The sequence below is a fragment of the Hyperoodon ampullatus genome (assembly GCF_949752795.1).
Source record: "Hyperoodon ampullatus genome assembly, chromosome: 9".
Taxonomy (NCBI): Eukaryota; Metazoa; Chordata; class Mammalia; order Artiodactyla; family Ziphiidae; genus Hyperoodon; species Hyperoodon ampullatus.
In genome coordinates, this window is record NC_136922.1 from 51,223,106 (window position 1) to 51,295,194 (window position 72,089).

The 72,089-nt window shown below is 39.2% G+C and overlaps 1 protein-coding gene across 1 annotated transcript; it reads left to right on the forward strand.

The window, feature by feature from the left end:
* Nucleotides 1-39,718: 39,718 nt before the first annotated feature.
* On the forward strand, nucleotides 39,719-59,749 carry BET1 (Bet1 golgi vesicular membrane trafficking protein; the record flags this gene model as incomplete). Its single annotated transcript, XM_079711362.1, has 4 exons — nucleotides 39,719-39,737; nucleotides 44,345-44,469; nucleotides 47,254-47,310; nucleotides 59,594-59,749. 4 exons carry the CDS (start codon nucleotides 39,719-39,721, stop codon nucleotides 59,747-59,749), a joined length of 357 nt encoding a protein of 118 aa, XP_079567488.1.
* Nucleotides 59,750-72,089: the final 12,340 nt, after the last annotated feature.

Sequence of the window (72,089 nt, forward strand, 5' to 3'; positions counted from 1 at the left end):
TCCAGCTCCGTTTTTTGTTCTCAAGATTGCTTTGGCTATTCGGAGTCTTTTGTTTTTCCAAACAAATTGTGAAATTTTTTGTTCTAGTTCTGTGAAAAATGCCAGTGGTAGTTTGATGGGGACTGCATTGAATCTGTAGATTGCTTTGGGTAGTAGAGCCATTTTCACAGTGTTGATTCTTCCAATCCAAGAACATGGTATATCTCTCTCCATCTATTTGTATCATATTTAATTTCTTTCATCAGTGTCTTATAATTTTCTGCATACAGGGGTTTTGTCTCCTTAGGTAGGTATATTCCTAGATATTTTATTCTTTTTGTTGCAATGGTAAATGGGAGTGTTTTCTTGATTTCACTTTCAGATTTTTCATCATTAGTGTATAACAATGCCAGAGATTTCTGTGCATTAATTTTGTATCCTGCTACTTTACCAAATTCATTGATTAGCTCTAGTAGTTTTCTGGTAGCATCTTTAGGATTCTCTATGTGTAGTATCATGTCATCTGCAAACAGTGGCAGCTTTACTTCTTCTTTTCCAATTTGGATTCCTTTTATTTCCTTTTCTTCTCTGATTGCTGTGGCTAAAACTTCCAAAACTATGTTGAATAGAGTGCTGAGAGTGGGCAACCTTGTCTTGTTCCTGATCTTAGTGGAAATGCTTTCAGTTTTTCACCATTGAGGATGATGTTGGCTGTGGGTTTGTCATATATGGCCTTTATTATGTTGAGGAAAGTTCCCTCTATGCCTACTTTCTGCAGGGTTTTTATCATAAATGGGTGTTGAATTTTGTCGAAAGCTTTCTCTGCATCTATTGAGATGATCATATGGTTTTTCTTCTTCAATTTGTTAATATGGTGTATCACATTGATTGATCTGCATATATTGAAGAATCCTTGCATTCCTGGGATAAACCCCACTTGATCATGGTATATGATCCTTTTAATGTGCTGTTGGATTCTGTTTGCTAGTATTTTGTTGAGGATTTTTGCACCTATGTTCATCAGTGATATTGGCCTGTAATTAATTTTCTTTCTTTGTGACATTCTTGTCTGGTTTTGGTATCAAGGTGATGGTGGCCTCATAGAATAAGTTTGGGAGTATTCCTCCCTCTGCTATATTTTGGAAGAGTTTGAGGATAGGTGTTAGCTCTTCTCTAAATGTTTGATAGAATTCGCCTGTGAAGCCATCTGGTCCTGGGCTTTTGTTTGTGGGAAGATTTTTAATCACAGTTTCAATTTCAGTGCTTGTGATTGGTCTGTTCATATTTTCTATTTCTTCCTGATTCAGTCTTGGCAGGGTGTGCATTTCTAAGAATTTGTTCATTTCTTCCAGGTTGTCCATTTTATTGGCATAGAGTTGCTTGTAGTAATCTCTCATGATCTTTTGTATTTCTGCAGTGTCAGTTGTTACTTCTCCTTTTTCATTTCTAATTCTATTGATTTGAGTCTTCTCCCTTTTTTTCTTGATGAGTCTGGCTAATGGTTTATCAATTTTGTTTAACTTCTCAAAGAACCAGCTTTTAGTTTTATTGATCTTTGCTGTCGTTTCCTTCATTTCTTTTTCATTTATTTCTGATCTGATTTTTATGATTTCTTTCCTTCTGCTAACTTTGGCGGTTTTTTCTTGTTCTTTCTCTAATTGCTTTAGGTGCAGGGTCAGGTTGTTTATTCGAGATGTTTCCTATTTCTTAAGGTGGGATTGTATTGCTATAAACTTCCCTCTTAGAACTGCTTTTGCTGCATCCCATAGGTTTTGGGTCGTGTCTCTATTGTCATTTGTTTCTAGGTATTTCTTGATTTCCTCTTTGATTTCTTCAGTGATCACTTCGTTATTAAGTAGTGTATTGTTCAGCCTCTATGTGTTTGTATTTTTTACAGATCTTTTCCTGTAATTGATATCTAGTCTCATAGCGTTGTGGTCAGAAAAGATACTTGATACAATTTCAATTTTCTTAAATTTACCAAGGCTTGATTTGTGGCCCAAGATATGATCTATCCTGGAGAATGTTCCATGAGCACTTGAGAAAAATGTGTATTCTGTTGTTTTTGGATGGAATGTCCTATAAATATCAATTAAGTCCATCTTGTTTAATGTATCATTTAAAGCTTGTGTTTCCTTATTTATTTTCATTTTGGATGATCTGTCCATTGGTGAAAGTGGGGTGTTGAAGTCCCCTACTATGAGTGTGTTACTGTCGATTTCCCCTTTTATGGCTGTGAGCATTTGCCTTATGTATTGAGGTGCTCCTATGTTGGGTGCATAAATATTTACAATTGTTATATCTTCTTCTTGGATCGATCCCTTGATCATTATGTAGTGTCCTTCTTTGTCTCTTCTAATAGTCTTTATTTTAAAGTCTATTTTGTCTGATATGAGAATTGCTACTCCAGCTTTCTTTTGATTTCCATTTGCATGGAATATCTTTTTCCATCCCCTTACTTTCAGTCTGTATGTGTCTCTAGGTCTGAAGTGGTTCTCTTGTAGACAGCATATATATGGGTCTTGTTTTTGTATCCATTCAGCCAGTCTGTGTCTTTTGGTGGGAGCATTTAGTCCATTTACATTTAAGGTAATTATCGATATGTATGTTCCTATTCCCATTTTCTTAATTGTTTTGGGTTCCTTATTGTCGATCTTTTCCTTCTGTTGTGTTTCTTGCTTAGAGAAGTTCCTTTAGCACTTGTTGTAAAGCTGGTTTGGTGGTGCTGAACTCTCTCAGCTTTTGCTTGTCTGTAAAGGTTTTAATTTTCCATCAAATCTGAATGAGATCCTTGCTGGGTAGAGTAATCTTGGTTGCAGGTTTTTCTCCTTCATCACTTTAAATATGTCCTGCCAGTCCCTTCTGGCTTGCAGAGTTTCTTCTGAAAGATCAGCTCTTAACCTTATGGGGATTCCCTTGTGTGTTATTTGTTGTTTTTCCCTTGCTGCTTTTAATATGTTTTCTTTGTATTTAATTTTTGACAGTTTGATTAATATGTGTCTTGGTTTATTTCTCCTTAGATTTATTCTATATGGGACTCTCTGTGCCTGCTGGACTTGATTAACTATTTCCTTTCCCATATTAGGGAAGTTTTCAACTATAATCTCTTCAAATATTTTCTCAGTCCCTTTCTTTTTCTCTTCTTCTTCTGGAACCCCTATAATTCGAATGTTGGTGCGTTTAATGTTGTCCCAGAGGTCTCTGAGACTGTCCTCAGTTCTTTTCATTCTTTTTTCTTTATTCTGCTCTGCAGCAGTTATTTCCACTATTTTATCTTCCATATCACTTATCCGTTCTTCTGTCTCAGTTATTCTGCTATTTATCCCATCTAGAGTATTTTTTTTTTTTTTTGCGGTATGCGGGCCTCTCACTGTTGTGGCCTCTCCCATTGCGGAGTACAGGCTCCGGACACACAGGCTCATCGGCCATGGCTCACGGTCCCTGCCACTCTGCGGCATGTGGGATCTTCCCGGACCGGGGCATGAACCCGTGTCCCCTGCATCAGCAGGCGGACTCTCAACTACTGCACCACCAGGGAAGCCCCATCTAGAGTATTTTTAATTTCTTTTATTGTGCTGTTCGTCGTTGCTTATTTCATCTTTAGTTCTTCTAGGTCCTTGTTAACTGTTTCTTGCATTTTGTCTATTCTATTTCCAAGATTTTGGATCATCTTTACTATCATTATTCTGAATTCTTTTTCAGGTAGACTGCCTATTTCCTCTTCATTTGTTAGGTCTGGTGGGTTTTTATCTTGCTCCTTCACCTGCTGTGTGTTTTTCTGTCTTCTCATTTTGCTTATCTTACTGTGTTTGGGGTCTCCTTTTCGCAGGCTGCAGGTTTGTAGTTCCTGTTGTTTTTGGTGTCTGTCCCCAGTGGCTAAGGTTGGTTCTGTGGGTTGTGTAGGCTTCCTGGTGGAGGGGACTAGTGTCTGTGTTCTGGTGGATGAGGCTCGATCTTGTCTTTCTGGTGGGCAGGTCCACGTCTGGTGGTGTGTTTTGGGGTGTCTGTGGACTTATTATGATTTTAGGCAGCCTCTCTGCTAATGGGTGGCGTTGTGTTCCTGTCTTGCTAGTTGTTTAGCATAGGGTGTCCAGCACTGTAGCTTGCTGGTCATTGAGTGAAGCTGGGTGTTGGTGCTGAGATGGAGATCTCTGGGAGATTTTCGCCGTTTGATATTATGTGGAGCTGGGAGGTCTCTTGTGGACCAGTTTCCTGAAGTTGGCTCTCCCACCTCAGAGGCACAGCACTGATTCCTGGGTGCAGCACCAAGAGCCTTTCATCCACACGGCTCCTCAATTTGGGATGATTCGTTGTCTATTCATGTATTCCACAGATGCAGGGTACATCAAGTTGACTGTGGAGCTTTAATCCGCTGCTTCTGAGGCTGCTGGGAGAGATTTCCCTTTCTCTTCTTTGTTCTCACAGCTCCCGGGTCTCAGCTTTGGATTTGGCCCCGCTTCTGCGTGTATGTCACCGGCGGGCTTCTGATCTTCGCTCAGACAGGACGGAGTTAAAGGAGCAGCCGCTTAGGGGACTCTGGCTCCCTCAGGCCGGGGGGAGGGAGGGGTACGGAGTGAGGGGCGAGCCTGCGGCGGCAGAGGCCGGCATGACGTTGCACCAGCCCGTGGCGCGCCGTGCGTTCTCCCAGGGAAGCCGTCCCTGGATCCCCGGACCCCGGCAGTGGCGGGCTGCACTGGCTCCCCAGAAGGGGGGCGTGGACAGTGACCTGTGCTTGCACACAGGCCTCTTTTCGGCGGCAGCAGCAGCCCCAGCGTCCCACGCCCGTCTCTGGGGTCCGTGCTTTTAGCCGCGGCTCGCGCCCGTCTCTAGAGCTCCTTTAAGCAGCGCTCTTAATCCCCTCTCATCGCGCACCAGGAAAGGGAAGAAAAAGTCTCTTGCCTCTTCGGCAGGTCCAGAATTTTTCCCGGACTCCCTCCTGGCCAGCTGTGGCGCATTAGCCCCTTCAGGCTGTATTCATGCTGCCAGCCTCAGTCCTCTCCCTGCGCTCCGACCGAAGCCTGAGCGTCAGCTCCCAGCCCCGCCCGCCCCAGCGGGCGAGCAGACAAGCCTCTCGGGCTGGTGAGTGCTGGTCGGCGCCGATCCTCTGTGGGGGAATCTCTCTGCTTTGCCCTACCCAGGTACGTGGGGAGTTTCTTGCCTTTTGGGAGGTCTGAGGTCTTCTGCCAGCGTTCAATAGGTGTTCTGTAGGAGTTGTTCCACGTGTAGATGTATTTCTGTTGTATCTGTGGTGAGGAAGGTGATCTCCGCGTCTTACTCTGATGCCATCTTCCCCGGAAGTCCCTGGGTTATTTTTGTTACTCTCTTCCTATATTTTATTTCATTTTCCTACATTTTTGTAACAAGCATTGTGCAGAATTATGGATGGTGGGGATAGGGGACAGTGTTCTAAAGCAAGAATATAAATTCATGCTACATAAGAATGGCATTTCCTCTAAAAATTAAGTTGAAAGAAAATCCAAACCCAGAATCTGTTAGGCTGCCTTCTGTAGGTGTGGTTTTCATGGTAGACTCCCTGGACCAGCAGGATGGGTATCATATGGGAACTTACTAGAAATGAAAATTCTCTGGCTGGATTAGAAACTCTAGGAGAGAAGCCTAGCAACCTTCGTTTTAATAAGCTCTCCAGGTGATTCTGATGCATGTTCAAGTTTGTAAACCACTGTGCTAGAGGTATTGATACAAACTGGCTCTACATCCTGGATTTCAAGCAGAAGCACGTAGGTCCCTGCTTTTAGATGGGACTCAATGGAGCTTTTCGTGAAGGGAAAAAGAACTCTAGATAGTGCAGTTTTACTTTATGTTTAATCTCCCTGTGATTTCAACAAGGGATCTCAAAAACTGTTTGTCTAGCATATACAGCAAACATGAATCTTGCGCTATAATTGGGTGTATAGGAAACATTGTATATTTTTTGTTCATTCCACATCTTACCAAGTTGGCAGTGAATCCAATTGGAGGCAATCTTAGGGCCTCCTCTCCCCACGGTTTTACAAGGGTCTTTGATTGAATCATGGGTGAGAGTTAATTCTAGAAAACCTGAAAGTATCGGGAAGTCTTCTTAGGTTTTCAGCCCACTCTGGTTACCACTGAGAAATCCAGGAGGCCCATTTAGTTCTGGGGATTCTGCCATTCTGTGGCAGACTTGCGGTCCCACACCATTCCTGGGGCTGGGAACCTTTGTTCTAGGGCCTAGCTCCTCTGGAATACCATGCAGACATGCCATTGGAGGTCTTGTCAATACCCCTAGGAGATTTCAGGAGGCTGAGAACAAGTTCCCACAACTTTGGCAACCACAGCTTTCATTCCATTCCCATTCTGAAGGAACTTATTTTTCTGTGTAGCTACCCTCAAAACACTCTCTACCAAGGCACCTAGCAAATTGTATCAGTGACCCCATGTTTTCAAAGAAAACTGGAATAGGGGTTGTCTTTAGATACAGTCCCTGCTTTCCCATGTGCAAAAGCCTCAGCATTTACTGGTTCAATAAAAGAATTTTCTGTACGCTACTCAGTCATACACCAGCCTGACTAGAGTTCATACCTCTGTAATCTCTCTCTATGCTGGCTGCCTGGTCATAGGATTAGGCTATTCCTCCTATCTAGGGTATCTAAACATTACTAATAATAAAAATAAACTTTATATTTCAGTTGTATTTATATACTTCACTAGGAGCTTTCTATACTCTCTCTTGTTTACTTTCTCAAAATAGCCCTATGAGGTAATTCTAGTTTAAGTACTTCAGCTAGCTTGCCCCAGATCACAGGACTCTTGAGTGGAGGGAAAGGCATTAGGATTCAGCTCCACCTCTGCCTCGTCTCCCCAGTACCTGACAGAGATTTGGCTCTTTTCCTGCACCACACTGCCTCTTGCTCTACCCTTCTGAGAGCAACCAATCAAGGAACTCACATTTGGATCAGCTGTCCAAAGTGCATCAATGCAGCCAAAGCACCTGCTAGGCGCCCCTTGGAAGTAATCAAAATGACTGATTAGTAATGTTTTGGATTAAACCTCTTCTTGGTGGTGTGTGCTTTCTGGTCTTGCCCAGTATCATGAGTCAGGGTCACATACTGGGGAAATAAAGAGTATTCTCTCCTGGAACAAACTTAAGAAGCTCAGTGTATTCTTCTGAAGTGTGAAGAGTGAGCACCATGTTGCATTCAGACAATACATCCTAACTAACAGGCTGGCCCAAGGGTCCAGACCAAAGAGGATGTGAATTTTGAAATAACTATTGGAGAGGGTTTAAAAAGGAAAAACAAGGCTAATATAATAAATACATATTAATGGAAATCTTTACTTAGCATTTATAAGTATCAAGCTCTATGCTAAGCATTCCAAACAGTATAATAGTTAATGCTCTCAAAAACTCTACGAAGTTGTTTTCTGTTCCCCAGATACATCATCTGTAAAATAGGGTTTATATTATCATCTCCATTACAGCATCATTGTTAGGACTAAATGAATGAATACGTGTCAAATGCTCAGGAGTGGACCTGGTACATAACAGACAGTCAATAAGTGTTAGTGATTATTCCCTCCCTTTTACATATGAGAAAACTATGGCTTAGCCATGCTGAACAAAGTTGCCCGAAATAGCCTGGTAGATGTGAGAGTGAGTTTGCACCCTCTGTCTCTGAGAACCATGCTGTAAACACCAGCACACTCCAGTTTCCCTGTGCTTTCTTTCAAAAGCCAGCTAAAAAGGCTTCTGGATCCCTCCCACCCCACCCCTCAAAAAGTACACTTGGTCTTCTTAGAATTGATTACCTTTGCCTACTTAAAAATTTAGGAAGAACATTTATCGAGAGAGTGTGTGAAGTTTATTATCTAGAGTGTTAACAGGAATCAAGATAAACTTTCAGTGAAAGCCATTGACACTTTCATTAAGCACTGACCTACCCACTGAAAAGCCTTTGATGGATGTCTCTGCTGTAGCTCCCACAGAAGTCTCCCAACTGCCTGCTACAGTAATGTAATCAGGTAACCTTTGTCTGTGACAAGCCCCGCTGGTGAATGTTAAAACACAAACAAAAGGAAATGACTTTTTGATTGACATGGCTGTTTTGTGGATTGGCCTCACTGATAAAATCAGTCAAAACAAATCCATTTATGCACCAACACATACTTAGAAAGATTGTGTTTGGAAACTTCATGGCAGATGTGCTCTCTTCTGCTTTTGCTTTTAAAGTCCTTGGTGTCATCTATCTTACGATAAGGGAGAATGTTCAGAAAGAGAGTTGACTATAGTTCTCAATTTTTTTTTTTTTGCTGTACGCGGGTCTCTCACTGCCGTAACTCCCCTGTTGCAGAGCACAGGCTCTGGACGCGCAGGCTCAGCGGCCATGGCTCGCGGGCCCAGCCGCTCCACGGCATGTGGGATCTTCCCGGACCGGGGCACGAACCCGCATCCCCTAGCATCGGCAGGCAGACTGTCAACCACTGCGCCACCAGGGAAGCCCCTGGAAAAGGTTGATTTTATTAGATATGAATGGTATATACTACAATGCTTCCACCCACTCATCAGCTCTAGACTTCTTGAAGTCAAAGATAGAAAGTGGAAGAGGAAAAGATTTAGGTTACAAAATGCTTGGTAAGATATTATACCACAATAGGGGAAGCAAATGTTTCCTTTTGCTTGTGAATTGTCAGGTCTCAATTTCTAAGTCCAACAGAACACTACTTTTAAATGAAGGGCATATTTTTTTTTCTGCAATGAACATGGGGATGCAGATATTTTTTTGAGTTAGTGTTTTCATTCCCTTTGGATAAATACCCAAAAGTGGAATTACTGGATCATATAGTAGTTCTATTTTTAATTTTTTGAGGAACCTCCATACTATTTCCACAGTGGCTTTATCAATTTACATTCCCACCAACAGTATGATAGGGTTCTCTTTTCCGTTTATTCTCATCAACACTTGTTATTTCTTGTCTTTTTGATGATAGCCATTCTAACAGGTATGAGGTGATATCTCATTGAGGTTTTATTTGCATTTCCCTGATGATTAGTGAGGTTGAGCACATTTCCATGTACCTGTTGGCCATGTGTATATCTTCTTTGAAAAAAATATTCAGATTCTCTGCTCACTTTTAATAGGATTGTTTTGTTTTGTTTTTTGGTATTGAGTTAAATGAGTTGAAAGGCATATATTTTTATAGAATATGTTTTCAAAGTACTTGGCCTTTCATCTAACATTCACTGTTTGGGCTCCATTTCCCTGCACCACAACCTGGAAATTGTCTCTAGGAAAAAAGCCTTAATATATGTGGGACTCACCTTGTGAGGTGAATCAAGGATTGGGGCACTGCTTTGGCTCCAGTCCTATCACTGCAAACAGTGATTTTATAAGATTTCTACAGGTTTTATAGTTATATAAAGTGGGAAGGTAAGTCCGATACCAACTACTCATCATGCCTGAGACCATAAATTTGCTTATATGGTCTTAGAGCAACACACACAAAAACTTGAGTTATTTTAAAATTACCATTTATTGCTAGGCTTTTGACAGAGGAAAACCTCACGGGTAACTATAAGCATTTCATAGATTTCTTCCTGAGGATTTATCAATTTAATTAAAATCTTACTTGAGAACAGTCAACTGACTTCAGTCATCACAGTGAATGATTATAAAATAAAGACTAATGCACCTAAATAAGCCTAGGTGATCATTATTCTCGAAAGCTTCCATCTAATTGAGTTTTTAGAAATTCAGAGTCATTGTCTTATATAAACAATGTTGACCTTGGCAAGTTTATTTTACCAAAAGTTAACTTAGATTTAATAGACCACTTTTAGGATATATAATCATAATTTCTTTGAGTCAGTAATGCCCCATGTGCCAACTGGAAATTAAGGACTTCCATAAAACATTTCTGATCACTACACCCCAACTAGATTAAGTTTCTGGGAAGAATTCTCCTACTGCCTAAATCATATAGCTTCGTATCCACCCAGAAATAGAGGAATTGGCCCCTTCACCTTGGCAATTTATAGAGGAATCCTACTCCCTTCTATGTCTTGCCTACTTCCCCAAACAATCTTAGGCATCTTGAAATAAAGGAACATATGCAAGAGAATCATTTACATATGAATTAGAGAGCAACCACTTTTTAGAAACATCACTGGTAGAATATATTTGCAAGGAAATGCAAACATTTCAACAAATGACCCTGGCTTGTACTGTTGAAGCATTTAGGTGAGAAAATTGCTCAGAACTATGATAACAGGTAGCACCTCCATCATGGTGATACTGACTTGGACTGAGATATTTCAAGAGCCATAAGCTTCAGCTCCTATATATTCTTTAACCTTAAATCCTCCACAGTTGTATGTACTTGTGATCTGAAAGAATCTATTACTTTTCTGTTCCTTTCAGGAAGTTTTTCTGTGTGTCTGTATCTACGTAGATGTAGACATCACATCTGGTTAGGCAGAAGGTCATATGGAGTGGGGCAGAAGATCATAGCTATTACAATATACTTCCCTTGTGGAGCTGTAGTCTTGGAACACCTCACCTGGGGTTGGAAGCAAATACTCTGATCATATGTCACACTAGCATGTCCAGTGCATAACAATGCCTGTAATCAGAGTTTTATGACCTCATTGATTAGCAATATAGAAAACCAATTTTCTGTTTCAGCCTGAATCCCAAATTGTCATGTTGAGTGTCACATCAAAATAGATTTTAGGCTACTTAAAATTTATATTCAGAACAACAGTTCTTCATCTTTTTCGCAGTATTTCTCCTGGCACTTCCCCCAAAGCACATATCTATCTAAAAGGCAGCCCCAGCCAGTGTTGAGTGGGGTTGAGTGTTGAGTTGGTGGAAGAGAGGAAATTTCGGAGACATTCCCCATGAGAAGAAGTGATTCCTTTTTCTTTGTTGACCAGCAAGAGCTCTAGTTCTCACTGTTTGCTACGGAGAGAACACTCATCATAGGACACATGACTGTGTTAGAGCATAAACACAATGTGCATTGAATGTGTTGGAGGGGAAAAACTAAACGGAGTAGGTAAGCCACTCTTCAGTGTGTGACCTTGCGCCACTCGCTCAAATACAGGGACTCGGTTTCTTCATGTGCAAATGAGGTCTCCTCTTGGAGGTCCCTTCCAGCTGTAACTTTTCACATTGAAAAGTTGAATCTGTATATTCAATATGTATCGGGTTGGCCAAGAAATTCGTTCGGGTTTTTCCATAAGATGATATAGAAAACCCGAATGAACTTCTTGGCCAAGCCAATCTATTCTGAGGGGAATTCATTTTTCAGGTATTATGTTAAGGACTAAGAATAATGGCCAAGTTTTTTTTTAAGCATAAATATCTAAAATTACCTCATTTCATACTTGGTCAAATCAGTCCACCTCCATATTCAACACACGTGTGCACACACACTCATGCAAATAGACACATACAATAAACATCTATATCAGTAATAATCATAACTAGATTAATCTATTAATATTTAGGGGCCCCAATGCATAAGCAGTTTAATTAAAAATCTAAGAAAGAAATCAATACACAATAGTACAATTAGTATTCAACTTATATGCCTATGCTTTTAAGGGAAAGCTAAAATTATCAGGCTTTTTTATGATTTATAGAGATGACCAATTAAAAATAAAAGCTGGATGTATGTGGTTGTGCTCATTTTATTAAAATTTGATGAGCTATAGACTTAGGACTTAACATACTTTTCTGTTTATATATTTCAATAAAAAGTCTAAACTTTTTTTTAATGCCAGAACTCAGGCTGCATCTTAATTACATCAGTCAATAGTAAGATTTCTGTTCAGAGGCCATTGAAAAATTAACTGTATCACAAAATCATATTACATAAAGAACTTGTGACACTCATATTTGAATAGATGTGAGAAGGCTATAGATAAGGCAATGGAGCAGTGAAATTCTCACTTGCAACTGGTAGTTATGTTTCATATGCAAAATCATGCTGAGAAATTTAGGGCCTCTCTATTGGAAACATGAACATAAAAAAGTTGCGAAGATTTCTACAAAAAATTCTCATGATACTCCATATTGAAAAGTCACTACCATAATTTAGCTTAACTAAAATGATGGTGTTTTGGTGCTAACTCAATCGAGAAAAAAATAAACATTTAATGCACTTTGGGCAGGGTCCTTGGCAAAATAAAGAGCCTCTCTGTTGGATAGCTTCTCTTTCTTAAAGGAGGCTTGGAGAGGGGGAAGAGACCCATAAGTCATGCTTCAGGCACCGATTCTGGCCACAGAAGGGCCTTCTACCAGGAGTAAAAACTCCTGTTATTATCAACAGGGAGCACAGAAAGTGGAAAATTATGTCCACATACTTGAGCCAATCTGGGAGGGCTATCCAACTCGGAAGTTACCGTAAATATGCACTATTTAAAATTACAGATCTAGGATGCATTCAATGTGGGTCAAACATACCCATTTCTCAGGCTCCTTTGGCCAGTGGGATCCAGACCAGTTTGGGGGACTTGAGGTCATCTCTGCAGCCATTAGGAGAGGTGTTATTGCCTCAGTCTGTGAAGGAGTCTTCAGCTCTTCGACCTCTCTGTATCTAAGTGTAGAGGAGTAGCTGCTTTGGATTGTTGTGCGAATGGCAACAGACTGCCTGAGGTTAATTAGGCAATAAACCGTGACTGATCATGCATCAGTAGTGATTAATCACATCTCAAACATGTGTGGGATGTGTGGGAAATAAGAGGTGAGACTGATGGGCTTCATGTCCTGAAAATGAGTTAATACCCTCCGAGACCTGAGGTCTGAAATGCCACCTCATGGCTGATGAGATGTCCAGAGAGAGGCCCTTTGGTGGCTATTTCATTTCATAAATGCGTGTGTGGGAAGTATAACATGCATGCAATAGAATGAGTTTGCAAATGATGTCACAATGCAACAACTTCTATTATGCTTTTCCTGAACAGTAAGGAAGGGCAGGCATCTGTTATTATGCACAATATATGGATGAGGGTAAGAGAGATTAAGTGACTCAACCAAACATCACAGCCACAGAAGAAGGAAACTAATTGAAGAGACAATGAATTTGCACGGAGCAGAGGTTCACATAGGTAGCAAGATGGTCCTTCAAGTTAGAAGTTAGAGGACTTTCAATGCAGAGCCAAAGAATTGAAAGTTTATTTCTAAAGTAATGGAAATCTCTGACTGCAATTTGGTAAGGAGAATGACATAGTGTTTCATGTGGATTTGTCTTGTAGCAAAGAACAAGATTGGGAGAGATAAATTACTACCTATATAATAAAAACTGGCAAGTAAATACTCTCCAAGCAGTTACAATATTCCAAACCCGCCACTAGGGACTTTACATGTATTGCCTCCATGTAAGCTAAAAGGGAAGTGATATTAACTCCATCATATGAAGAAAAAAAATCATTGGCAATAGGCCTTGCAAGGTCACTTATAACTAAGTAGCAAAGCCTAGGTTTAAATCCACATCTACAGCTGTCCAGTGGTCATGCTCTAGTCTCCACAGTGTATTCCTACAAAAAGGAATTGAAGTTGGCCTTGAGTAGCAATGACTTTAAGTCAAGACATCATCATCATCTGCCTGGACTACCAAAGGAACTTTCTACTACTATTTCTGTTTTTACCTGCAGTAGTAAGTATCTATTGCTACATAACAAATTACCCCAACTTTTAGCTGCTTAAAATGACAAATATTATCTCACACAGTTTCTGAGGGTCAGGAGTCTGGGAGTCACTAACCTGGCTTGGTCTGGCTTTGAGTTATCAGGATGTTGGCAGGGGCTATAATCATCTGAAGGCTTGAGTGAGGCTGAAGGATTTGCTGCAGACTTTGGCTTCTCACATGGCTGTTGGCAGCAGTTCCCAGTTTCTTGGCTAAAGGTCTTAGTTCCTTATTACATGGCAGCTGGCTTCCACCAGAGCAAACGATTAAAGAGGGTAGTGGGGGCCATACTGTCTTTCTTGACCTTAGCTTAGAAGTTAAGCACTGTCACTTCCATCATGTCCTATTCATTAGGAGTGAGTCACCAAATCCATCCACACTCAAGGGAGGGAGAATTAGGCTCCATTTCCTGAAGCAAGGAGCATCAAAGAATTTGTAGACATACTTTAAAACCACTACACTCCCCTCTTTGATAGAGTCTATATACTGCAGTCACAATCTCTTACTAACAAATCTGTTTACATCTCTCTTCTCATTAGCCTTTCAATGGTATCTCACTGATTTGAAGATAAAAACACAATGTCTTTGGTCCTACTTGATGTGGCCAGGGCTCCCCCCAACAAACCCCTCCAATGTTGCCTCCTGTTTTTTCCCAGTTCTCTGTCTTCTGGCCACATTCTCTTGCTTTCAGTTCCTCTAATATGCCAAATTCCTTTTGATTCAGGGCTTTTGCACATGCTGTTCCTGGAACCCAGAATGATCATCATCTTGCTTCACTTATTCACCATTCAGTTCTTGGTCCAAAGGATACTTCCTGAGAAGAGCTTCTCTGACTCATTAGCCTTTATTAGCTACCCAGCTACAGTTCTTGTTATAGCCTGTACATTGCATCTGTGGGGCTGATCACAGTTTATGACTGCTTATTCATCTGACTATGTTGTTATGGCTGTAAAAAGTCTGTCTGTTTTGTTCACCATTGAATCCTAGTGCTTGGTACAGGGTTTGGCTGGTATTAGTGCACAGTAAATATCTGTACTGAATAAGTTATTAGGAAAGGAAGATGAATTGATAGAACAGAGACCTCTGCTTTGAGACCCAAGTTAGAAGAGGTAAGCAAATACATCTTTATCTCTAAGCTTAAATAAAGACCAAAAGAAAAACATACCATAAATGTGCATAAAGTGGGATATACCAACGATGGAGACGCCAGCAGGGGAAGCACAATTACAGGAAGACAAGGAAGGCACACATGTAATCAGGACTCTGCTGCTGCGTCACAGATCTGGTCAGGTCATTAAAGAGATACAGCCCTAATCTTAATCTTTGGCTCTGCACTAAACTGGTACAGCCTCAGTTCAGAAATGTTTGAATATATCTGCACTTCAAGGTGCAGATATACCTACTTTGCAGGTAGGAGAATCATTTATTCTTAGAACTTTTATTCTGATGTTTTGCCCCATCTGCTTGCCACTCCATCACTCACAAACTGATCTGAAAATATGCACACATGGTGGTGGTCTCTGAGCTGTAAACTGTGGGCAAGAAGGGCGCCCAAAAAGCATCACTTCCCCAGTCTCATCCTCTTTGTTAACATGACAAGGGTGAGATTCCTGGATTAGAACCATTCTAGGTTTTGGGGAGTCTTTTGCAATAGGAAGAGACATCTAGGTGAGAGTTGGAAAATGTCCACTGCTACTCATTGTGTTGTCAAACGCTTTGCACTCATGGGGACTAAGAGGCCTGCCTTTCAGAGAGTCCATTCACAGAGCATTGCAAGTGAGAAACAAATGCAGCTTGTTGGGAAATGAGTTCAGTCCCAGCAGCACAGCTCTGAGCCTGGAGGGAGGACAAACAAAGCCACTGCTAAGACTAAAAGCAAGTTCAGTGTTTCTCTCCTTATGGTTTAGCTTGCTCCAGCCTCTTAAAAGCTATTCTATTGTGTCCAGGCCTGAAAGCGTCTAGTGATCTAACTGAGCCTCTCTAATTGGGTGCTTGCAGTTCATCTTATTTTTCATTAAAAAAATAAACTCATCAGCACCGTAGCCTCAGGGGTCCACACGGAACATGTTTATAGAGAAGTTTTTGTGTTTATTAGCATTTCACAAAGCCCATTAGACAAAAGCCTCAGAAACTCGCCCAGCCTCAGCAAGCTTCCAAATGTGAACACTTGATGTCACAAGCCCTAAGTCATTGCTAGTGACAGGCACACAGGGCCCTGAGAAGGCTATCCTTTCACTCAGCCCAGGTTACTTGAGTCAGGGGACCTTGAAGGGGACATCCCTCCAAAAAGTCACAGTCATTCGTTTTGGGTTGAGGTTGCAGGAAAGACATTTCCTTCGAAGTAAAAAACCATGAAGCACCTATTAACCTACTATGTGTCCGGCATGCTGGGTGACGTAAATATGCTGGCATGTGGATGTTCTCTTAATACCAACAATAATTTATGAGGTAGATGAGAGTTTCTTGTCTTACAGAAAAAGTCACTGAGGTAAAGATTAATGACTTGCCCCAAGTCCTACAAATAAGAGGAGTCAAAATTCAAAAAGATGCAAAATCAGGTCTATCTAATCTCAGAGTCTCTCTTCCTCCTACCAGAATGTAGAGTCTCTTAATATAAATTACGATTTGCACAACAGACCCTTTGAGAGTCTCACCCCAAACTATGGTGAAGTAGTACAAGGAGGGCAAAGGGCCAGCAGACCAGGATTTGGGTTCAGTACCTGCTAGGCCACCTGCTGGGCCACCTTGCTGGGCCGTTTCTTCATCAGGATCAGGTGCCCTCCTGGAGGAAGACTGAGCGCGAGTCATGCATCAAGCAAGCAATATGTCAAGACCTAAGAAGAAATAATGTTCCACAAGGATAAGCACAGCAGAAAGAAAGCCAAATTAATTTCCATTGCTGCCAGAGGGGGGGAAAAAGACATTTCAGCAATTGATTCCAAATGCCGACTGTTATGAGACAGAACACAAGAGCAAGTGACTTCAAGTTAAACCTGACCAATTGATTAATAGAAACCATCAAGTAATTGCCTACTAATAGCAGCTGCCTGGAAGGCACTGGAATGTTTGTAAGGAAGTCTCAATTCCACCCAGCCCAAGCATTTCCTAACACTGGAAATGAAAGAACAGATTTTGTGACTATATTAAATATATGTAACGACCATTTTTAATTATTGCACTTAAGGGTGGTTGATTTACATATGCTTCTTAGTCTTTTCCTCCTCTCCTCCCACTAAGGTATGTAATAGCTGTTGAAGCAAGGAAAGAATGAAATGCAAATAAGCAAAGATTGTACAACAGGGTCACAGTATGCTGCTTCTTAAGGCCAGCTGAAGCCATTTCACTAAGGAGAGAAACATTTTTACCAGTAAGGTATAAAAAGAGACATAAATGGGAGCCTGATTAACCCAATGTTCACCAAAAATTTGGCAAGGTAGAAACCCATTCCTCAAATATTTCTTGCTAAGTTGAGGTTTGATTTTTTGCATTGTTTCTGCATAAATAAAATAAAAACATTTTTGAGTGAGCCATTACCATCAGTCATCTGTCTTAATTAAAATAATTGGTACAGAGTTACATATGTCAGGAGTCAAAATAAACTCTTCCTTCATATGCAATATGCTAGCTGTATGTTAGGGGACCATCTGCAAATATCCAACCTGAATCTCCTTCTGAGACATAAGATCCTGGAGGCAGTTAATGCAGAGCAAAACAGCAAGGTGTGATTAGCATAGGTGTTCTTTTAAGGAGTCTAAATCCATTTACGTTTGTTCCAAATGTGGGTTTGCCCTAGGAAAGACCCAGAATATATTTTTATTTTAAACCAAGTTGGCAAAGTATAGCCCAAGGCCGAATGTACCCCCCTTTCACCTATTTTTATGAATATAGTTTTATTGGAACACAATGACACATTTGTTTATGTATTATCTGTCTGCTTTCAAGCTACAGGGGCAGAGTTGGGTAGTACTGAGAGAGATCTGCAATGCTGAGTGTATTTACTATCTAGTGCTTCATGGAAAAAGTTTGTCCGCTCCTGATCTAAACTATGCCCAATTCTCCTTTGAATTCTACCACATAAAACCAATCAAACCAACAATGCTTATTAAGATCCTGTATGGGCAAACTGGTATGTTCACCTCCTACTGAGTCATCCCAGGTAGACTCTTCCCTGGGAACAGCCTCTAACAGAGTAGAAATGATGGGGCTGGCTTCTTGCATAGCCCAGAGTTTCAGGGTCATGGCCAACACCACAATCTTTCAAGCAGCAATATGGACCCATGGTCCCTCTCCCACGGCTGTCTTCTCAGTGTTTTGGGCAATATATGACATATGAGGCCCAGATCACACTATAACACAGCCGACATTCTGCCTGGCCAAGATAGACTTATAAGAAACTGATGCCCACAAGATTTAAATTTTGGAATTAGCCTTGACAACAACCTATTCTGACTTTCAAGTGTCTTAGGCTTAAAGAGAAACAAAACAAAGCAAAAATCATTAATTTTTTTTCGGCTTGGCAGGCATTCTTTGTTTACAGTTATATGAAGGCATTCCTACTTAAATTCTTTTTAACTCTCTTTAAAAGTTAGTTATTCTAGGGCTTCCCTGGTGGCGCAGTGGTTGAGAGTCCGCCTGCTGATGCAGGGGGCACGGGTTCGTGCCCCGGTCCGGGAAGATCCCACGTGCTGCGGAGCGGCTGGGCCCGTGAGCCATGGCCGCTGAGCCTGCGCGTCCGGAGCCTGTGCTCCGCAACGGGAGAGGCCTCAGCGGTGAGAGGCCTGTGTGTCGCAAAAAAAAAAAAAAAAAAAAAAGTTAGTTATTCTAAATAACTGCAGGTTATTAATATTTTATATACAAAATATATAAACTGTTATTTGTATGTAATATCAAGAGAATATACAAACATATTTAGTCTATCAGTAAATTTTCCAGAGCTGAGAGGGAAAGATGACAAAAAAATCCCAGGTACTTTGAGATCATAGACTGATTGCTGGGCACATTTGGTCCTAGTGCACTGTACGCATCAGCATTTAGAGCCCCAGAATGATTGCTTCTTGAATGATACCTTCATTACCAGGAAATTGCTTACAACTAAGTAGGATATGCCCAAAGCTTCATGTAATATCTTGGCTTCTCTATAATATTTTGATTGCACATTCATAAGAAGATAAGGGCTCTTGTTCTTTCAGAAAAAAGAAACAGACATTTTAAACTTGGCAAGTTTTCTGGCAGTAAGTATTCTACAAGGGTTCATGACATTTCCATGAAGCTGTCTATAATACATCACCTATCAACCTCTTTGACACTATCTACACCAAAACATCCCAAAGGCAGTCAGAGGTGAAGGCTCTAGAGTCTAATTAACCTGAAAGTGTCAAGTTTTCAAATTCTCTCCAGCCTGAAGATCCTAGGAAATTTCATACGTTCATTAATTCTACAAATATTTATCAAGTTTAAGGCAATATTAAGGATACAAAAATGGATAAGAACAGGTCCTTACCTCCAAGCACCTCAAAATCTATTTGTTTCATAAGAGAGGGCTAGTGTGAGCTGTAAGTGGGCTGAAAAATTCCTAACAAAAATTCAGAGCTTTTCTGTAGTGAATCAGATCTAGCCAATTAGATAATCATTTCTTAGATGAAAAGGATTTTGCTAGATGGAAAGAGATTGTATGCTGTCTTGAAATGGCTATAGTTTGTTTTTAAACCCACCTTCTTGCGATACTTGTTTAAAAATTTCTCTCAATAAATTTCTTATTCAAGCAGTTCAGCCTATTTAATGCAAGAATTTAACATTATTTTTTAAAAGAATAGGAAGCTATTAATAGCCTTTGATAATCGTGAAAGATCAAAAATTTTAATAGTAATGTTGTGTCCACTGTGTTATTTATAAAAAGGGGAAAGCAAAAATTCATAGCCCCTAAATGCAGTTGGATCCTGGAATAGAAAAAGGCCATTGGTGAAATAACTAGGGAAATCTGAATGAAGTCTATAATTTAATAGTATTGTACCAATGTTAGTTTCTTAGTTTTGATAAATGTATCATAATTACGTAAAATGTTGACATTAGGGAAAACTGGAGGACAGAGTACATGGGAACTCTATTCTATTTTTGCAACTCCTCGGTAAATCTGAAATTATTTTAAAACGACTAAAGAATAGTACCAAGTTATTGTTCAAAGCTATTTCGTTTTTCTCATACCCTAGTGTAGATGTGAGAGAACTCAAACAGGAGCATCCGAAATTGGCCAGATAGATAGGCATTATCAGGACTTTTTTTTAAAGTAAGAGCATGGAAGTATAGGCTTCCAGTGGCTCTTTCAAATGTAAAATGTACCACTCTGCTGTGAGATTTAGAGACAAAACCCTATAATTCTCTTTGAGAGTAGAACTAGAGAGATCTTCCAGTTTATTCCAGTGCTTCTCAGTTTATCCATCAATACATTCCTTATGGCCAGAGAGTTAATGTGCACTTCAGAGGGTATGGAGGTTTGCCAGAAATGACATACCTACAGATAGAAACTATCTTCATCATCTCAGGTTTAACTGTAAACATTCATTACATTATGTTTTATATTACTTATTTATTTAACTGTTCTCTTGAAGTTCTTATAAAATTGATGACCAAACGAAACAAACCAAAGCAAAAACCGAAACTCTTATATGTTAAAAAAAAATTAGCTCATTGTATCTTGCTGATCTAAGGATATCATTTAATCTTGGACGTATATAAATTTGCTGAGGGGTGAGAGTGGGAAGAGGAATGCACTATCATTTGAGAAGCCTAGAGTTCCTGGCCTAATAGAGTTCATGCAATTTGCTCAAGACCTCTACCACCTGAGTGAAGACCAACAACTCCTTGTGGGTGTGCACGTGGGTCTTGTCATGTGGGATGCCACACTCTCAGTTTTTTAGCCACAGAATCCTTCAGTCAGGGAACCTTCCATCCCAGATAGTTTGGGAGGAACTTTCCCTTTTTATGTTCCCTGCCCTTTTTGTTTGTCATCTGCCGTCTTTTCCCCACATGGAAAAAGGGAGGACATTTTTCAGTATATCAAATTCAGTCAATTTAGCAATCCAGGGGACTGGCATGCATTTAAAGATGCTTTTCTTTCAGCTTGTTACACTGGCAAGACCATTGTTATGGAGTCTGAAACACTGAATGAAAATAGGTGCCCTCCGGAGTCCTACTTCCATCAGGTCTATAGAGTACAAGGGGAAGCAAATTCAATTGCATGACTTTAGGCAGTAAAGATTAGAGTGCAACTCTGATTTGAGAAAATCGGTCCCTAAATTCCATTTATATAGTTAAAGGCAGGTCAGTTTGAATTATTTAGATAATCCCCCAATTTATGGATTGGATTGGCTTAATCACTTGACCTGAGATTTATTACTCAGATACCATTTCCGTAATTGCTCAGGAAGTTCAATGTTTGCTTGTTTTTCTCTTTAATTTCAGTTGATGACCAAAATTAGTATGGTAAGAACTGTTCTACCTAGTATTCTATCAATTAATTAGAACTGCAGTACAATATACATGGATATAAATTGTAATTAGCCTGATGAACTAAGAATCTTTTTTTTTTTTTTTTTTTTTTTTTTTTTTTTGCGGTACGTGGGCCTCTCACTGCTGTGGCCTCTCCCGTTGCGGAGCACAGGCTCCGGATGCGCAGGCTCAGCGGCCATGGCTCATGGGCCCAGCCGCTCCGCGGCATGTGGGATCTTCCCGGACCGGGCATGAACCCGTGTCCCCTGCATCGGCAGGCGGACTCTTAACCACTGCGCCAACAGGGAAGCCCCAAGAATCTTAAATATTAAATTGCATATCCATGTTCTAAAAATTGCAACAGGAAATATAAAAATTGGAAAATGTATTTGCCAAGTTTATAATTTACTCATTTTCATGGGTTATAAGTTTAAAGCATAATTGTCTTTTCTACATGATATTATTCTAATCCTAGCACATAGTTGAAAGGAAATTGCTAGATTTACCTATCCCCAGTATTCATGGAATATTAATGTGTTGGATTTCTCCTCTGTGTTTCTCTTGAGTTTGTAGGAAAAGCAATGTGAATTTTAATCATATCACATCATATAGGAGGTATGAAAATTTTTCAACACTTTATGCTATTTGGTAGAGTTTATTCTTTTGCCTGGTATAATATCTAAAATTGCATTTTGAAGCATAAACTCAAAACAAAAATCTCTCATTTAGTTTTTAATAGTCACCCCACCAAAGATAACAGTGAACCTTCTGGAATCTGAAGATGGGAAAAAATATCCCCCCAAATGAAGCTAAGCCATAAGACATAAAACTTGATTTTGTAGTCCAGATACCCCTTCTCCCCTCTGCCACCCAAATATCCCTAATTGTATATATATAATATATATATAGTTAACATATATATAACACATTTTTTTTTTTTTTTGGCGGTACGCGGGACTCTCACGGCTGTGGCCTCTCCCGCCGCGGAGCCCAGGCTCCAGACGCGCAGGCTCAGCGGCCATGGCTCACGGGCCCAGCCGCTCCGCGGCATGTGGGATCCTCCTGGACCGGGGCACGAACCCGTGTCCCCCGCATCGGCAGGCGGACTCTCAACCACTGTGCCACCAGGGAAGCCCTATAACACATATTTATACAGGGTGGAGGGGTGCTCATGGGATTATGGAGTCTAAGAAGTCCCAGGATCTGCATTTGGCAATCTGGAGACCTAGGAGCTCCAATGAACTCAGGAGCACTGAAGGCAGAAGAAGTGGATGTCCCAGCTCAAAGACAGTCAAGCAGGGAGAATGAATTTTCCCTTACTCTGTTTTTTGTTCTATTCAGGCCTTCAACAGATTGGATGAGGCCCACCAACATTGGGGAGGGCAATCTGCTTCACTCAGTGAATATGTTTAAGAAAATATCTGTGCATCCCATGGCCCAGTCAAGTTGACATTTAAAATTAGCCATCATACAAATTAAATCATGGTAGAATGTCAGAGAGCTTATAAGCTACCTAGATATTTAGCCTCAGAAGAGTTCTAATGAGAGATAACTTATGCATCAAACTGCAGCATTTGTAATTTCTACTGTTTAGCAGACTTAACCTCCTCCCATCCTCTGATTCCTTGGAAAATACTTCCTCCTTTCTATATGTTTCTGATGAGATATCAGTTATGCTTTAGTAATGGTCAGTCCCAGTACTCCATTCCCCTGGACACACTGAATAGAAAGAGAAGCATATTTTGCAAGCAGGGCCAAGGAGAGTCCTGCCTGGGATTCATATACAGCTGTCGAGAAGAATGCTGCTTTCTTTCTACTGGTTGTCAAACCAGGATGGTGTGAAGTTGTGGTTTCAAGTGGCCATCTTCTCTGGCCACATGGAGGAAACTGTAACAAAAAGTAAAGAGACCATCATGCAGAGAGAAGAGACAAACAGAAACATGACATGGAGGGGAAGACAGACTGTTAAAGATTTGAAACTCTCGATACAGTTGGCCCTGAAGGCATAATTCCTGGAATTTCTGGTTAAGTGAGCTAATAATTTTTTGTTTTAAGTTCATTTGAATTGTGACCAAGAGAACCCTGGTTAATACAAACTATGGATTCCTCTGCAAAGTGTGGTGAAAGATAAAATGCAAAATGTGATTAGGGGCAAACAAACTCAAGGGCACTGTTGAGAGTCCTTATGAATTTAGATCTCCATCAACCTCTGAGAAATTGGCCAATGTCTGATTTCATAACTATACACTACACAAGGGCTGAAACTTCATGTTTAGTAAGCAAAACTGTTATGATAGTTCTTTTGCTAATTAAAATACTTTTGCTAAAAAAAGAAGGGCTCCAAAAGGCATAGAATGGCATCTGGGTCCCAGGGATGGGTCATTGTCTCTTGCCTTTTGGCCCCCTTCCCCACATACCCTGCATCACAGCATGGCCTTCCACTATAGCACACGTTTCTCAATGTCCTAATATAACATCAGTCACACAATACAGTGTCCTGCAGATGGTGGATTGGTTGGATTGTGTTGTCAGAAATTTAATACAACCAGAAAAGACATAGAAATCATTGTATAATCTGGAATAGGGGGCGGTGAGGGAGGGAGTCATTCTATACTGTCATAGTATAAAAACTGAAAAATATTCTCAACATAGATATTAAAAGTAAAGGAAAATGAGGAGCCTCATTTCATGGAATGACCAACCTCTCATTTGAGATTTTGCCCTCTCTCATCTTTTTCAAGTTTATTCCGTGTCTCTGCCTAGAAGGTCCCTGTGTAGCCAGACTAAGGAAGTCAAAGCTTTTCCCTCTTCTACCAAATCCTAGTCAATATAATATATTGACATAAAAAAAGAGACATCATTAAAAGTCAGATTTGGGCCAACATTTTTTTTTCGTGGCTCACATATTTTCTCAGACCCTCTGGATCCACAGAATAACCAAAACACTAATCTCTCAGCCATGTCTTTTGAACGGTACCAGCAAAATGAGCAATAATCATCCCACATGCTATCCATTCATTACAGCCAAACCCCCTGTACACAGATAGATGCCATGTTGAACAATGGCCTTATCCCAGCAGCTCTTCCATAGCATAGAGCTCTGGCATTCACTCCCTCCAGTGAGGTCCCTCAGCAAAACCCATATAGTCTAGCAGACTAGGACTTTGAAGGAATGCTTCTTTAAGGATTTACTACAAGTGATTTTAGGAGAGGTTCCTTCTAAAAACAGGAGGGTTTAGCTCCAAAAGAGCTCACCTTCCTTTTTGTAAGCTTCACAATTTTCATGTGGAAATAATCCATACAGATTTAATGTTCTCAGCATTTATTCATGTTTGTGGACTTCCTTCCAACTCCCACACACATTCCCCACATCCTGCTTCTCTTGAAAAGTGGAATATTCTAGGTTTGCTCAGAGTGGAGCATAATGGAATAATTGTTTCACAGTTCCCATAAACTCTGCTTTCAAGTGGGTCCTCCAACCACGTAGTATGTTGCAGTCTCCTGTGATCCAACGAGACTCAGATTCTTCCTCCCCTCCTCTCACATGGCCAGGTGCTTAGACTCTGACCCCTTCCATTTATGGCTCCTCTTTCTCTTTTCTTAGACTTTCTCATTGTTCGTTATGCTATGTGTCTTGATCATTTGCCAGCTTATCATGTGTGGTTGGACTCTAATCCTCTCCAGAGTTAAACTAATGAACGTGTTCTCTCTTTTACCACAGAAAATCAATTATTTTTGCCTTAACATCAAATGCCTTAAATAGCTACTTCAGAAACCCAAAGGGATAAAGGTAGAAACCTAAGCCAAAAAACCCACCAAAACCACATCTCCCCCCACGAAAAAAACCCAGAAACACTGTTACAAATAGCAATGCAAGGGTCAAAGGCTGACCCTCTCCTATTGAAACTTATCTTTCTCTCTGTTTTCCCATACATTTGAATCTAATTTGTATTCCCTCAAAAGGTGGAAGAGCTTTTCATACTTAGTGGAATTTACTTCTAAAGTATTAACATCAACATTACCAAACATTGTAAGTCCTGCTTCACAGTTTATATACTTGTATATATTGTATTTAATACATGCATATGATTCATAAATACTTAAGTAGGTCCCAGATAAATAAATACTCATTTATTCAACAAAATATGCTTTGAAAGCTCCTGGTGCCAGAGGAAGGGACAGTGACAAAAGGCCAACAATTTGGGATGTTCTGTGGAAAATGGATTCTATGGTGCAAGAGGGGATATGTGTAAGATAGTTAGAAAGCTGGTATGGTATAGGTGTGGAGTGGCATGGATTAGAGTGGGATTGGTAGTGGTGGTGGAGGATGAGAGGAGAGGGATTTGAGAGAGATTTAGGGTGTAAAGTCAATAGTCTATGTTGACGGACTGGATTTCGGGTTTGGGCAGTATATAATTTCCAAAGTGTGATGTGTCAAGGAACTGCTAGGTTTCTGGATGTGTTAACTGGATGGTTAAAGTACTGTTCATGAAATTAGGAAGCAGTGGGAGAGAACACTTAGGGGAAGTAGATTAGGAGTTTGGTTTTAAAGAGGTTGAGTTTGAGATACACCTGAATTCATCCCAAAGGAGATATCAGATCGGTAGTTGGATATACACGTCTGGAAGTCAGATGAGTGGTCTGTGCTGGAAATACAAACTTGGAAGTTGTCAGTGTGTGGCTGTTAACACCATGAAAATTGATATGGCCATCTGGCGTGAAGTTGTAGAATGATAAGAGTCCCTAGGAAAGTGCTTCCAGAAGGAGAAACTATCAAAAGAGACAAAGAAGCTAGGGCCATAGAACTAGAAGGCATTGAGGGAGACTGCAATAAAACAGATAATAAAACAGATGCTGAAAATATAAATGCAATGAAAATAGGGCTAATGATACTACAAAGTCACATAAGAGCTTTTTGTACTTATGGACATGGACTTAAAAGCTGTTTCTGTGTGTGTGATGTAAGTTTCAGAAAACTGGAAGGGATGGATGAAGAGTGGAATGGCTGAAGTAAGCACGTGCCAGGCAACTTCCAAGTGTTTTACAGGCATAATCCTATTTAATCCTCACAGTAACTCTTACACATAAGGATACTGACATTCAGAGAAGTGAGACAAGATGAGCTGCCCAAGCTCACACAGCTCTGTGAGGCAGCAGCGCTAGAGCTCAACACCCAAGGTTAAAGATATCTGATTGAGTTTTGTTGTTGATAATCTTTTTTTTTAATTAATGATGAAATACTCCTTCTAAAAGTGAAAGTGGAATAAATTTGCAAGTCACCTTTGAAATATTCAAAACAAAGAAATAAAACACGATAGCCTTTATTTTCAGGTGTTCCTTCTCATTTTATGAATACATGAACATATTTTTAAAACATATTTATAAAAGCATCTGCACCCTGCCCCTTGCTCTCCCTATTTCCACTCTGGAGAGCAATCACTTTGAACACTTTGTGCTGTGTGGTTGCTCTTGGTTATGCTGGTGAATTTGTTTTCATATTTCTAAGTGATATGTGGTGGATATAGCCCAATTACACATGCCCACTGTCCCTTCTCTTCCTAGCCAATACAATTATATCATGATTTCAGTTATAGAAAACCATGTTATATATTGGCATAACTTTGTAAGTACTGTTCATTAGAGACAGATGTATCATGTTTATATTTTCTCTTGAGTTAATAATTGCTTCATTTTAACTTGCATGCTTTTTAATAAACCTATTCTTAACTTCCCACCCTAAGGTGACATCCTTAGTGTCACCATAAGCCAATCACAAGTTGTTTCAAAATGCTCAAGTTTGTCAGTTAAGCCCTTCCAGTTACCAGCATTTTCATGCCTAGTTATGTTTTTACTCTCCTCTGTTTACTTTCTGTCTCCCAGCTTTCCCTGGAGGTGTGCTCTTCTCTTAGGCTCTCACTCCATTCTCTTTCAAATGGAATCTATTAACAGAGGGTGGAAAGCAATCTGATACCTGTCCCAGGTCATTGACATTTTGAGCACTGGATCCCTCAACTGTGAAATGTAAGGACTTGTTCCCTGTAGAAGGCAGGTAAATAAAGGGCAGAGGGATCCTATTGGCACCTTGAAACCAGTCTAAGAGGCCATGATGCGTCACTGTGGGTGTTGTAGTGTTGTCTCATCAGCCTCACAGCACTGGCATGTTGACTTAAGACAATAACCTTCCACAAGGACCCACCCTCCACAAGACTGGCGCCATAGGCATTCTTAGTATAGAAACATTCAAGTGCAGGCTGACTTCAAAACAATCTATAAACTCTATTAATCTTTCATTAAACCAAATCATTCCTTAAAGTGTAATTTACATTAGTAAGTTGTTTTTCCTAGTTGTTAAAGCACATTATTAAATATTTTATAAGTGATTGCTGTCACTATGTCAAATATAACAACATCAGGGAATTTTACATTCATTCTTAGGAAAGTAATTATGCAGTAAGTTTTAGAGAAAAGTAAACTGGTTTACAGTCACTATGCATTTATTTTTGCAAGGACTATTGCTATTTTAGAAAAATCATGCAACTTTAACTATGTACAATTGAAAACTAGATACTGTTACATATTTCAGTTGGATTGTTCAATCTAATTGCCAATCACTGTAATTTGGATCTAAGCTGGACTTTATAAGGGGCCATATTATTTTGCTCTAAAGACAGTGACAGTTAAGGACGGCACACAGACCACACTTTGCAGTAAGTGATAAAGCCTCTTTAAATTGTGAGATCTCTGCTGGTCAAATTCCACCGACAGAAGTTCCCTGGCCTACTCATTGGCTAGGTCAGTTACACTCACAGTGAGGTCACAGCACTGGCAGCATCAGAATTTGGTAGGAAAATTCTTGGGCCCCACTTCAGACTTCTTAAGTCAGAAATTCTGTGAGCAGTTCCTAAAGCACTTGGGCCTAAAGCAGTAGTTCTCAAAAGTTAGTGTATCAGAATCACCTAGACACCCATTGCTGGGATTGACGCTAATTCAGTAGTTCCCAGGCGATGCTGATGCTGCTAGTCAGGGGACTACACTTTTCGAACTGATGACCTAGGCAAATGAAACACTATGTGAATGTTACCATGTTACTAAATGGAAGGTGACTCTCTGTGTCCCATGATTTTGTTCGAGGGAACTTACCTGATTTCCTTTGGATGTATGCACATGTAGGGAAGAAAAGGGAGAGTCCATCCTTGAACACACACTTATGACACCTACTCTGTGGCAGGCAAGAGAAAGACAAGGACCACACCCTGGAGTTCACACCCAAGCAGGGGGAAACAACAATAAACAAACAAGAAAACAAAACATTTTGTTATGGTTGTTTTACATGCTTTAAAGTGCTAAAAAGAATAAGTGCTGTGCTAATAAAGTGCCTAAGAGGGGAACCTGAGTATCTGGAGGAAATCAAGAAGTGATTTTTCAGCTTGCAATCTGAAGGATGATGTATTAGTATTTCTATTGCTGCTGTAACAAATTACACAAACATAGTGTTTTATCTTACATAATGTTTTATCCTACAGTTCGGTAGGATAGAATTTCGACACAGACCTCACTAGATAAAAATCAAAGCATTAGCAGGACTCTATTCTTTCCTAGAGACTCTAAGAGAGAATCTGTTTCCTCACCCTTTCCAGCCCCTAGAGGCTGGACTCATCCTCGGCTCATGGTTCCCTCCCTCTGTAGTTAACACCAGCAACACTGTATCTCTCTTCCTGCACCTTTCTTTAAGAGCCACATTATCCTCTGACTCTCCTCTTTCTCCTCTCTTGTCCACTTTTAAGGACCCTTCTGATTACACTGGGCCCACCTGGATAGTCCAGGCTCATTAAGGTCGGCTGATTAGCAACTGTAATTCTATCTGCAACTTAATTACACCTTAGCATGCACACACAGATTCTGGAGGTCAGGATACTGCCATTTTTTAATGACTGACATTCTGCTTACTACAGATGACATGAATTTAGCAGAGTTAAAAGAAGAGAAAGAACATTCTAAACACGTGTTGCTCTAAAAACAACATATGTGGGTGGAAACCCAGGGAATGACAGGAGCATGACATTTAAAAAGGTGAGCGAACTACACTGTGACCTGAGTAAGAAAGTGAAGGAGAATATGGTGAAAGAGGAGGATGGTGTTTAGGAGACAGGGTCTCCAGAAGACATAAATTTGCAAACAAATTAATTAAAATTATAATTTTGTCAGAGGAGATGAATGAAAACAAAAAATAAGCCACCAGAATATGCTGGAATCATATTAAAGCAAACATACCCCAAAACTTTTATCCATGTAATGAGCAGACATATCCAACTCTCAATTTCAGTGTGACTATTTCACTTTGTAATAATGATTTATCTATTGCTGGGAATGCTTAAAGTTAGACTCAGTTTTCCAAGATTTCTGCCAGAAATATCAATAGAAGAAAGGTCACTGTTCTTGAAAGCTACGTGATAGGTGAAGAAAGTAGGAGAAAGAAAAGTTTCCATGTTATCTTTCTTACTCAGGCAAACTAGTTTTTATCTATTTGATATGATAATAATTTTTAAAGGATAATTTATCATTATGAGCAAACATTACACGGAAATTGCAATGTAGAAATATTTCCTTTCTGGCATCTAAAATGTTCTGAGAGACACCCAGGAAGATCATTGGTACATAAGATAATTAGTCTATTTTGCCCTTGGGAAGACCCTAGAAGGGACTACTGTTCTGAGTCTAAATGCAGTTCTCTGTGCTAGAGCAGGGACTCTTAGGCAGCCTGAAACTCCTGACATTACCTGCAAAGTTATCCACATAGGTCCACTTTCCCTGTCCATTTTTTTGAGGGAAGGAGATCGTGGCTTTAATCAAAGGATTCTCCAACTTTAAAAAGCATAAGATTTTTAGGGCAGTAAAACTGTGATGGTACAGTGGTAGATACATAACATTAAACATTTGTCCAAACCCACAGAATGTACAACACCAAGAGTGAACTCTAATGTATGTTACAGACTTTGGGTGATAATGATGTGTTGATGTAGGTTCAAAGAGGTATAAGCATGAAAGCAGGAGCACCATCACAACTGATAACCATGGTTCACATTTTGGTAAACATCTCTCCAGATTCTTCTGTCCCTCTTTCTATCTCCACACACATTCACACGTACACATACACACACACACAAGTTAAATGTATATATTTACATATGGATAATTCTTCATAGAAAGAATACTCAAAGTATGTTACAAACATGATTTTATTATACTAGCACAATTTATATATGGTTAATCTCACTGATGTTATTTTCTGTTGGCATTTTTAAATAATGATAAAATGAACATTATGGTGGCTACATCCTTTCACACTCATTTTCTCTTTGGGAAAAGTGTCAGGGTGTTATTTCTGCTTCAAAGTATAAAATAACTTAACATCATATTTCAACATCAACAGCATATTTCTGTCATCAATCAGCCTTGGACTGATTGGTAATAATCAGAAGGTAATACCTTCTTTTGAGAATTGCCTTTATTCTAATATTTATTGACATATTTCTCTTTTATTAATTGAATTTTAAAACTCATTTCAGATTATAATAATTTATACATTTTGACAACATGTATTTTCAGTTTATAATTTTAACCTTATGTATTAGCTAGTGTAGACTAAATTATTTAACAACTAGGCCTCTAAATTTATAATGGCTCATTCAATGAAGTGGTTTTGGGATCCAGGCGCTTTGATCTTGTGACTTTACTGTCAGCTCCTGCCTTATCATCATCTACGTCCAGCTGAGGTGGGAAGAGAATATGGAGGAGGTACACTGGCCTTTTGTAAATCTTGGCCCATAAGTTAGCATGCGTTACTTTCACTTATATTTCACTGGCTACACTTAGTGGCAAATGGGATGGGGAAATTTAGTCCCTGGCTGGGCTGTTACTTCCCATCTACAACTGTGTACTCTAGGAAGGATGAACAAAATTTAGGAAACAGATACAATTTCTGATATAACTTGGACCATTTTGACAAGCAGAAGTTTTTAAGTTTTATGAAATTAAATCAAACATTCTTTTTCTTTGCAAATTACTTTCTGATTCATTGGATAGGAGCATAGAGACTGAGCAGAAAGTGGTAACCCAGAGCTTGCAACGCTCTCCTCGTTGGGCTAGGGAGATAGAAATGAAGTTCAGAGCCTCCAAGACAACCAGGACTTGAAGGATCGAGATCCCAGAAAAAGAGGGGACTGCAGAAAAGGAAGCCCACCCTTCTATAGATAATCTACCCTCAATGCATTTGCTGACCCCGAACCAGTGCAAGTGTTGTGAGAGGCTTTTAGAAACCATGCGGAAAGCAGCTTCTAAAAGGCTAAACCTTTAAGCAAAGGACGCAGTGATTGGATGGTTCCAGGAAGACTGAGTTTTGAGTTTACCAGGGAGAAATGGCTCAGGCCCAGGAGGAATGAGAGCCTGAAGGAGCTATGCTCCAAGAGTAAGGGCAGATCAAAAATAAAATAGCTTAACCAGATATAACTGCCTACCAGAATGAAATTAAATCTCCTAAAAAAATAATATCTGGTAATTCCACTTGATAGCTCTCTGCACCTGTTTATGACCAGAGTGATAAACTGGTTACAGGGAACCTGGAATGATTCACTACTTCCCCTTCTCCTCCCTTATCTTTTGGTTTCACTGAAAGAATGCTGGCTAACTGCTTTGGAGATGTAAGGTTGCTTTTATTTATTTATTTATTTATCTATTCATTCATTCATTCAGAGGACATGATTTGCTTGCCCTGCCATGAGTTAAGCAGCCTCTGTGGATTGTTAGAAAAAAGGTTTTCTTTCTTCCTTTTTATCTCCTGTGGGCCATGGAGATCCTACAATTCTGGAATAGTTGTTGGTTCACGTTTGACTTGGCTCCAGTTATAAATTGGAATTTTTACAAACAAAGAATTTATTATTGCCATTTAAAAACAAATTGTAAAACAAGCAATTGGTTTAGGTATTTGATATGAAAATATAGTCCCATTCCTTTATTTTAATGTTGCTACATAACTGGGAGCAAAAATACATTCTACTTCTCAATTTTCCATGCTCCATACTTGCTCTCTGTCCTTAACACTAAATGTGCTAACTTCCTTGTTTTTAAATCATATTTTTAGTTTCAAAAAACTTATTTTTGTTACGTTCTACAAATACCTGCCATTTAAATTTTTTAGAAAAAATCTAGAGGGAAAAAGCCATAGAAGCTAAAACTTTTCCTACTTCCAACAAATAAGAAGGGAATAAGTCTGCTTGTAGAAGGTGTTTTTGAAAGAAAATTAATTTCTAATTATATCTTGGTAAATAAACTTTATTTCTTGAGAAAAATGGGTTTTTAAGAAATATAATGTGAGATTCTGGAAATGGAGGGTGCAGCAAAAAGAGCATGCACCCTTTCTGTCATTGTATTGCCATCCTATTGTATTTCAACTTGTGGACAGCATATTATAATTAAATTGTGTGAGTGTGTGTGCAAAAAGTAAGGGTCCAATTTAAAATTTAAGTTCATTTGTGGCATCAATACAAATTCTCTGGTCTGAAATAGAATCCTGCCCCCTTCTCTGACAGGTGGTCCAGTAGTTATGACTCCGTGCTTCCACTGCAGGGGGCCCAGGTTCAATCCCTGGTCGGGGAACTAAGATCCTACAAGCTGCGCAGTGCGACCAGAAAATAAATAAATTAATTAAATTGAATAGTGATAAGACAAGATTAGAGTTCTGGAAATTTTAATCTGGTGTGTTTGAGGGGAGTGGACCTGAAAGCGAGGAAATTAAGAAGCCCCAGCAAGATTTGGTATGTTTGAAACTTTTAATAATATCGTTAGTTTTGAAATGGAAAGAAAGGGGCAAATCAAAAAGACACTTCAAGAGGACTTGGCCATTGGGTTGATGGTGTTGGCAAAGTGGGGAAAGGTCATAGTGACTCAGAGGTTTTGAGGTTTAATCATATCATTAACAAGGGTAGAAAATCAGACAGGCAAGCTGCTTTTGGCAAGATAATGACTGAGTTTGAGATAATGGCAGGATATCCAAACAGAAACGCTCAAACGAATGGTAGAAGTAAGTTACTGGAAATAAAGAAAGGGGCCAGGCCTAGAGTGACAGAGTAGGATGTCAGTAACGTCTGCGGGTAAATGACACATGGCTGGCTACTCACTGTCTGTCCCAATTCTCTCACATCCATTCACTGAGTTACAGTTGTGGTGTCATCTGCGTAAGCTTGGCTGGTTTTGGAGTAGAGGCGAAAGGACAGTGCTGGTATAGAGACTGACAGTTCTTCAGGGGGCTGCCTGTGAGTAACTCTTAAGTCACACAGATACTAAGCAAAATTGTGAACTAATCTTGTCTTGAGGCCTTCTAGATAAAGAGTTGTATCAATAGACCCTGGCAAACTACTCCATTATTCCACTAGCATGAGAATCTGTCACGTACTTTCTTTCATCAGTTAAGTTAACCCTCACCCAGCAGAATATTAGTGGGGTATGAAGCCTCACCTGAAGACCAGTCCACTTAATTTTTTCAGTTGAGCTGAAGAAGGACACTGGTTATCTGGTGTGGAAGAAAAGCCTCTTCATAACTCTTTTCCTATTCTCTCTGGTACAGGGATAAGGCACTAGATAAATATTCATGGCCGTGGGTAATGGATGTCATTGGTCACTATCCCTGTAGTGAATGGCACCTGTATGCAAAAAAATAAAGAAAGTCATTATTTAATGGAAGAAAGTTCTAAGTGGTCCAGATTTCAGAGGACTGCATAACCATGAATATTTATGTAACACATTATCATTTAAAAACACTTTTTAAAATCTTTTCAAAGCTTTCTAATTGAGCTATAAAAATTCACGGTAGCCTAGAATAGGCATGCATGCTAAGTGCCCAGAAGTGCCGTATCAACCCTCTACTACAGTTAGAGTGCTGAGGCTGTGAAGGCAAATTCTCTCTCCCCTGCTCCTGTGAAATCAATTTTCCTAATTTTCTCTGTAAGAGTTCTTATTTCCACATAACTCCTTGCTAACAGTTATTGCTCAAATTATGTTTTTGACCTTGAAGCCCTATTTATAGAGAATTTTTAACAGGGGGGAAGTACTGGGGCAAGAGAAGAAATCAAATGCCTAGCGTCTCCCATAAAGACCTGCTTCAAACAAGATCAGGTCTTTATCCTTGCCTCCCAAGAGAAGATGGTCTTCTAACCCCAATAAAGAGAATTCAATAAAATAAAATAAACAAGAGTAAAGGCACGTGGCCAAACACACCTGGGTTAGGAATACAAATCATTACCCTAACTAACTAACCATAACTTTCACGGCCGGTTTATGATAGTGATAAAGGCCTCAGTGATGGGAGTGAGCACAGAGCCTTAAGCTATTACATGAAATCTGTTTGTGGCTCAGAGCAGAGATCAAGAGCTTTTATGCAAGGACTCAAACCACATACATGCTTTAATGTACTAAGAAATAACCTTTTCCCCTACCCCTGCATCCACTTAGAGACTCTGCTCTGCCCAAAGTTCTGGAATCCCTATCACTCAGCATCAGCTGCTTGGACCAACCAGGGATGGACCCCTTACCCATGTTTGACCAATCGGAATTCTCTTCCAGAAAACTCATACTGGGAAACGGTTTGCTACACGGATCAAACTGGAAGGTCAAAGAGACATGGGGCCGAGGCTTTCATTCTGGAACAGTTATAGGAATCCAGTGTTCAAAGAGAAGAGTAAAGTAGGTGAGAGGTGCTGAGAGGAGATACCACGTAGCCCCAGAGGGACAAAATCAGCTGCATCTGGGCTCTCCACAAAGAAGCCAGGCTCTACTTTGCGCAGTTGTAATCCACGATGTCCACCTTGAAATTCTGTCTTCCTACTTGTCCCAAAATGCAAAAAAACCAAAAAGCCCTGCAAGAAATATAACATCATGCCAACTTTACTCATTGTTAACTTTACTGTTCATTAAAAAATACCTTTTAAAACAATTTGTAAGTTAGATATTCTGGTTTCTAACATTGAGTCATAATGCACAGCCTTTTAAAACATACAACATCAATATTTTCTAAGCAATGGAAATTAAACGTATCATCTTTAACCTAAAACAATGTTTTATAAATGTCAAAAATCTATCTAAAATTGGAATATTAAAAGGGCAGCCTATGCAAAGTGCTGTTTGAAATTTAGCTCTGATATGGGTCCAGATATTCAGAAGAAAAAAAAAATCAAAGCTACTGATTCACTGACATTAAGGAAGGAGTCATTTCCCAGAATGAGGTCTAAGTAATACATCCGAATTGCTGGAAGAGTGAAACGTTTTGGAATTCACAAGAAAAAGCCTTACCCCTGCAATCACACCCTATCATTCAGGTTTTCTGGGATCATGCCTGCCTTGAGAAAAATTTTTCTACTGCTTATACATGCCAAGTCATAAGAATTTCACTCATCTATGGTTCATTAGCCACTTACTGAGACCAACTTGGCGGGTGATTTGGGGAAACGATGCAACTAACAACCTCTTCCCTTCCTTCTTCTTTCCTTTTGCTTGGGGCAGCACCTGCATGCTCTACTCTCTTGTTTCCCTGAGAATTTCACCTCTCAGTTATTTCCCCTTGATCAGTCTCTCCCTGTGGATATATATATCCTCTGTATTCACTCATTTTCTTCCTTTTTCTCTACCAACTATGTCCCCATTACCTTGGAAGATTTCTCCCTGCAGCCCAGGGCCAAGTTCACCAGTTTGCAATCTTTGCAGTTGCATAGGTCTCTTGGCTAGAAGAACATCCTGCCTGGTTTAATGCTCTGCACTCACTGTTTTGAAATTCTTCATTTTATCTTTGAATTTGTGTTTTGTAAATGAAGTCTAATGGAACCGTGGAGCATGCGTATGAGCAGAGGAGATGGCAATATGCATGTTTATTGTTCATTGCCACCCCATTCACATGTAACATTTGTGATGTTCTATAAGCACAGAATTCCAGTGGACACATGATGCATGGAAGTTCTGCAAAACTCAAAGTGAGTACAAGGTAAGTGTTTTAAGTCTGTGACTGAATAAGTGTGGGCACTGACAGCCCTGAAAGACCACATGTACCAGAAGTTCTTCTGCAGAAAGAAGAAAACATCCAAGGAAACCTATATTCTTCCTTACTCATCTTACTTCCTTGTATTAGGCAGTTATATTTAAAATGATGACACCGGGCTTCCCTGGTGGCGCAGTGGTTGAGAGTCCGCCTGCCGGTGCAGGGGATACGGGTTCGTGCCCCGGTCCGGGAGGATGGGCCCGTGAGCCATGGCCGCTGAGCCTGCGCGTCCGGAGCCTGTGCTCTGCAATGGGAGAGACCACAACAGTGAGAGGCCCACGTACCACAAAAAAATAAATAAATAAATAAAAAAAATAAAATGATGACACCGAAGGAAAGGAAAAGATAGGGCAACCGTAATTACTTTACTTTTCAGGCCCTCCTAACTCACCAATAAGATGAAGACCAAGTTTTGGTAGACTATCAAGACCTGGCGCACATCAAGATTGGAATAAAAACAGTTGAGTTAGTTTTGTGCAGTGTTCCTACAAAATATTACACATGTTCATGTATGAGCTATGAAATTCGAACTGTGTGATTTTGGTGATTTCACATATGAGTTAAATGCTCTCATGCTTGCATTTAAAACTGAACAATCTAAAGGGTAAAATTCATGTCAATCATTTAAAATTTTATTTTTCTTTACTTAGAAGGACATAAAATGGCAAATAAAACACCATGACAAGTTGGTGGGGAAAGATCTCAACAAAAGAAAAAACTTTATTTTTTACTATCTTTAATTGCACTTTTTTCCCCTGCTTTTTGAATGAGGGGTATTACATTCTCATTTTGCATCGGGTCCCACAGATCACACAGCTGGCTCTGCTGAAGACTTTTCAGTTGGAATTGTGTGCCTCATTTTTACTAACTAAAGCTGAGAAGCATTACATAGGTGCTAGTAATATTCTTGAATTATGGAAAGGGAAGATCAAGTTGGTGGCTCTTTGAAAACTCCTTGAAATTTTTTTTTGCATTCTCAACTATTAAGTAAAACGAATTCCTTCTCAAAATAATTTTTAAATTTTTTTATTTAAAAATTTCTTTTTTAATGACATCACTTTATCATGAAAAGTAAAGTTACTTTTTCCTACTGGTTTTTGCTGAGAATGTATAGTATATTTCAGCTATACTATGGATTACATAGACTTTGGCCAACATAGGAAGCACAGCAGCTACGCTATTGGCCTGGGTTGGGAACCTTACCATCAATCCAGTTTCCAGGAGAAATGTGCTTTAAGTGCCAAATAACTGACAAACTAACTTTTGTTCCATATCCTGTTTGTAAGTCAAGAGCTATTGGATTTTAGTTTACATTTTCTCACAGTTCAAATATTATGCTTGATACACTGAATTTGTTTCATGATTGGAAATTTTGTTAATGTTGATTTAGCCAGTTTTGAAAAAGAAAGTTTCAAATTTTGCACCACGATTCAGACATTTCCTGCTCATATTCTTGTTTCTGTAATTACTACAAGAAATAGTAGTAAAGACTAATTGTCATTTTTCGTCATTCATTTCCTAGAGACCCCAAAGATTAGATGTTTTCTATGAAATTATCCTATGAGAATTGAAAAAAAGTTCTAAATACTCTTCATCTCTAAGAATTTTATTGGTCTTCATTCAGTAAGAAGAGTTAGGGATTTTATTAAAAAGGAAAAGAAAAATAGAAAATGATAAAAGTGAAGAGAACTCCCTCTAGTCTCTATGTCAACTGTGGTCCCACTGAATAACTTTTTCTGTGTATTAAATCCATCTTTTCCACTTCACCTTTTGCATGCAAAATCTTCTCAGATGGGATTATTCTAACTTGAGACTGGCAACAGGAGTGATAAGCAACTATTTGGATTTTTGGGTCACAAGCTCAATACAAACCAGCTTTGCCTGTTTTGAGTTATATTCTTGGTACCCTTTATTACTTTATTTTTTATCCCTTTTATATTTTATTATTATATCTCCCTACCATGTAGGGGAAGTCGTTTATAAGAGGATACATACATATGTAATTTAAATGATGTTTTGTAAACTCAACATTAGATTTAAAAAATTACATTAATATGAGAAAGTCTTCTTTAAGCAAGATGATTTTTCTGACATGTTTTGCTTATAGAACACGTGTACTTCTTACAAAAGAAATGTCACAGATTGTAAGATAAAATGCCATCATCTCTCTTATTAAAACGTCAATGTTTATTTGCAATAATTGTTTCTGATAAAATCTTCATTTAATTCTCATGTTTTTAGAGAATGGTTGTTTATTTTTATGAATACTGTTTTCCTCTCAAAACGCTATTGGATTAAGCTTATTCCCAGGTTAATAACTTTTATTAAAAATTGTTTTTTGGGGTGTGTGTATTTTACAAAAACGACCTTAGAGCAGAGACTTACTCTGCCACTACTATAGTCAATGTTCATACTGAGACACTATGAGGGAACACTAAATGATCGGACATTGCATTCTCAGATATCTATAGTATGGAGATTATCCCACTGTCATACGACAAAACAGCAAGCATCCAGTGGTTTTTGAGCATCTACTGTGTATCAGACTTTTTTTTTTTAAGTTATCTCATTTAATCCTCACGATAATCCTGTGAGATAAAATGAAATTCTAGGACTAATCCCGATTCCAGTACCACTCCACCCCCGCCAGCACCCCTGTTAAATTGGCACATTACCCTGTGTAAACTGTATTTCAGTATCCTTTGTGTAAGTTAAAAAGGTCTAAGTGGGAGGAAGTTTAGGGGTCCCTCGAGCCCTTAACAACTAATGGCCGCGGTTCTTTCTAGAAATGCAACAAACTCGGAAACAGGGAACGAAGTCTTCAGTGCCTCCGAGGAGACCCTGTTACTTTTATCGACTGTTTTAATCCAAGCAGCAGCCCTAGTGCAAGGGGCCTGGTTTTCTCTACACCACTGGTGACCCGGCACCGATGGGTTACACTCTTCCTTCCTGTCTATGGGTCTCAGGTTACTTATGTGTGAGATCAGAAACTTGGATGAAGTTTTCTTTGACTTTACCTGAACTAACTCGAGGTGAGAGGGAGTGAAAGGCGGAATCTGGAAAGAGAAGTCAACCATCCTCTCATGGTGTGGGAGGGACAGATGTATAGCGTTAAACTCGGGGGCCGACAGCTGAGAGAAAGAGCCAGGCCACAGCTGAGATCCATAGTCCCAGGCCCGCAGTCAGAACCGGGGCAGCGCGCGCCCCTTTTCCGGAAGCCCCGCCCGCTCCTCCAGCCTGGTTCTCCCCACGCCCCTACCACACGCCCGGCCTCGGCGGCGAACTACATTTCCCAGAATGTCATTCAAACCGCCTCGCAGGATGCCGAGAAGCGCCTTGGATGACGCCATCAGCCAGCGCCACGTTTAGACTACGCTGATGTCGTGGCGCTTTAGGGGAAGAAGTTGGTGTTTCGCCGGGCCCCGGTACTGAGGACGCGGTCCGGGTGACCCCTGGCCTCTTCCTACCCACCCCTCCGCCCGCCTATTCCCCCGCTCCTCTCGCAGGATGAGGCGTGCAGGCCTGGGTAAGAAGAGGGCTGAGATTCTAAGTTCGGGGGCCCTAGAACTGGCCGTGCTGGGCGCGGGGACGCGGAAGGAAGTGGGATCTGTTTCATGTCACTGGAATCTGAACCAGAGAGCAGGGTGTATGGAGGGGTCTTTGGAGGCGGTACCACGTGGAAACACACCATTTGTCCGAGATCCTGGGGCGTTCCTTAAGTTTAGTTCAGTCCCAGGTATGGATGGTAGGTTTACAGAGAGTAGTGGAGGATTGGAGGTGAGGTATGTACAGGTGCCAACTCAGTGATGAGTCTTTTAGTGTTATTGACGGTCTGAGCGTGATTATGGAAATTGCTGTCTTCGGTTTCTTTTTATTGGACCTGATGTTAGTTTCTTCAGAAGCGAAGTTTGAAGAGTGAGTGTTGCATGCAGAGCACACTAATAATAATCATATTAGCCTGGTTACAGTGAGTTACAAAGGTAAACGTACGTATCATTACTGTTAAAGGCCATTTTACCCACAACAGTTCTTATCTGAGCCTTGTTCCACCGGTAAGACGGTAGAATGTAGTAATGCTTGGTGACTTAGCATTTGTTCTTGACCTTTTAGCTTCGGAAGCAGGTTCACCAAGCAGCTGGAACAAATTAGGCACAAGGACTTATAATGGGCTGTTATAACACAGAGTCATTAAAACAGGATTTTCTGGTTCTGCAACTATTAAGAGATAATTGGGAAAAAGAAAAAACCTGCCCAATCAGTGTACAATATACCTGAGAAAATATATGAAATATTGAAAAAAGATAATGTTACAACCTCTTTCAGTTCTTATAAGATGGAAAAAGAAAAAAAAAGTTTTCAAAAGTGTCAGGTATTTAAAGTTAGTGAAAGTTGCCAGTAACTCCAGGCATGTACATTCATTAGTAAATTGTAGTATGAGAAACAGCTTTTGAAGAATGTAGTTTTTGTGATTACTTGGATCATAGAAGGAAAGTTGGCCAAATAAATTGTAGAGAAAAAATATAATTCATTTTGAACAAGGTTAGTTTTATATGCCTAAATGTTTTTCCTTTTTGTCATTACTAATGACAGCAAACATTTATTGTGTACTTGAGTAAGCTCTAGGTATACAGTCGTTTGTAGCTCTGCTTGTGTTCCCCAAAGCTTCCAATCTAGTTGAGGAGTAGAAATATGTACAAAGATAAATTATAGTACAAGGCGGTAGCTATACAACCAAATACCAAATAAGTTCTACAGGTAGTGAATGTCTCGGGATTTCACAGATAGAGCACTTAGTACTTTGTGGAGACATAGGAACTTGGACTAAAGCTTAAATAATGAGGTGTAGGAGAGGTAATTTCCAGGTGGAAGGATGACCCTTTCCCCCCAGAAATAGTTGTAGGGCTGGAATCTAGAATTATGAATGATGTGTTTTAAAGGATTATGATTAAGCCAATTTGGTTGAAGTAGGTGACATAGAACCAGAACCAACCACATTGTGTAGACCTTTGAGTGCTAGGCCAAGGAATTTGGATCTCATCGGTAGGTCTTTTGGCCCCTTTGAATGTTTTTGTGCAGCAGTGTGCCATGATAAATTGCAGGAAAGGGACTAGAGAAATGATGGTTCTGAGTCCTGACTGTACATTAGAATCACCTGGAGAGCTTTTAGGGCTTTGATACCCAGACCAATGAAATTAGAATCTCTAGAATAGAGTGGTTTTTTGTTTGCTTTTTGTTTTTAAGCTCCCCTGTAGTTGAGAGGAGGAAAGGTGATGTATCAATTGCTGTAATTTACATTGGTGTGATGTGACATGATGTGACAAGAGCTTTTTTTTTTTTTTTAAAAGGGTCAGTGTGTATTGACCTGGAACTTTAAACCTGGGATCGTGAATCAGTAGATATTCATGTGGAGAAGCTTCCACACTTCACATGTCTCTCTCGGTGATTTGGTTCAGTTATTGATAGAAACTATCCAGAAGTAGCATTTGTCTAATGGACAAAGTCTGAGGATCATCTTTGGCACCCATTAGCTTTCCTACAACTTTTTATATCAGTTAAGTCACACAAAAGAATAACAACTCCTAACATTTTATTTTATTTATTTATTTATTAATATTGGTAGTGAATGATGGTGTGAGGGAAGATTAACTCTTTCATAGAAGAAATGTGCCTTGAAATACTTCTGAGAATTTCACTTTTAATAAATGGAACAGTACTGAAGAACTCTAAAAATAAAATTAAGATAGGCAAAAATAACAATAAAGGAAGTGAGACAAATAGCCATTAATTTAGAAATGAATTCCTTGGTTGTCAAGTAGTTAAATTCATCCAGTCAGTAATGGCTTATTGGGCAAACGTTATATATCTAGAACCTTAGTCACATAAAATATGAAGACAGTTTTCTTTTCTGTAAGGATTTTGGTCCTTATTAGAGTTTGTACAGAGTATCATTGATTAATAGGATGAGTGCATTGTTTAGATGATTATTTTAATCACTGAGTGGAGGAAAATATTATGTCTAGTCACCTGAGCCCTTAACTTTTATAATGGCACACTTAGAGAGCTTTGTGGATAGTGTGTCAGCAGTTGAGGGAAAATTTGGGGAAAGCGACTCCTTCTCCTCAGGAACATTTAGCATTTTGTTGTGGTTTTTGTGGTGGTGGAGAATGTGTGTCTGCTGCATGTAAAGTACTTAGTAGGTACAGGGGATATAGAAGAAGGTTGAGACACTGCCTCACTGCCTCTGTCCTCAAAGAAGCCTGTGACCCCACTGCTGACAAAGGCAGGCACATTCAAAGTTGAATAACAGTGAATTCAGATTCTGTTCATTAATTCGTTCATTTACAAGTATTTACTGGGTGTGCCTTACTATGTGTGTATGTTTGTGGGGGGATCTATAGCCGCGAGCAGAACAATTTACTTTCTGCCCTTGGAGTGCAGTCTAGAGTGTGATATTAGTGTTACATATAGTCAGAGCTGTAAGAATTCAAAGGAGAGAGTTTTGCTCTTTAGAGAAAGTGAGATTTGTGCTGTGCCTTGAAAGAGCTTTCTATTCACACTTTAACCTTCCTTCAACAACCAGTGCTGCCTGCTACTTCGGCCCCTTCCATATGTTACTGTCACTGCCACTGCCACTCCATCCACTCTTTGAGTTTATGGAGACCTTTAGTTTCTGTATCATCCCTTTCCTCCATATTCTCAGGCTTCTGTTAACAATACTTCAGTCCTTGTCCAGTCGAATCCCCATAATCCATATATTCACCCAGTCTTTTTGCAAGGAATCTCATCCTCTTGGGGCTCTGTTCTTCAGCAGCCCCAACACTGTAAACCTCCAACTCTTGATCAGTCCAACCATCCAGCTTTTCATGGGCTAACTTAGGCTGATGAGTTCCTCTGGAGAAAAATCACACTACAATATATTGCCTCAGCCAGGATTGCTTTATCCCTGTAGTAATCCTGTATAACCCTAGTCACGTTCCTGCATTATTCTCTTTACTGTTTATTCCCCCAAATGATCACCATTCTTCAAAGACAGGCTTTTCTCTTTTTGTGGTGGTGGAGATTGTGTGTCTGCTGCATGTAAAGTACTTATTAGATACAGGGGATATAGAAGAAGGTTGAGGCACTGCCTCACTGCCTCTGTCCTCAAAGAAGCCTGTGACCCCACTGCTGACAAAGGCAGGCACATTCAAAGTTGAATAACAGTGAATTCAGATTCTGTTCATTAATTCGTTCATTTACAAGTATTTACTGGTGTGCCTTACTGTGTGTGTATATTTGTGGGGGGATCTATAGCCGCGAGCAGAACAAATTTACTTTCTGCCCTTGGAGTGCAGAAAATTGTCAATAGTTTTAAAAAAATGTGGTTAGATAACACTGTCAACTATGCTTTCCTCTCTCAATCCTCCAACATGTTAGTATATGTATTCACTGTTCAAGGCTCACTCTACTTGTTTGATTGCCTGATGAATATCAAGTACTGTATTAGGCAGTGGCTGGGACTACAGTCCTGTATCCCAATGCTGTTCCCTAGAAGATGAGCTCCAAAAAGTGGCACCTAGAAAGAACAATGAATCTGGTACATGGAGTTTCTCAAGTATTTGTTGAAGAATGAATGAGTCCCTCTTAAATCTCAGCTGATGCTCTCCAAAAGTTATTCCAGCTCTTTTCTATTTAAAAGAAAAAGATGCTAGTAAAGGACCCTCCCTCTGCCATGAACTCCATCCTGCTGTATTATCCTCTTTCTGCCTTTCTCTCCACAGCCAAGCTTCTTCCATAGGTAGTTGATGTTATGATACTTTTAGATTTTTTTTTTAAACTGTGTAGTTCTAGGGAGCAGGAAGTGTGTCCAGAATCTCCGTATATATCAGTGCCTATTTCAGTGTCTTGTGGGCAATCAATATGCAATCAACAAATGTGTTTTGAACTGAATTCAGTATTCTTTGCTTAGGAGAGGGTATTAGAATTGTTCTGATCTCTATTTGGTTATTAATTTTTAAAGTTCATTTGGAGTGTGAATAATAGACATACGTGGTCTGCAACGCCCTCCAGGGGTCTTTTTCGGTTCTTTCTTGTCAGGGTTTCAAAAGTGGCTTGTTTTTGCTGCAACTCTGCTTGTGACTCTAATCCTTGCAGGTGAAGGAGTACCTCCTGGCAACTATGGGAACTATGGCTATCCTAATAGTGGGTATAGTGCCTGTGAAGAAGAAAATGAGAGACTCACGGAAAGTCTGAGAAGCAAAGTAACTGCTATAAAATCTGTAAGTATAAAGCACATATATACTTTTTAATTTGTTTATTTATATATACATGTATATTTTATACTTTTATTGGCATCATACTAAGGAATTCAGTTACCCAAATAGTGTAGTTTGGTGATATGAGCTTTTTTTCCCCCAAATTTAACAATTCAGAGATAATAAAGCACCTATGAAACTAGATAGCCCAAATCACCTAACTACTTTCTGCAACTGTCATTCACGTCAGGGAAAGAAATTTCCAGGAGAAAAAAGCTTTCTTCTAACAAGAAGCCTAAATTATCAATATTGGAATTTAAAAAAAATCATTTAATTCTTAATTTTCTCTAAATGTTGTATTTTCTAAATTATTCACATTATACAAAATTGCTTAGTTCATAGATCAACTGCTTTTGATTTAATATGACCTTGAAAACAATACTCATTTCAAAATATAACAGACTCCAGGCTTTTACAATTCTACTTTCCAAAGGCTAATGAAATAGCAATTAAGTTTTAGCAACATGACTCAAAATTTAGACATGATTTAAGTACAAGTTTAGAAAATGTGACCAATCAAAACATATGGTATATTTGTTTTGTTTTGTTTTGAACTTCAGAATTTTTTTTTTGTAGTTAAGTCTAAAATACTGTATGTTGTCTGTACTAATGTCTCAGAGCAATCCACCTTCTACCCCCAAGTAGCTCATCTTCTGACTTTTCTTCTTCTAGTCTCAAAAGCTACAAATCTGTCTTTCATGTTTCTGCCTTTGTACCTCACGTCAGTCACCAAGTCCTGTGCCTTTTTTCTACTGTTCCTGTTTCCACCTTTCTATTTCTAATACTATCCCCCGGTTTTCTTAGGTGAACTGTTGGGAAAGTCTTTTAACCTATCTGTTCCTAATTTTTCCCATGTTTTGGTCTGAGCTACACCCTGTCACCAGTCATCTTTTTAGAGTATTTTTTAACTTGCATCCTCGCTCCCAGAAGTCTTCAGTGGCCTCCCATGATGTAAGAAATGAAGTTCACACTCTGTAGTTCCATCAAATAGGTTCTGCAAATATTGTCCACAGCTTTTCAGACCTTACCTCCTGTACCTCCAGAATGTATACATCCTTTCTGCCAGACAAATTCAAGTACTCCTTGTGTCCTACGCATGCTGTCACTCTCCCACTCCTGTATCTTTGGGCATGCTATCGCTTTGCCTTAGACTGCCTCTCCCTCCTGACACTGGCTGAAGTCTTGCCCTTCTGAAAGGCTCCACCTCATTGCATCTTCTCTCCTCCAGGCCATACCTGATCACCACATAAAAGTAACCTTTTCCTTATGAACATAAGACCATTTGTACCATTTCTGTAGCGCTTATTGCATAATGATCTGCGTTGGAATTATTTGTATGTAAAAGAAATTTACCAGAATAGGGTTTTCTATTGTACTTAGTTTTATATTCTACATAGCACTTACCATAATTCCTTATAGTGGAATTGAGTTAATATGTATTAAATAAAGGATTATCAAAAGATAGTTTTAACAGTGTATGTGATTGATTCTGCATTAAAATAAACATGCAGTACACTTATAGGGCATTCACTGGAAGCTTATGCTGCCAAAACCTAATTGTTATTTCATTAGTCTTTGGAAAATAGAATTATATTCAGCCTGGAGACTGTTACATTCTGAAATGAGTATTGTTTTCAAAGTCATATTCAATCAAAAGGAGTTGATCTATGAACTAAGCAATATTGTATAATGTTAATAATTTAAAAAATATAACTTTCAGAGGAAATTAAGAATTAAATGATTTTTTTTTAAATTCCAATATTGATAATTTAGGCTTCTTGTTAGAAGAAAGCTTTTTTCTCCTGTACATTTCTTCCCCTGGCATGAATGACAGTTGTAGAAACAGGCGATTTGGGCTATCTAGTTTCATAGGTGCTTTATTATCTCTGAATTGTTAAATTTGGGGAAAAAGCTCACATTCTGATCTATAGAATTCTAGCATGGTTTTGCATCACTAGTACCCCAGATGCTTTCCACACAAAATAAGTTGAGAACAATATTTGCAGTGGTTTGCCAAGATTTTTAGTAGTTTCCAAGATTTAGTAGTAGTGTGTTTATTCAAATATCTTAGAAATGAAGCCTTTGATGAATTTGTTGTATAAAGTATTATTAGATAGGTTTTGGTTTGAATAGCAGCTGTACTCACTTATGGTATTTCATTTAGACTCAGCCTCTTTTGTGCATAGCTTCAGGATGTGGGTAACACTAACTTGTGAGTTTTTTTTCCAACTTATTATCATATTTTAAAGAAAAACACTTTTAGAATCTAAAGAAATAATTAATTTAGATGTTTATTCAAAGTAATGCTACATTCATTAGGAAAATATTGCTTATATCTGGATTTGAATTGATAATATGGGAACTTGGATACATTTTTAAAAGGTAAATGGAGAAATATACAAACAAATGCTATTGTGTGAACAGTATAAAGAGAGAAAAAAGAATGCAAGGATAAGAGAACCAGAGAGAAATATGTACCAAAATTAAAAGATGGAATTGAATATTAAGATGAAATCAAAATGAAGAACAGGGAGACAATGTCCATAGTTGGGAAGGAATAGAAATTGTAAATTTATTTTTCATTAATTTCAGTGAGAAAAGTAACAAAAGAAGAGAGTATATTTTATATTTTTAGAATACAGTTTTATTTGAGAAAATGTTTATGCTTAGAATGTCATTATTGTTTTTACTTTATAACACTTAAAAACATTTATGTAAGTAATAATGTTTACGCTTTCTACTTTATAGCTTTCCATTGAAATAGGCCATGAAGTTAAACATCAAAATAAATTATTAGCTGAAATGGTAAGTGAATATGATTTTAACTTTAAGAAACTTGATCTGATATTCTCAAATGTGGTTTGGAATACCTCTAAGATTCGTTTTTGCCATAGTTTTACATTTTTCATCTTGCCTAACACATACAAGTAGGAGGAGGAGGTGGAAGCCAATTTATCTTTAATCCTGTGCTTAGAAACACTGTTAAAAACTCAGGACAAATGACTATTTGGAGTCTTCTTAAAGATCTCTGGATATAGACTGCCAAGTAATCAAAAACACTTTATATCCAACCAACCAAATGTCTTTTACTTAAGGTAAACCTATTTCTTTTGCTTGATCTTCTAAGGATCACTGTGAACAAGTCAATAAGACTTGAACATAGTAACAAACCTCAAGCCTTTTATCTCTAGTCTAAACAAACTCAGTAATATATACCTGTTCTTGTTAGAGGCTCTTTTCATTATCCAGTGTTTATTTTGTATGTCAAACTCCTCCGGACCTTCCCTAGTTTCTTCAAATGCTTTTAAAACTGTACTATTCAAAAATGAATATTTCACTGAAAGCAATCTCCTTGTGAAAGTTGTACATTAGAATCACTTGCGGAACTTTTGAAAATATTTATGCCTGGTCCTCACTCTAAATATACTGATTCAGAATTTTAGGGGGAGGGGCCTAGTATATCTATTTTGAAAAAAAGGATCCCAGGTGATTCTGATGCATAACCCCAGTGAAGACTATAGATGTAAAGTGCTTGAGCTGCATAGAGCCTGAATTGTGCAAAGGCTATCGTTGTGCCAGGGCCTTACATCTTAGGATATTGAGATTTCTATGAAAGTGCAGTGTTTCTAATACATACCTAGTTCTCTCATCTTAAGGACTTCTTTTCTAGCTTTTTTTCTTTAAGCATCTTTATTGGAGTATAATTACTTACAGTGGTGTGTTAGTTTTTGCTGTATAACAAAGTGAATCAGCTATACGTATACATATAGCCCCATATCCTCTCCCTCTTGCATCTCCCTTCCACCCTCCCTATCCCACCCCTCTAGGTGGTCACAAAGCATCGAGCTGATCTCCCTGTGCTATGCGGCTGCTTCCCACTAACTATCTATTTTACATTTGGTAGTGTATATATGTCAATGCTACTCTCTCACTTCGTCCCAGCTTACCCTTCCCCCTCCCTGTGTCCTCAAGTCGATTCTCTATGTCTACGTCTTTACTCCTGTCCTGCCCCTAGGTACCATTTTTTTTTTAGATTCCATATATATGTGTTAGCATAGGGTATTTGTTTTTCTCTTTCTGACTTACTTCACTCTGTATGACAGACTCTAGGTCCATCCACCTCACTACAAAAACTCAATTTCATTTCTTTTTATGGCTGAGTAATATTCCATTGTATATATGTGCCACATCTTCTTTATCCATTCATCTGTCGATGGACACTTAGGTTGCTTCCATGTCCTGGCTATTGTAAATAGAGCTGCAGTGAACATTGTGGTACATGACTCTTTTTGAATTATGGTTTTCTCAGGGTATATGCCCAGTAGTGGGATTGCTGGTTCATATGGTAGTTCAACTTTTAGGTTTTTGTTTGTTTGTTTGTTTGTTTTTGCGGTACACAGGCCTCTCACTGTTGTGGCCTCTCCCATTGCAGAGCACAGGCTCTGGATGCGCAGACCCAGCGGCCATGGCCCACGGGCACAGCCGCTCCACGGCATGCGGGATCCTCCCAGACCGGGGCACGAACCCGCGTCCCCCGCATCGACAGGCGGACCCTCAACCACTGCACCACCAGGGAAGCCCCAACTTTTAGTTTTTTAAGGAACCTCCATACTGTTCTCCATATTGGCTGTATCAATTTACATTCCCATCGACAGTGCAAGAGGGTTCCCTTTTCTCCACACCCTCTCCACCTGTGTTTTAATGTGGTCGTTTTTCCCCATCCATATTTGTAGTCTCTACCACATTTTACCACCGATACATGATATTCTCTTAACTTTTAATAGACTCTGCTGACCTTCTAAATCAGCTACCTAAATAAAAGGATCTTAAAAGTAAAGGTAAATTTAACTGCTAACCATATTAAATTTTAGATGAATTCTGTACTGGGAAACAACCCACCATTTGACCTTGGAGAGCAATGCCCCAACAAAAAGTGGGAAAAAACCTGTGTGATAGTAGATAAACTACTTACTTTATTGTTAATATTTTTTAATCCAAATAATTGGAATAAGACCTAAATACTTCGGGGTTTTGAATTACTCTGGAGCTGAAAGAATGTTTATTGGATAATGAAAGAGCTTTTTATTTATTTATTTATTTATTTTTATTAGTTTCTGCTTTATAACAAAGTGAATCAGTTATACATATACATCTGTTCCCATATCCCTTCCCTCTTGCGTCTCCCTCCCTCCCACCCTCCCTATCCCACCCCTCCAGGCGGTCACAAAGCACTGAGCTGATCTCCCTGTGCTATGCGGCTGCTTCCCACTAGCTATCTACCTTACATTTGGTAGTGTATATATGTCTGTGCCTCTCTCTTGCTTTGTCACAGCTTATTACCCTTCCCCCTCCCCATATCCTCAAGTCCATTCTCAAGTAGGTCTGTGTCTTTATTCCTGTTTTACCCCTAGGTTCTTCATGACAATTTTTTTTTTCCCTTAAATTCCATATATTTGTGTTGGCATACGGTGTTTGTCTTTCTCTTTCTGACTTACTTCACTCTGTATGACAGACTCTAGGTCTATCCACCTCATTACAAATAGCTCAATTTCATTTCTTTTTATGGCTGAGTGATATTCCATTGTATATATGTGCCACATCTTCTTTATCCATTCATCTGATGATGGACACTTAGGTTGTTTCCATCTCCGGGCTATTGTAAATAGGGCTGCAATGAACATTTTGGTACATGTCTCTTTTTGAATTATGGTTTTCTCAGGGTATATGCCCAGTAGTGGGATTGCTGGGTCATATGGTAGTTCTATTTGTAGTTTTTTAAGGAACCTCCATACTGTTCTCCATAGTGGCTGTACCAATTCACATTTTCCACCAGCAGTTCAAGAGTGTTCCGTTTTCTCCACACCCTCTCCAGCATTTATTGTTTGTAGATTTTTTGATGATAGCCATTCTGACTGGTGTGAGATGATATCTCATTGTAGTTTTGATTTGCATTTCTCTAATGATTAATGATGTTGCGCATTCTTTCATGTGTTTGTTGGCAGTCTGTATATCTTCTTTGGAGAAATGTCTGTTTAGGTCTTCTGCCCATTTTTGGATTGGGTTGTTTGTATTTTTGCTATTGAGCTGCTTGTAAATTTTGGAGATTAATCCTTTGTCAGTTGCTTCATTTGCAAATATTTTCTCCTATTCTGAGGGATGTCTTTTGGTCTTGTCTGTGGTTTCCTTTGCTGTGCAAAAGCTTTGAAGTTTCATTAGGTCCCATTTTTTATTTTTGTTTTTATTTCCATTTCTCTAGGAGGTGGGTCCAAAAGGATCTTGCTGTGGTTTATGTCATAGAGTGTTCTGCCTATGTTTTCCTGTAAGAGTTTGATAGTTTCTGGCCTTACATTTAGGTCTTTAATCCATTTTGAGCTTATTTTTGTGTATGGTGTTAGGGAGTGATCGAATCTCGTACTTTTACATGTCCCTGTCCAGTTTTCCCAGCAGCACTTACTGAACAGGCTGTCCTTTCTCCACTGTACATTCCTGCCTCCTTTATCAAAGATAAGGTGACCATATGTGCGTGGGTTTATCTCTGGGCTTTCTGTCCTGTTCCATTGATCTATCTTTCTGTTTTTGTGCCAGTACCGTACTGTCTTGATTACTGTAGCTTTGTAGTACAGTCTGAAGTCAGGGAGCCTGATTCCTCCAGCTCCGTTTTTTGTTCTCAAGATTGCTTTGGCTATTCGGGGTCTTTTGTTTTTCCAAACAAATTTTGAAAGTTTTTTGTTCCAGTTCTGTGAAAAATGCCAGTGGTAGTTTGATAGGGATTGCATTGAATCTGTAGATTGCTTTGGGTAGTAGAGTCATTTTCACAATATTGATTCTTCCAATCCAGGAACATGGTATATCTCTCCATCTATTTGTATCATCTTTAATTTCTTTCATCAGTGTCTTGTAATTTTCTGCATACAGGTCTTTTGTCTCCTTAGGTAGGTTTATTCCTAGATATTTTATGCTTTTTGTTGCATTGGTAAATGGGAGTGTTTTCTTGTTTTCACTTTCAGATTTTTCATCATTAGTGTACAGGAATGCCAGAGATTCCTGTGCATTACTTTTGTATCCTGCTACTTTACCAGATTCATTGATTAGCTCTAGTAGTTTTCTGGTAGCATCTTTAGGATTCTCTATGTATAGTATCATGTCATCTGCAAACAGTGACATCTTTACTTCTTCTTTTCCAATTTGGATTCCTTTTATTTCCTTTTCTTCTCTGATGGCTGTGGCTAAAACTTCCAAAACTGTGTTGAATAAGAGTGGTGAGAGTGGGCAGCCTTGTCTTGTTCCTGATCTCAGTGGAAATGGTTTCCGTTTTTCACCATTGAGGACAATGTTGGCTGTGGGTTTGTCATATATGGCCTTTATTATGTTGAGGAAAGTTCCCTCTATGCCTACTTTCTGCAGGGTTTTTATCATAAATGGGTGTTGAATTTTGTCAAAAGCTTTCTCTGCATCTATTGAGATGATCATATGGTTTTTTTCCTTCAATTTGTTAATATGGTGTATCACGTTGATTGATTTGCGTATATTGAGGAATCCTTGCATTCCTGGAATAAACCCCACTTGAACATGGTGTATGATCCTTTTAATGTGCTGTTGGATTCTGTTTGCTAGTATTTTGTTGAGGATTTTTGCACCTATGTTCATCAGTGATATTGGCCTGTAGTTTTCTTTCTTTGTGACATCCTTGTCTGGTTTTGGTATCAAGGTGATGGTGGCCTCGTAGAATGAGTTTGGGAGTGTTCCTCCCTCTGCTATATTTTGGAAGAGTTTGAGAAGGATAGGTGTTAGCTCTTCTCTAAATGTTTGATAGAATTCGCCTGTGAAGCCATCTGGTCCTGGGCTTTTGTTTGTGGGAAGATTTTTAATCACAGTTTCAATTTCAGTGCTTGTGATTGGTCTGTTCATATTTTCTATTTCTTCCTGATTCGGTCTTGGCAGGTTGTGCGTTTCTAAGAATTTGTCCACTTCTTCCAGGTTGTCCATTTTATTGGCATAGAGTTGCTTGTAGTAATCTCTCATGATCTTTTGTATTTCTGCAGTGTCAGTTGTTACTTCTCCTTTTTCATTTCTAATTCTATTGATTTGAGTCTTCTCCCTTTTTTTCTTGATGAGTCTGGCTAATGGTTTATCAATTTTGTTTATCTTCTCAAAGAACCAGCTTTTAGTTTTATTGATCTTTGCTATCGTTTCCTTCATTTCTTTTTCATTTATTTCTGATCTGATCTTTATGATTTCTTTCCTTCTGCTAACTTTGGGGGTTTTTTGTTCTTCTTTCTCTAATTGCTTTAGGTGCAGGGTCAGGTTGTTTACTCGAGATGTTTCCTGTTTCTTAAGGTGGGATTGTATTGCTATAAACTTCCCCCTTAGAACTGCTTTTGCTGCATCCCATAGGTTTTGGGTCATCGTGTCTCCATTGTCATTTGTTTCTAGGTATTTTTTGATTTCCTCTTTGACTTCTTCAGTGATCACTTCGTTATTGAGTAGTGTACTGTTTAGCCTCCATGTGTTTGTATTTTTTACAGATCTTTTCCTGTAATTGATGTCCAGTCTCATAGCATGGTGGTCAGAAAAGATACTTGATACAATTTCAATTTTCTTAAATTTACCAAGGCTTGATTTGTGACCCAAGATATGATCTATCCTGGAGAATGTTCCATGAGCACTTGAGAAAAATGTGTATTCTGTTGTTTTTGGATGGAATGTCCTATAAATATCAATTAAGTCCATCTTGTTTAATGTATCATTTAAAGCTTGTGTTTCCTTATTTATTTTCATTTTGGATCTGCCCATTGGTGAAGGTGGGGTGTTGAAGTCCTCCACTGTGAGTGTGTTACTATTGATTTCCCCTTTTATGGCTGTTAGTATTTGCCTTATGTATTGAGGTGCTCCTATGTTGGGTGCATAAATATTTACAATTGTTATATCTTCTTCTTGGATCGATCCCTTGATCATTATGTAGTGTCCTTCTTTGTCTCTTCTAATAGTCTTTATTTTAGAGTCTATTTTGTCTGATATGAGAATTGCTACTCCAGCTTTCTTTTGATTTCCATTTGCATGGAATATCTTTTTCCATCCCCTTACTTTCAGTCTGTATGTGTCTCCAGGTCTGAAGTGGGTCTCTTGTAGACAGCATTTATATGGGTCTTGTTTTTGTATCCATTCAGCCAGTCTGTGTCTTTTGGTGGGAGCATTTAGTCCATTTAAGGTAATTATCGATATGTATGTTCCTATTCCCATTTTCATAATTGTTTTGGGTTCATTGTTGTAGGTGTTTTCCTTCTTTTGTGTTTCTTGCCTAGAGAAGTTCCTTTAGCATTTGTTGTAAAGCTGGTTTGGTGGTGCTGAACTCTCTCAGCTTTTGTTTGTCTGTAAACGTTTTAATTTCTCCATCAAATCTGAATGAGATCCTTGCTGGGTAGAGTAATCTTGGTTGCAGGTTTTTCTCCATCACTTTAAATATGTCCTGCCACTCCCTTCTGGCTTGTAGAGTTTCTGCTGAAAGATCAGCTCTTAACCTGATAGGGATTCCCTTGTGTGTTATTTGTTGTTTTTCCCTTGCTGCTTTTAATATGTTTTCTTTGTGTTTAATTTTAGACAGTTTGATTAATATCTGTCTTGGCGTATTTCTCCTTGGATTTATTGTGTATGGGACTCTGCACTTCCTGGACTTGATTATTTCCTTTCCCATATTAGGGAAGTTTTCAACTATAATCTCTTCAAATATTTTCTCAGTCCCTTTCTTTTTCTCTTCTTCTGGAACCCCTATAATTCGAATGTTGGTGCATTTAATATTGTCCCAGAGGTCTCTGAGGCTGTCCTCAGTTCTTATCATTCTTTTTTCTTTATTCTGCTCTGCAGCAGTTATTTCCACTATTTTATCTTCCATAGCACTTACCCGTTCTTCTGCCTCAGTTATTCTGCTGTTGATCCCATCTAGAGTATTTTTAATTTCATTTACTGTGTTGCTCATCATTGCTTGATTCATCTTTAGTTCTTCTAGGTCCTTCTTAACTGTTTCTTGCATTTTGTCTATTCTATTTCCAAGATTTTGGATCATCTTTACCATCATTATTCTGAATTCTTTTTCATGTAGACTGCCTACATTTGTTAGGTCTGGTGGGTTTTTATCTTGCTCCTTCACCTGTTGTGTGTTTTTCTGTCTTCTCATTTTTCTTGTCTTAGTGTGTTTGGGGTCTCCTTTTTGCAGGCTGCAGTTTCGTAGTTCCCGTTGTTTTTGGTGTATGTCCCCAGTGGCTAAGGTTGTTTCAGTGGGTTGTGTAGGCTTCCTGCCTGAGGGGACTGGTGCCTGTGTTCTGGTGGATGAGGCTGGATCTTGTCTTTCTGGTGGGCAGGTCCACGTCTGGTGGTGTGTTTTGGGGTGTCTGTGGCCTTATTTTGTTTTTAGGCAGCCTCTCTGCTAATGGGTGGGTTTGTGTTCCTGTCTTGCTAGTTGCTTGGCATAGGGTGTCCAGCACTGTAGCTTGCTGGTCGTTGAGTGAAGCTGGGTGCTGATGTTGAGATGGAGATCTCTGGGAGATTTTCACTGTTTGGGAGGTCTCTTGTGGACCAGTGTCCTGAAGTTGGCTCTCCCACCTGAGAGGCACAGCACTGACTCCAGGCTGCAGCACCTAGAGCCTTTCTAAAAGGGAGAAAAAGTAGAAAGAAAGAATTAGTAGAAGGAAGGAAGGAAGAAAAGAAAGAAAGGAGAGAGAGAGAGAAGGAAAAAAAGAAGGAAAGAAAAAGGAGGGAGGGAGGAAGGAGGGAAGGTAGGAAAAAAAGAGAGAAGATAAAATATAAAATATAGTAGCATTATTAAAATAAAAAAATAATTATAAAAAAAAAACAGACGGATAGAACCCTGGGACAAATGGTGGAAGCAAAGCTATACAGACAAAATCTTACACAGAAGATACACATACACATTCACAAAAAGAGGAAAAGGGGAAAAAAATCGTAAATCTTGCTCTCAAAGTCCACCTCCTCAATTTGGGATGATTCGTTGTCTATTCGTGTATTCCACAGATTGATCAACAAGTTGATTGTGGAGCTTTAATCTGCTGCTTCTGAGACTGCTGGGAGAGATTTCCCTTTCTCTTCTTTATTCTCACAGCTCCTGGGTCTCAGCTTTGGATTTGGCCCTGCCTCTGCTTGTAGGTCGCCGGAGGGCATCTATTCTTCTCAGACAGGACGGGGTTAAAGGAGCAGCTGCTTCGGGGACTCTGGCTCGCTCAGGCCGGGGGGAGGGAGGGGTACGGAGTGCGGGGCGAGCCTGCAGCGGCAGAGGCCGGCGTGACGTTGCACCAGCCCGAGGCGCACCTAGCGCTCTCCCAGGGAAGCCGTCCCTGGATCCCGGGACCCCGGCATTGGCAGGCTGCACAGGCTCCTCGGAAGGGGGGTGTGGGCAGTGACCTGTGCCCGCACACAGGCCTCTTTGCGGTGGCAGCAGCATCCCCAGTGTCCCACACCCGTCTGTGGGGTCTGCGCTTTCAGCCGTGGCTCGCGCCCGTCTCTGGAGCTCCGTTAAGCAGCGCTCTTAATCCCCTCTCCCTGTGCACCAGGAAACAAAGAGGGAAGAAAAAGTCTCCTGCTTCTTCAGCAGGTCCAGACTTTTTCCCGGACTCCCTCCCTGCTAGCCGTGGTGCACTAACCCCTTCAGGCTGTGTTCACGCCGCCAACCCCAGCCCTCTCCCCGCGCTCCGACCGAAACCCAAAACCCGAGCCTCAGCTCCCAGCCCCGCCCATCTCGGCCGAGCAGACAAGCCTCTCGGGCTGGTGAGTGCCGGTCGGCACTGATCCTCTGTGCAGGAATCTCTCCGCTTTGCCCTCTGCTCCCCTGTTGCTGTGCTCTCCTCGGCTGCTCTGAAGCTTCCCCCTCTGCCACCCACAGTCTCCGCCCGCAAAGGGGCTTCCTAGTGTGGTTTGGAAACCTTTCCTCCTTCATGGCTCCCTCCCACTGGTGCAGGTCCTGTCCCTATCCTTTTGTCTCTGTTTATTCTTTTTTCTTTTGCCCTACCCAGGTACATGGGGGAGTTTCTTGCCTTTTGAGGGGTCTGAGGTCTTCTGCCAGCGTTCAGTAGGTGTTCTGTAGGAGTTGTTCCACGTGTAGACGAATTTCTGGTGTATCTGTGGGGAGGAAGGTGATCTCCGCATCTTACTTTTCCTCCATCTTCCGGAGAACCTCCTGTGTTTAATTTTTGACAGTTTGATTAATATGTGTCTTGGCATATTTCTTGTTGGATTTATTCTGTATGGGACTCTCTGTGCCTCCTGGACTTGATTAACTATTTCCTTTCCCATATTAGGGAAGTTTTCAACTATAATCTCTTCAAATATTTTCAGTCCCTTTCTTTTTCTCTTCTTCTTCTGGAACCCCTATAATTCGAATGTTGGTGCGTTTAATGTTGTCCCAGAGGTCTCTGAGACTGTCCTCAGTTCTTTTCATTCTTTTTTCTTCTGCTCTGCAGTAGTTATTTCCACTATTTTATCTTCCACATCACTTACCCGTTCTTCTGCCTCAGTTATTCTGCTATTGATCCCATCTAGAGTATTTTTAATTTCATTTATTGTGTTGCTTATCATTGCTTGATTCATCTTTAGTTCTAGGTCCTTCTTAACTGTTTCTTGCATTTTGTCTATTCTATTTCCAAGATGTTGGATCATCTTTACTATCATTATTCTGAATTCTTTTTCAGGTAGACTGCCTATTTCCTCTTCATTTGTTAGGTCTGGTGGGTTTTTGTCTTGCTCCTTCACCTGCTGTGTGTTTTTCTGTCTTCTCATTTTGCTTATCTTACTGTGTTTGGGGTCTCCTTTTTGCAGGCTGCAGGTTCGTAGTTCCCATTGTTTTTGGTGTATGTCCCCAGTGGCTAAGGTTGTTTCAGTGGGTTGTGTAGGCTTCCTGGTGGAGGGGACTGGTGCCTGTGTTCTGGTGGATGAGGCTGGATCTTGTCTTTCTGGTGGGCAGGTCCACGTCTGGTGGTGTGTTTTGGGGTGTCTGTGGCCTTATTATGATTTTAGGCAGCCTCTCTGCTAATGGGTGGGGTTGTATTCCTGTCTTGCTAGTTGTTTGGCATACAGTGTCCAGCACTGTAGCTTGCTGGTCGTTGAGTGAAGCTGGGTGCTGGTGTTGAGATGGAGATCTCTGGGTGATTCTCACCGTTTGATATTATGTGGAGCTGGGAGGTCTCTTGTGGACCAGTGTCCTGAAGTTGGCTCTCCCACCTCAGAGGCACGGCACCGACTCCTCGCTGCAGCACCAAGAGCCTTTCATCCACCCAGCTCAGAATAAAAGGGAGAAAAAGTAGAAAGGAAGAATTAGAAGAAACAAAGAAAGAAAGGAAGAAAGGAGGGAGGGAGGAAGGAGGGAAGGCAGGAAAAAAAAGAGAGAAGTAAAACAGAATAAAGTATGATAAAATATAAGAGTTATTAAAATAAAAAAATAATTATTAAAAAAAACAGGCGGATAGAACCCTGGGACAAATGGTGGAAGCAAAGCTATACAGACAAAATCTCACACAGACGCATACACATTCACATTCACAAAAAGGAAAAGGGGAAAAAATCATAAATCTTGCTCTCAAAGTCCACCTCCTCAATTTGGGATGATCCGTTGTAAAAAGAGGAAAAGGGGAAAAAATCATAAATCTTGTTCTCAAAGCCCACCTCCTCAATTTGGGGTGATTCGTTGTCTATTCATGTATTCCACAGATTCAGGGTACATCAAGTTGATTGTGGAGCTTTAATCCACTGCTCCTGAGGCTGCTGGGAGAGATTTCCCTTTCTCTTCTTTATTCTCACAGTTCCTGGGTCTCAGCTTTGGATTTGGCCCCGCCTGTGCGTGTGGGTCACCAGAGGGCGTCTGTTCTTCGCTCAGACAGGACGGGGTTAAAGGAGCAGCCGCTTCGGGGACTCTGGCTCACTCAGGCCGGGGGGAGGGAGGGGTACGGAGTGCGGGGCGAGCCTGCAGCGGCAGAGGCCGGCGTGATGTTGCACCAGCCCGAGGCGTGCTGTGAGCTCTCCCAGGGAAGCCGTCCCTGGATCCCGGGACCCCGGCAGTGGCGGGCTGCACAGGCTCCCCGGAAGCGGGGCGTGGACAGTGACCTGCGCCTGCACACAGGCCTCTTTGCGGCGGCAGCAGCAGCCCCAGCATCCCACGCCCGTCTCTGGGGTCTGCGCTTTTAGCCGCGGCTCACGCCCATCTCTGGAGCTCCTTTAAGCAGCGCTCTTAATCCCCTCTCCTCGCGCACCAGGAAACAAAGAGGGAAGGAAAAGTCTCTTGCCTCTTCAGCAGGTCCAGACTTTTCCCCGGACTCCCTCCCGGCCAGCCGTGGTGCACTAACCCCTTCAGGATGTGTTCACGCCGCCAACCCCAGCCCTCTCCCCGCGCTCCGACCAAAACCCAAAACCCGAGCCTCAGCTCCCAGCCCCGCCCACCCCGGCGGCCGAGCAGACGAGCCTCTCGGGCTGGTGATTGCCGGTCGGCACCAATCCTCTGTGCGGGAATCTGTCCGCTTTGCTCTCCGCTTTGCCCTCTGCACCCCTGTTGCTGCGCTCTCCTCTGTGGCTCTGAAGCTTTCCCCCTCCGCCACCCGCAGTCTCCGCCCGTGAAGGGGCTTCCTAGTGTGTGGAAACCTTTCCTCCTTCACAGCTCCCTCCCACTGGTGCAGGTCCCGTCCCTATCCTTTTGTCTCTGTTTATTTTTTCTTTTGCCCTACCCAGGTACGTGGGGAGTTTCTTACCTTTTGGGAGGTCTGAGGTCTTCTGTCAGCGTTCAGTAGGTGTTCTGTAGGAGTTGTTCCACGTGTAGATGAATTTCTGGCGTATCTGTGGGGAGGAAGGTGATCTCCGCGTCTTACTCTTTGCCACCTTCCCCTCTCTCTCCCGAGCTTTTTATTTATTGAGAAAATTATTTTGCATGGAGTAATCAGGCTGATTATCTAAGTTATAAACAGGGTCCTGAATTGATTAAACACAGAAAATGTCATTAAAAATGTATTCTAATAACAATATATTAAATTACTTAAGTATGCATGTGTAGAATATTAGAATTCAACTATTATATTTTGTTTTCCTTTTCTCCTCATAGGATTCACAGTTTGATTCTACAACTGGATTTCTAGGTAAAACCATGGGAAAACTGAAGATTTTATCCAGAGGGAGCCAAACAAAGCTGCTGTGCTATATGATGCTGTTTTCATTGTTTGTCTTTTTTGTCATTTATTGGATTATTAAACTGAGGTGATGCAAGCAACTGTGAGTTTGGAACTTGTTCCAACTTAACGGCTTGGAGTACCACTTCAGTAAAAAAAATCAGCATCAAAACATTCCTAAATTTCAAATAATACTATGGCTGTTTCCATCAAAGATTACTGAATTTTACTTGTTTTATAAATCACATTAGATAATACAGTGCTCTTTGAATACTGTTTCTTAATGATTCCTTTTTTTGCCCCTATTTTCAGGGGTATTGAGATGGTCTGAGGTCAGTCTGGCCCTAATAAGTTTTTTTCCTGTTTTTTGCTGTCAGGTTAAATAGCAGTATAATATCCTGTTGTTACCATAAATGTAGGTTTATGTTCCACATAAAGAAACTTAGTGGGAAAATAACAATGCCTGGAGAGCCTTGTGCTGAGCTCTTGAGGTGGTGAGAAAGTTTGTGATGGATGGTGAATGTATTTTCCTGAACTGTCATCGCCCCTGATGATGTACTCTCCTTTCCTCCTTTATTTGGTTAAAATTGTAGGCTGATTTCTTTTTACCTACAGTTTTCCTAATAATTTTTGATGATATGACTCTTCTTCCGCTTCTGCCCAAGGACCTCATTCTTTAATAAAACTTGTTATTTTGGCATATTTCTAGTAAGGTTCAAAACAAGTGTGTACCTGTATAGTTGTCATTTTCTATTAACTTTATATATATACCATTGACTTGGCTTATAATAGTTTTATGATTTTAGCTACTTAGGCCATTTGGTTATCATTTATGACAATAATGTGAAGCTAAAGTAATTGCTAAGCTCTGAATGGAAATAAAATGTTCAAGAAAAGTAATTGCCTCTGCTTTATTATGTGCTCAAGATAAATATTGGAAATACTCAGGCATTGACCTTGCGGTTAAGGGCACTGTTAGTTTAATCCAGTGTATTTGTCTATAGAAAACAAAATGCAAAAGTGGACTGCTGAATAGAAAGAGATATTAAAATGTGAAATACTCCGTATTCTACTATTTTGGAATTTGCCCATTTATGGGCTCCAAAAATAAAATTTTTAATGAAATATATTAATTGACTTTGTTGCTTCTTTGTTCAAGTCTCTCTCTTTTTTTTTTTCTCCATAGACTGAGAAGTGGTTCTGAAAACTCAGAACAAACTCAGGAAAGCTTAACATATTTGTATTATTTCAGAACTTGCTGCAAACAAATGAGATAAATCATGACTGGTTTCAAAATTCTCTTTCTTTAAATTTTTATTTAAAAATCTATTATCTTTGGTTTTGCTGAGTTTGCAATCCTTTTTTGCTCATCCCTACTTACCTATCAATTTAGGCCTACCTTTTCTGGCTCCGCTTGTTGTCATCTGCTTGTTGTCATTTGGGCCTCCACCTGACAGGTTAAAACACTAGAGCTGAGAGGGGTTAAGTGACAGCATGTAAGAGACAGGCCTGAGGTGTGAGGTGAGGGACACTGGTTTGGGTTAGATAACCTGGGTTCAAATCTCTATTCCTTCACTTGCTCAGTGTTTGGGAGCCTGTTTCTTCATTTAATCATCTATTTCATAAGATTATTGTGAGAGGAAGATAATATATTGGAAAGTGCTTGACACATGATAATGACTCAGTAAATGTTAGTTCTCCATATCATGAACAGACATGTCAGAAAAGGGAGTAAATTTAAGGGCAAGACAGTAAGCTTGAGGTGAGGATGTGACCTCCAAGTGGAAATTTCTATCAGACAATTAGAGATTATTTGTTTTTCAAGAATTATTTAACTGTGTCCTCTGCCAACTATGTAACATCAGAGAAAACTCAAAAATCATTGTCAATAATTAAAATTGCAAAAAAAGGGAAGAACAGAAGGCTAAAAAAAATGACCGGAAGATGGAAACAGAAGAGAATCAACAATGGAAATAGGTGAGAGCAAAGCCTCAGGAAAAGCAATGATGGCAAGAGAAGGATGGATTTCAAGATTAAGGTTTGGCTATTATAAGAAAGTACTTTGTAAAGTATTAAAACACTATTTCAATGTTGGCTGTTATCAAGGAGGGGAGGATTTCAGGAAAAGGGGTTTGAGGTGATATAAAAGTGAGTCTCATCACTGCATTATCCAGCATTTCATATTTTACAATTCTTTTTTAAGAGCTGCCTAAAATAGGTCCCTAACCAGTATTTTATATCACCCCTCCCCATTACTACCTTTGCTGAGATTCCTGGCAGGCAGGGAACTCTGGAAAGGTCTGTCTCTGCCCTATCAGGGATCCTTCTGCCAGCACCTGTTTCTTCCTTCTGCTTAGGGACCCCTAGGAAAAAGTACTTCGAGAAATAAAATTTTGGGAAAACATCAAATATGGACAAGTTCTAATTCTTCATAATCCTTTACAAACTCATTGCTAAATCTGAAAAGGACTTTATTGCTATTGGTGTTGGGGAGGTTGATTGTAATAATTGAACAAACAAAATATTCACATTATCATTTTTACTCAAACAGCGTAAGATTTGCAGGTGTTTGGGTGGTGGGTAACACACTATAAATCCTATATTTTAAATGGGAAAGCAGCTTTAGAAAAATCTAAAGTGTCCAAAGTTTTTTCTGCAAAATACCTGGTCACTTCATTTCACTAGGAGTTGGTCTATGAAAGTGTGCTGACACATTTGCAAATAATAGAAAGTTTAACTTACCTGCTCCATCCCGTACAGATGCCAGGCATAGGATTCCACAATGAGGAAAGGGAGAATTATACATAATACTGATAGAATTTAAATTAACATGTAAATTAATTCTTGACCAGAGAATCATTGTTAAATCTAAACAAATGGGCAACATTTGAAGCATCAGAATTCTGGAGCAGAAAACCCTAGCACCTGCACCCATAAAAAGTTTCTGTTTCTACCAAACTAGTTTTCCTAATTTTTCAGTGCTCTTAAATTTCTAATTATATGTATTGAATTTGCTTCCTTGTAGAAAAAGTGGGAAAAGTGCTTGATAATTTGGGTTTATTCAGTTAGCAAATATGTTTATAGGCCATATTGATGAGCAAACTTTGACTCTATTTACTGGGAAGTGGAATAGCATCATAGCTAAGACTGAAAGCTGTGCAGTCACACTGCCTGAGCATAAATCCTGGCTCCACCATTCACATCATAACTTTGGGCTGATGACCTCTCCACCTCAGTTACTTTATTTGTAAAACAAATAAAAATTGTAATACACTCATAGGGTTATTATGGTAAAAAAATGATATTCCTTATAAAGAACTTCAAATGGGTTCCTGGCACTCAATGGTGGCTGTTGCTTTTGTGGGTCTGTGGATGGGCACTTGGGAATTTTAATCACACCAGCCAGACAGAATTTTGGCTGATTTCTCCCGCTCTCACAGTCCTGCCAAGGATAAAAGCAGCTGTTTGTCTTTTCTGGGAAGAGTCATCATTTTCTGGAATTTAGTTCATTTATGTTTCTTTGTATCCTTGGCAATCTGATGTTTTTTGTTTTTTTCTAAACCTATGACTTTTGAGTGTATCTGGCCTGAGTTATTGGAGTGAGAACAACAGATTTTTTAACTTTCTGGAAGCAGAATTTTGTAGGGAGCTTAGTTTTCTACTTGGTAAAAAGTTATAAACACTCCACTTCCTTTTTACTTTTTCTATAGTTAAAATTTTAACTTTCTTCTATTTTGAAATATTGATTAATGGTATGAGGTGAGGGGCACAAATGATTTTATTTTTAATTTACAAAGTGCCAATCAGTTATTCCCACAGTAAATATTAACACCTTTTTTCTCTCCTTATATGTTGTCATGGTATATGATAGGGTCATTTTCTTGTATTTTGTTCCATTCACTTTCTTTATCCTTGCACCAATACCACACTATTTTAATTATTGTAGTTTCATAGCATATTAATAGCCAGCACATATCTATTCAATTTACTCTTTCTGATGAACTTCAACATACTTTGATAATATTTTAATAAAGCATAGTGAATTTTGATAAGAATCACATTAATCTTTTATAACCTTCACTGAAAACAAAAATATTCCCCTACTGGAATGTTAGATTTTGACTCCAAGCAAATTTCACATTTTTTTCATTATATATTTATATTTAATGATATATAGTGGTAAACCAGCTCTCTTGGGGGTGGGGGGATTGATTCATAGTAATTTTTAATTTCTGTGGTATAAATATTTCCACCACACTTGATTTCAAGCTACCAAATGTAACAGCACTGAACACAGAGTTATGAAAACAGACGGACAACTGGATCTAATAATGTGGTACAAGCTGGCTCTAGTACACCACTGGTTACATTGATGATAAATATTCTTTTTAAAAATGTAGAAGTTATTTGTTTCCTAAATGAGAATCTCACACTTAAATTTTAATAGGAAAAAACTCAGGCAACATGAACTTAAATTGATAAATTAACCAGAATAATATTTTTTTCAATGTCATATGTCAACTTCTTTTCTCAATATTTACGGGTAAACTCATGCTACATTTATTGATCTCCCATTTTCTGGTAGTTCAAATACTGTATACAAATTATATATTTTAAAAGGTAGCTGATTATTGTTGTTCTCTATGCTTTTCCCTCCAGTTAAATGTTCAAACAGAGTGCAGGAATTGTTCTGGATATTTTATAAAGCTTTTCTCTTTATAGACAAATGTTATCTTAGCTGAGGTGTTCAGGTCTTGCCTGCTCGCCCTTTGAGAAGAGTTTTTCATGAGCCTTTAAAGGACTACTATATGAACTGAAGAGCTCTGCAAAGGGCCAAGTCCAGGTCTTAACATAATCTTTCCTAATCTTCAGAATGAACAGAAAGACTGAAACACACATAAAATGTTTTTGACCAGAAAAATCATCCATATATTATTAGGTGTGAGACTTGAAAATTCACAAAAGCTTAATTTATCATCTATAACTTTAATAGTAAAGGATAATGCAAAATATAACCACATTATCCATTGTAAATGTTAGTATTCTACAAAGTGTTTACAATGCTTAAAAAGAAAAACTAATGTTTAATGGTTTCTTTTTACTGATCAGGTCAACTTTGCAACTTCAACAAAGATCAATTTTATATACCTAACCGTATAAAAATTGTTCCTACTGTGCTTTTTCAAAGATCCATAATCGTGGTGTGAGTCACATGAAAGCAGACAGCTGAATCTGCTTATATCAGTATTTATGAATTCTTTCATGCCTACAATGAATTTGGAAATGAGCAGAAAAATCATAGCACAGTTGAAGTAAAAGTCCAGATAAAACAGATATTAATGTATAATGAAAAACTTTGTCATTAATTTATATTTTATAAGTATTTATAATTATTCCTCCTCAACTTTATCTCATTAATGAATAAATCATCCTGTAAGTTGATAATTTATGAAGCTTTCTGCGTTATTGAATAATCCATTGGCTTTTTTTTTTTTTTTTTTTTTTTTTTTTGCAGTACGCGGGCCTCTCACTGTTGTGGCCTCTCCCGTTGCGGAGCACAGGCTCCGGACGCGCAGGCTCAGCGGCCATGGCTCACGGGCCCAGCCGCTCCGCGGCATGTGGGATCTTCCCGGACCGGGGCACGAACCCGTGTCCCCTTCATCGGCAGGCGGACTCTCAACCACTGCGCCACCAGGGAAGCCCAATCCATTGGCTTTAAAGCATATAAGCTAAGCTCTCTTACTTTCAAGAAAACTGGAGTTGTGTGAGATAACCTGTATTTCAGAAAATTTATTGGACTGAAATGCTTTAGTCTGCTTACATACAGATTTAATGCTTAGTGTCTTCAAAAAGTCTTTAAAAATATTTTAATTTCACATTAATGTATATTTATGTTTAAATTATTTGAACATTATTTAAACATTTTTAAAGGTAAGTTGAATTTGTTTGCATGCATGTGCACACACACACACACACACACCAATTCCATACTATTAGATTAAAATTCCTTCAATATTAATGGATTCTCTTCTATGTTATTGCTTGAAAGACAAGCAAATTTCTGAATGGGGTATGCTATTCTGCTCCCTTAAACTCTCTTGACTTTACATTTACTTCTCGTGACTGAACAATTTAAAGTTAGTACTAAAATAGTTCTATCCACACAGAGAGCTTTTTAAAAGAGAGCAATGAGTATACATTCTTTTTACTGATTACATACCGTTTCATCCTCAAAATTCCCACGAAATGACCTCTTCCGAAGGCTTGGTGAAAAACTGAATGCCAAGGACAGGGTGTCTACCAATATTAGACAGTAGTAGATCTCCAGAAGTGTCTGGTGAATACGTTGATGTTTCCTACTAGAGAATGTGTCTTTTTTATTATCTCTCACTAAAATTCCAGTGCTGAGACCATAGAAAGCCCTTAATAAAAATGTGTGGCATGATAAATGACATTCCAAGTTCAGTTATGAGCTGAGTTTCTCTGAATATCCGAGGCACAGTATGGTAGCCGTTAGGCTAATTAGGGGCGAAAAATTATTGCTAATTTAAAATTTTTATGTTTTTCACTTTTTAAAGCTGAAGGAAGATGGGCTAAAATTGAATGCTCTGCCTAAGAGGTCAAAAATGGACACCACTTAATCAGGCACAAGTGGCAGAGGAGTTGAGGAAAGCCATTTCATATTCCTCTTCTTCCATCACCAATCACATTTCAAAACAGAAGAGGTTTATCAACATCTCTGACCCAAGGTGATCAGATGGATAGAGCATTCTATTCCAGAAAACCTAGGTTTTTTTAAGAATTTTTTTTTCTGTTTCTGACTAACTAGACTTGACTACTGTCCTTAGCCAAGATGTTTGCATATAACTCAAAGCGCTACAAGAAGATGTGCAACCCACTTTGTCATTAATGTAAGTGGTGGCTTCTCATTTACCAGAGAACTTCACCGGCATCCAGATCAAGGTCAGAGAATGGGACGTTCCATACTAGTGGAGACATGCATATCCAGTGAGCATAGCATTCTTGGGTGGCCCACACTTTGCTACCACTGACAATATAGTCATCACTTTCTTCACATCTGTTATCTTGATATCTGCTGAAAAAGTAAATCAGAGGAAATGGAAGCTTCATTTTTTTTATCTTTCAGAACAGTCAATTTTCATCATGAAAGGCAAGTGATAAATATTAGCAACTTAGTAACTCTTCTCTTTAAGTCTACCTTGAATTTTCAGAGCTAAAAATTTCCGGTCTGTTCACAGGATTATAGAATTTATAGTGATTTGTAAAATGAGAATTCCAACATATATCTAATATTCCCAAAGTGAAAATTGAGAAAATGGAAATGAGGCAAGTCTTGAAAGAGATAATGAATGAAAATTCTCCAGAAATCGAAAAAAAGTACTGAGTTCTCAGATCGATATGCCACACTACGATGCAAACAGGTTATAAAGGAAAGAAAAGAAAAGAAGCAAAGCCCCACAGCTAGGCACAACATATTAACAGTGCAAACATTAAAGATGAAGAAGTCTTAAAGGTATTTCTTTAGAAAGAGGACAATTGTACATAGAATGAAGAAGATGAACATGAGGAGAACATTTTAAAGAAAAAAGTACCTAATTTTTCAGGCCATATTCTTGCAAATGTGAACTGTTCTTTGCCCTATTCTCAGATCTTATAGACTAAGAAAAATGGGAGAAAATGGCTTGTGAAATAAAACCACTCCAATCTATGGAATTCCATAATGGAGACTAAAGTAGCAGCACTTCAGACACATAGGTGAGGATTAATGGGAACAGAGATCAGAGAGGAACTAGGCTTAAATTTATGCCCCAAATTCAGGTAATTATGTCACACCTGTTCTTGTACAAGGAGATAGTATGGCCTCAAGTGTGCTGCTCCTTTTCAAAGCCTTGTACCCACTAATGCAAGGAATAAGATCCTTAAAAACAGTAATAAACACTGTTGGAAAGTCAAATCTAGGAAAAACACATAGGATTATGGTAGTTTAAGAAGACTTGTTTCACTCACTTTTTTTTTTTTTTTTTTTTTTTTTTGTGGTACGTGGACCTCTCACTGTTGTGGCCTCTCCCGTTGCGGAGCACAGGCTCCGGATGCACAGGCTCAGCGGCCATGGCTCATGGGCCCAGCCTCTCCGTGGCATGTGGGATCTTCCCGGACCGGGGCACGAACCTGTGTCCCCTGCATCGGCAGGCGGACTCTCAACCACTGTGCCACCAGGGAAGCCCATGTTTCACTCACTTTTAACATCAGATCCTGTACCAGTTTCACAGCTGCACAGACAAGAGGTAAACTCTCCAGCAATGGATGGAAAAGACTCTGCTGTTCTTCACTCCCATGCCTGAAGTTCAGGGGTCAAAGGAACAAAGGATTAAAACTGGACATGATTATAGGCAAAGTAAATGACTAGTTCCATGAGAATCGGGGCTGGTTGTTGTGTGTCCTGGTCTATTCCCAGGGCCCAGGTGCTCGATAAATATTTACTGAGTGAAAGAATTAATGCAATCTGATACACAAAGGAAGCTGTAATTTAAAAATATAATTTAGATCTCTCTGAATTACATCATACTTTCCCAAGATAAATTTTAAAAGCAAACAGAATCTAGCTACTGATTTTTTGTGCAATCATATTTAAAAGAGGACAAGTTTATGAAAATTAAGAGATCATGTTAAGCTGAAGTTCACTAATTTACCACATGACACTTAAGGGAAAAGCCCACTATTTTCAGGCAATAAAAGCATATTTTTAAGTAGAGATACTGATAATGCATCTTTCAGTTGGTTGTATGTTCTTGCCATTGTATTGAAAATTGGCAAAGCTGGGCTTTCTTGGTGGACATTGGTTGTTTTTATGTAGCCAGCAACCAGGGACTGCCTGTTATGGGGCATTCTCAGCTTGTATAAGTGTTGCTTCCCACCCCAGAAGCCAAAGTGGCTGAAGACACTCTCTTCCTGCCCTCCTGGTAGCCTAGCTGTAGGCTCAGAATCCAGTCTTGACCAACCAGGACTTCAAAAGATGTAAGCAGCTGAGAAACTACTAATGGCAGAAGCCTCAGCATCAACTGTTGCACAGAGATCGATGTGCAGTCCAGTGGCAGCAGCCTGAATGTGCCATGTTGAATGGAGTGGCAGAAAAAAGAAAACAATACGTAGCTTTGCCGTCCACTAGGGGCAGTGCCAGTGGCAACCAACCACAGTGCTCATGAGTCATGACTGGCTATGCTTCCTGCTCTCTAGCCAAGCTTCATTTGTCCATATCCACGTTCTCTTCTTGATCCCCCAGCTTCCAGAATGATTATGTGGGCAACCTTCAACCAGACTCATTTTCTCTTCAAGTTAGCCAAAGCTATTTTCTTAGCATTAAACTCTTACTGATATACCTTACCATTTGTGATACAAGTTCATGTATTACAGTAATTTTAATATCACTAAGAGAAAACACACAAAATGGGCATATGGTCTTTTACCTTACATATTTGCCACCTTAACTTATAGAAGAAAATGTTCTGTGAATTGTGGGGTGAGTTAATTTGTTAAGAAGTATTTCTAATTTGTCTTGGTACTACATAAACCATTATCTATGCAGACAGCAATGCATATCATAACAGCTGCAGATAACTCTTTAAATTCAACTCAAAATCTGACTATGCTGCATCATATACTTTGTCTTTCAGATAATGCATTCTTATTAAAAAGGCATGTTTCATTTTTAACTAGGTAACTTACCTCTTGGGAGTATGATATTGATGATATTTTTAGTCTATACACTGATATCACTTTCCTTTGAACTCTAAGTAGCAGCTGATTAGGGACATGCTGATCTGATTCATCATTTGAACATCCTTCTTGGTCATACATAAACATAAAACAGACAACTTATATTTGCTAAAGTAATTTAAAAGGCTCACATCATCATAGAGGTCTAGAGGAAGAAACCTAGATGCTATTCGAAAAGGTCTCACTTTGCTGAAGGAGAGAAAAAAAAGAAAAAAGAATTACATACATATATGTATATATTCTATTACATAAAATATTCTGATTCTACGTACACCCGCAACTGCACTTAAATTTCCTTTCACTCATTCATTCAGGGACATCATCATGTCAAGAGAGATTTAAACTTCAGTAATGAAAAAGTAAATAAAAACTTTCTCAATCTTAAATGGAAGGAAGATGCAATCAAGTAAATGTTTATTTTCCAAAGGGCCCAAATGTAAAAATATTGATCACGATTCCTATAGGCAACACAGTGGGATTTTTGTCATATAGAAGACTTTTTCTTGTTCCACAAACTATGAGGTCTAATAGTTTTTTTGAGAGGAGGGAACACAGGAAGGTGCTACCTGTCAAGTCTTCTGTAAGCCTGGATAATGTAAGATGATGACTTCACTTCTGCTGTTTTTTAAAAAAAGAAAAAAATGCCTTATTATAAGTAGATTCTCAGTCCATCTTCATGAATTTGGGATTCATAAGGGAAGAGGATGTTTTTTCCTTAACTAAGGAATGTCTTTTTCAGAGAAGAGAATGTTTTTTTCCTTAATTAAGGAAGAATTCATTGTTTACAGGCTCTGGTACTCTATCTAAAGAACATAGGGGCTCTCTCTCCTTCAACTTCTCCCTAATTGCCATTCAGCAGCTATTAAACTTCTGTACAATTCCTATCCATGCAACTGCCCTTTCTGCTTACTTGCAGCTATTTTATGCTACTTACACATAAGGATTTTACAATACAACTAAAAAAAAATAATTGGCACACAGAAATAACTGGTTAAGATCTGTTTAGGATAGAGGGGGAATATAGCTTTTATCAAAATGTTTTAAATGGCTAGATGAATTTTTTGAGTTTAATAATATCCAATGAAGCTTATTATCTAGAATAAATTGTTTCTTAAAAGTTAAGAACTATAAAATATGTGGAAAATTGATATAACGTTTTAATTCATAGGATAAATACGTTTAATAAGTAGAATATCAACCTTTAAAAATTTTAAGTCTATAACTACATAAACTGCAGAAAAGATGTCATTAAGAAAAATAAAAGCCACATAAATTTTTATTCCACAAGAATTAGTTAATTTTAAGTTATTATTTCTGACCCCTGCCTGCTTCTTTTATTACAAGAAACAGTAAAACTACTTTTTTTTTTTTAAGGCTAATGGTTGTGAAAGAGATTTTAGGGGCAATGTGATCCAAACCACCATTTAAAAAGTGATAAAACTACGAGATCATCACATGAGTTGAATTGCCTAACGTCCCAGAGGTCGGTGGTAGCAAAGTTGAAGCTAGATCTGGTTACCTTTTAATCAAGTGTTTTGTCCATATCACCACCTAGACTCCCCCTCAAACGTGTTTGCTTTTCAACCACTTTTGTCATGTGAATGTCACTCAAAAGAAATGAGGTTCACAGCAAGTTTCTTTGTTGGTTTTAAAACATCTAAATATATACATCAGGCAAGAAAGACTTGCTTATGCTACCGTAACAAACCACAGAAACTTCTCAGTGGCTTAAAAGGCCAAAGTCTATTTCTTGCTCTTTGCCACATGCCCATGGCCGCTTGTCTAGGGAGCTCTGCTCTGTGTTATCCTCTGTGCTTACATTTAGGGAGGTCTCATCTCTGAGCTTCATAATCACTGAGGGAAGAAAACTGGAATGCGGCAAACAGTGCTTTATGCTTTGTGCTTTTGTCCAGCAGTGACATGTGACATTATGATCACACTTCACTGACAAATCCCATCTCACAGCCACCCAAATATCAGAAGGCAGAAAGGGAAATCTTCCTATGTGCCTAGACAGAAAGAAAAATATTTGGTAAGCAGCATTAATGACTAATATATATATATATATATATATATATATATACATATATATATGTGTGTGTGTGTAAAACAGCTCTCTATTCTTTTGAGCTTTGCAGGCAAAATATCCACTTCATTATACATTCACTGAATAATGAATATTCATATATCTGCAAAAATGCTACCAGAAGACAGAAGGCTAATGAAATTTGATATCTGATTATACCTACGTGCTTCGTGAAATATATTATATTACTAAACAGATTTTAAAATGGATAATATATAAGAAAAAAAAACTAAAATTTAAAACCAGTTTAAAAAAAAACCCATTATGTAAAAGAATGAAATTAGAACACTCCCTTACACCATACATAAAAATAAACTCAAAATGGATTAAAGATCTAAATGTAAGGCTGGATACTATAAAACTCTTAGAGGAAAACATAGGCAGAACCTCTCTGACATAAATTGCAGCAAGATCTTTTTGATCCACCTCCTAGAGTAATGAAAATAAAAACAAAACTAAACAAATGGGACCTATTAAACTTAAAAGTTTTGCAGAGCAAAGGAAGCCATAAACAAAAAAAGACAACACAGAATGGGAGAAAATATTTGCAA